At 47.3% G+C, this 60,948-nt stretch overlaps 1 protein-coding gene across 1 annotated transcript; it reads left to right on the top strand.

Moving 5' to 3' along the window:
* The first annotated feature begins 17,509 nt into the window (after positions 1-17,509).
* LOC149342657 (uncharacterized) lies at positions 17,510-59,050 on the top strand. The gene is made up of 13 exons (XM_089546829.1): positions 17,510-17,536; positions 19,036-19,102; positions 20,650-20,792; positions 22,036-22,193; positions 24,569-24,720; positions 25,407-25,445; positions 26,363-26,467; positions 32,966-33,204; positions 38,322-38,535; positions 44,114-44,355; positions 48,599-48,812; positions 57,903-58,011; positions 58,568-59,050. Exons 1-13 carry the CDS (start codon positions 17,510-17,512, stop codon positions 58,584-58,586), a joined length of 1,728 nt encoding a protein of 575 aa, XP_089402955.1. The 3' UTR covers positions 58,587-59,050.
* Positions 59,051-60,948: the final 1,898 nt, after the last annotated feature.

The following is a 60,948-nucleotide window of genomic DNA, read 5'->3' on the forward strand; positions in this document are numbered from 1 at the left end:
TTTACGAAGGTGATCAATGTGAGCATCCCATGTTAGATGCGAGGAAAAATGTACACCTAATATTTTATGGTTGTCAACGATTTCAATTTATTGGTGCTCATAGGTTATAGTGTGATTTATTTCAACTAATTTGTTTTTAGCGCGGAATATAATAGCTTTAGTTTTAGTGCAATTGATTTGAAGTCTGTTTAACTTGGACCATGTAGATAGCTTAGCTAAAAATTCATTACATTGCATGATTAAACCATCAGCATTAGGGCCAGAAATAACAATAGTACTATCATCAGCATATATCACTAGTTTTACTGTATTATCAATATTCACCAAGTCATTAACGTATGCATTGAACAACAGCGGACCTAACACACTTCCTTGGGGTACGCCACTCTTTATCGGAAAAGGGGATGAGCTGCAGTTTTTGACAAACACTCTCTGTAACTCAGGACGTTCTACGTCCGCCGTTTATGAACGTGGGTGGCGCTGATGAACACTCTCAAGGTTAGGTTACTTGTAAACATAAATACCCCCGAAAGCAAAAGAATTGACAGCCGTCGCCGTAGCGCAGAGGTAGAGCACCGGACGCGTAATTCGGAGGTCGTGGGTTCGGATCCCACCGGCGGCATGTGGTTGTTTTTTCTTCTGCTTTTCTAATCAATTATTTTTAAGCGATAACATATTCAGTAATATTCTAAACTGATCAACACCACAAAATAAATAAATAAATTTAAAAAAAATCCCCTGTGCCCCTTGGTTTCTGTGGCTGTTGGCTTCTGTCATATTTATAACGAGCCCCTCATTCCCCTTTCCTTGTTTGCTTAATTGCTTAGCGAGGGCCTCGATTCTGGCAGCCTTGACGCCATAGGAAGCATAAGAGGGTTCTCACGCAGCTTCCACCCTCTCCGTTCGATGACGTTCTACGTCACACCTGCGGTAACTCAGGACGTTCTACGTCCGTCGCTTATGAACGTGGGTGGCGCTGATGAACACTCTCAAGGTTAGGTTACTTGTAAACATAAATACCCCCCAAAGCAAAAGAATTGACAGCCGTCGCCGTAGCTCAGAGGTAGACCACCGGACGCGAAATTCGGAGGTCGTGGGTTCGGATCCCACCGGCGGCATGTGGTTGTTTTTTTGTTTTTTTTCTGCTTTTCTAATCAATTATCTTTAAGCGATAACATATTCAGTAATATTATAAACTGATCAACACCACAAAATAAATAAATAAATTTAAAAAAAATCCCCTGTGCCCCTTGGTTTCTGTGGCTGTTGGCTTCTGTCACTCTCTGAAACCTGTTGCTTAGGTAGGACTTCAGCAAAGCTAGACATGTGCCGCGGATCCCGTAAGCTTGTATTTTGGATAGAAGAATGCTATGGCCCAGGCAGTCAAAAGCCTTGCTGAAATCTATGCAAACAGCCAACGAGAACAAATTACTTTCTATGTTTCGTAAAATATTTTCTTTTAACGTTAGTAAAGCAGTTTCCGTCGATCTGTCCTTCTTAAAACCGAACTGTGCATTTGTTATTATGTTTTCTTTGTCAAAGAAGTTAGTTATACGAGCAAAAATGATTTTTTCTAGCGCCTTAGAAAATACACGGAGGACTGAAATTGGGCGATAGTTTGTTGCCAAGTTTGGGTCGCCGCCCTTGAAGATTACAGAAACCCTGGCACATTTCATTTTTTCAGGAAGGACGCCCGAATCCAGTATTAAATTAAATATGTAAGCAAGTACGGTTGTAAGTAAGGTCAATACATACTTTATCGGCATGATTTGAATGTTTTCAATATCAAGCGCCTTACTGTTTCGGAGCAACATGAAAGTGTTATAAATCTCCTGCTCATAAGTAGGCTGAAGGTATATTGTTTTCATTGTACTAGTGGAGATTCCAGTTGTATCTGGACGATAGTCACAAGGATTTGCAATACTCACAAAATGATTATTAAGGTAATCCGCAAGCGCTTTACCGCTCAATTCACCACCTTCATGTGTTAAAACATCCGGAAGGGAACTTTTACTTTTACGACCCAGTAGTAGTAGTAGAAAACTTTTATTGAGATCTTTTAAGAGATTCGCGGATTCGAAGCCTCCGTCGTCTTTCGTGGCGCCGGCGACTTGAGGCTTCTCTTCAGCAAGGTTGGGCCCCTAGTCCAGGGCTCCACTGAGTCGCGCTGCATCAGTAGCGTGCCGCACTAAGGCCCTTTGGGCCGCGAGCTCGCTGCTGGTGAGCCGGCTCTCCCATTGCTCCGCACTCGGGAATTCGTGTTGGTGGAATGCTTTATTTCGTTCGCACTCCCATGTGATGTGGTATAGTGTGGGTGTGTCGCCGCACCAGGGGCAGTTTGCTCTGTATTGTGTTGGTGACATCTTGTTATAGATGTACAAAACAGTGTTAATTGCTTTCCATGCAGCATCCGGGCGTTGTCGAGCGCAATCTGCAAATAACTACTTCCGTCTCCTCCGGAGTACCACAGGGGTCTGTGTTGGGTCCGCTTCTCTTCTTAATATTTATTAACGACCTCCCACACAACATCTCATCCACCATCCGTCTTTTCGCAGATGACTGCATCATCTACCGGCGTATAAATACTAAAGACGATCAAGCTGCCCTCCAAAATGATCTGAAGCTCATCGAAAATTGGTGCTCTTTGTGTATGATGGAACTGAATATTAGGAAGGGCAGTTTTATGCAAATTTCTCGGAAACGCTCCAATTTACCTGATCCTTACTCTTTATTTTCTGAGGACCTATTGCAAGTTGAATCTTATCGTTACCTTGGCATCACAATCAATAGCAAATTAACTTGGGTTGATCATATTACAAAAATCACGGCCGACGCTTCACGTACACTTGGTTTTATTAGAAGAGCACTTCCCTCTTCCCCCGCTAACATACGTAAACTGTCATATGAAACTTTTGTCCGCAGTAGGCTGGAGTATGCATCCGCAATCTGGAGTACTCATCAGTCCTACCTAATTAACATGCTTGAAGCCGTCAAGAACCGTGCAGCACGCTTTATATCGTCAACATACGACTTTCATTCCAGCGTAAGCTTCATTAAATCATCACTTGACCTCACTTCCTTAGCTCTCAGACGAAAAGTTGCGCGCCTTTGTTTGTTCCATAAGTTATACTTCAATTTCCCCTATCTCCGTGGTTCCCTTATATCTCCTCCCTTTCGTAGATCGCGCCGCCTTTTTAATTCAAATAGCGTCCAAGGACCTCATGGCTCCACCAATGCTTTTAACAAGTCCTTCTTTCCGACCGCAATTCAAGAATGGAACCTTCTGCCCGACTCACTAACAAATGTGCACGATGCGACAAGGTTTAAGGCGATGTTGTTAGATCACCTGGGTTGACATGTCTTTTTTTTCTTCGATTTTTTTTTTACATGAAATCCTTTGTCCTGTATTGAGTTTTGCTGCCTTAACCTTTCGCCGACGTGTGTGGTGCTTGTGGCCTAAAGGCATTTTTTACCTGCACCGTTATAACTATCGCGTTCTTTGCTTCTCTTTATGTTCCTATATTGCATTGTTATATTTTTGTGACCTTTGTTTTTCACATCTACCTTGTATACGCTCCCCCCTTATGTAATACCCCGACAGGGGCCTTTAAGGGACAATAAATGATGATAAATGATGATGTATTCTTCATATTTTTGTTGTGAAAAAAAATCTTCTTAGGCTTGGTTCCACAAAATGAATGACATGCCAGGCAACAGTCTCTAGGAACGCCGCATCCATACAAGGAGCGTATTCTAAGAGTCCTAGAGAGCACTGGCAAGGCCTGTGCAAGTTCATAAACAAAGAAAACCTGAAGCCAAATTCCCTACTGGCAGTTTAGTATGATGTAGTCGAGGGTTCGACGGCATACCGTCTCGTCAGGAATCATGGCCTGATGAGATTCACTGGTCACTGACCATGGTCGAACACAAATGACGTTTTGGGGGCGCTACGGCTCCCTTGTTCACAATGAGCCTATTCACAATGAGGCTCATTGTGAACAAAGGAGCCGTAGCGCTCCCGAAACGTCATTTGTGTTTGACCATGGTCAGTGACCAGTGAATCTCATGAATCAGTTTAGTATAAATAAGTTTTCTGCTTGCAAATTTACGTTCATATAAAGCGGGCTGTGAGTTGCAATAATCACTATAAAGTGGACAGCTGACAAATCACACGTACTATACGATCCTGGTGCGCAATTTGTTCTGCAACTGCAGTGACGCATTCATATTTGTGTATAGGTATTATTGTCTTTTCCATCTTCTTTTGCGCTGCTTACCGTCATCTTGATTATCATGCTGATGAGTGAAAGCCGATTTCAGCTCAGCGTTGTAGAACAACAAATTTATGCCGCAAACAACAGGCACCACAGGCCGTAGAATAATAAATACTTTGTAAATTAAAAAAAATAGACAGTTCGGATAGTCGGTTGGTATTCATGGTGGAGAAGTTCCAGAAAATGGAAACGAAGATGTGCCGTATGAGTGCCTCTTTTGCCACCCGCCTATCGGCTTTACTTAACCATATAAGAACATTTTAGCTATCACATTTACCAAGCAGTATACTATGGGCATACTAATTATATCCGGTGCTTTTAGCAGGAACTAGAACGTAAATGCATCACTTTTTGAGGGTCTGCTGGCACAGGCCTGGGGGCAGCTTCTTCGTGTCGGGTTCATTTTCGCGGACTTATCGCTGTGTTTCTATCTTTTTCTTTCTGTGTCAGCTTCAGTGCATTTCGCGACACCTTTCGATGAACATTGCGCACGAGAAAAAAAAGAGGAATGGATATAATTTTGACCGCTTGTCAGTTTACGCTTTGCACAACATCCAGATTATGACAGAGTTTCGCGAACGGAGGATTATAAAAAGCTCAGGGAACTGAGAAGCGGCGCTGGGCTGCTATTAACGCAGCTATTAGATAGGCGCAATTTGTTGCCGAAAGCAATAAAAGAAGATTTATGGGTCGCGCAGCCTCAAGACGCTGCACTCTTAAGAGCACTGCGCCAGAAGATCGTCTCTCGATGGTAAGAAGAAAAGTTTTCTCTAAGCTTCTTAGGGAATCGAGACTGCTCTTTGTGGATCTCTTCCTCTCTCTTGATCTCCCCCTTTTCCCCCTCTTTCTGTTTGCAGAAAATGCCTTGCTGGGCGAAAAGTACGCATTGATAAACTCTCGGTGCTTACAGCTAATCCTCCACTTTTTATCATCCGCTCTCATAGTTCGCAGCTTAGCCTGTGCACGCCCAAATTACACGGGGCCGGCTCACGATGCGGGCTTTCCTTTTCCGCCTTCCGGCTCACATATCGGCGATTTCAGTGCCAACGAGCCTCGTTTCTTGCAGCGCCGCCTAAAGCAAAGTACTTTCCAAGAAAGAGAGTGACAGTCCAGAGCGGCTGAGCATTCGTAATAGTAGAATCACTTTATTTGGGCGCTCACACACAGGCACCAAGGACGGACCTGGGCACCTCATGAAAAAAGGGTTAGGGAGGTTGTGTGAAGACGATAAATGGCTGTGGAGTATATTAGCAGGCGATGGGCCCAACTGGCATATGGTTACAGCATGCAGCGGACGTTGGGACGTTTAAGAAGAAAGACGATGCCGGTGTGAGCTGGACGTTGAGTTTAATCTTACGATGGCGTCTAATGGGTGAGGTGAACAGAGAAGACCGTGCAGTGGTAGTGGTTTGCCTGTTCTCGTGGAGGCTCTCTTAATGGAAGGAGATGACACACCTGTTTTGAATGACTTCCTTGCTAGACGGAAGGTATGGCGGGGGGCCGGCTGCAGCAACCCGGTTTAATGTATCGCGGGATAGCTGATTTGGCACCTCGCCGCCTGCAATCCTGGGCTGGTCAGCCCAGTGGGCGCAGACGGAGGTGCGGAGTAGTGAATCGAGTCCATCTACTAATTCATCTCGTTGTATGGACGAAACGTGGCCTTTCTGACTAGTTGGAATAGCTTTCAGCGTGTTCATGAAGATGTTGCGTGTAGTAGGGGTAGGTTGTATCGATTCAAGCTCCTCAATACTAAGTACTATGAGTGAAGCCTCCATGCTAGAATTTGTGGGTGGCGAAGTGGACGGTCCGAAGGGGATGGTAAGGCAGAGCGACGGAAAAAGCTGTCGGACCTTCCTCAGTGCGAGCCGCATCTGTGTGAAGGATCACGTGGTATTAGAGTTGGGCCTAGTCTCAACGCCTGCACGGACTGACTGCCAAGGGTGGGTTACTTTTTATTTATTTTTGTTGACGTACAGAACGTTCGAGTCATGTTCAAAGCTTAGTTTTTCTTTCTCTTCATTCCACAGATGTGCGGGGAAGATATGACTGAAAAGAAGATTTGGTGTGGCATGTTGGGGTGCCAACCTTGTGGCGGCGATCGATGCGACGTGAAATGTATTCTGGGGGTGATATGAAATAGTCGTGATGCGCAACGGGATGCGCAACGTGTTGCTGGGCCATGCGTCTCACTCACTCGACTGCAACGAGAGGTCTGGCGAAGGAGCGACGATGCAGCTGCCAGCGCCGACGCGCGCGCGCTCGCTCTACCACTACTGTGTGGCGTCACGGTTGCTAAGCGCAACTGCACCGCCCACCGGCGCGCCGGTCGCTAAGGAGGGGAGGAGGTTGCGCCGCTGCGCGGAGGAGAGGCCACAGTTGGCACGATTCCAGCGCACGGACGGACACCATGAGCATGAGCCATTAAAGGCTTTCGCCTTAATAACAGTATACCGCCGCGAGACATCCCTGTACACTACTCCTGGTTATACAACAAGGCTTCTTGCCATGCATCCTTCTCGGCGTCTCGGTTGGAGGAAAGATGTAAAGACAGCGCGCCTTCTACATGTCCTGAGCGGAAACCCACGCTTATCGCGCATCGATCGCCCGCACAGACTACAGGATTTCAACGACCAGGTGCTGTGTAGCCTAGACGCCACGTTATGGGAGAAACTTCAGCGACATCCGGACATGCCTTCTGTTGGTTTTTCTTCGTGTGTTCAGCCTCGCATAGCCGAGACCACGCGGACAGATGTATGAAAGTGGTTGGAATCGAAATGCGTCCCTATTTCCTCGCTTATCGGCATGGACCGGCCTTATACGCGGCGGGGGGGGGGGGGGGGGGACAAACCAGAAACACTCTGCATAATATGTTGGAGTGTATATCTGGGTCTGCAATTATTTATATTCAGCGGAGTGTCGCGTTTATGTGTCGTCACTGCTGGCAGTTATCGAACAGTGCTCACAAAAGAAGCGCTTTACGTGGTGTGGGAACACGTCTGGAGAAGCGTGTTATCTTTTTTAGAGATCTAATCTTTCACAGCCAATTTTTTAAATTTTATTACAGTTATGTGAATGGAGTGTCGACCCGGCCTTTACTGATGTTTAGTTCTTCTCGTAAAAGCTGCTTTGCCATTTATTGGTCCGTGTCGACGAAAGTGTTTAAAAAAAGGGACGTAATAACACTTAAGCTGTCTGCGCAGATTAATTAAAAGGATACTCTCCAATTTTTGAGATTCGAATCACCTTTGCCTTTTAGAGAGAAAGCACTATTTGACGTCGAAAGCTGCAACAGCCGACTCACTGCTAAGCGTTGACATCGTGAATAAAATACTAAATAAATTTTGCACTGACTGCGATTCGACCCACCGGCGGTGCGATCAGACCACCTTCACTGGCCATTGCTCTAGAGCACTTTGCTATCCCCACCTTTTCTGGCACGGTATTTATTGCAATGGTGCAATGTTGTGTATACATGAACTACGTACAAACTATGAAAAAAAATCGCAAATCAACGCAGTGCATAATACCCCACACCTGAACAAGCAAGCAAGAGAAAAGACGTAACAGAGTGCTCATTACTACTTATACATAACACGTGACACACGACACACCTAAGCAACGATTCACTTGAAAAAGGGCAATAGAGAGCACGACCCTAGGAATGGTTGCCGCTCCGGTTCATACTCAGTCTTGGCATAAAATGCCTTTAGATGAAGAGTCATTCTGCTGAAGTGGTCTTTTGCAGGAATAGTGCTCTTAAAATGTCTGTCCAACATGCCTGTTTTCCGGAGGTTGTGTAGTCCAATCAAAAAGAACGTACCCAACAACGGTTCATCAACAAATGGCAGTTCAGTGAGATAAAGAGCAGAATGTGGTGTCAAATTAAGGATTGTTTTTTTTAAATGCCCGTTACGAGATATAAGAAAAGGGTATTGCATATTTGCAATTGATGAAACAATGCTTAATCATTTCTGGAACATCACACAGACTGCAATCTACAACAGTAAAAAATGCCCTTTTTTTAACCATGCTTTAGCAGGCAATGTCTCGCAATGTAGCTTATAGAAAAATGCCTCGGTACACGGCGAGAGGGGTATTTTACGCACTCTTCAGTGCGTCATACCCCGGTAAACTAAGATACACGCAGTGGTACATGGCCAGAGGGAAGAACATAGTGTTAAGATCGACGAACACGGGCCTGGGAAGAATTAGTACCAGACGTGACTCATCGCGAAGCAAAAGATGCGGGGAGGGCTTGCGACAGCAGCAGCAACGGCAGAAGCACAGATGCACAGGAAGCACGGCGGAAGCAGCAGTAGGTTGGCCGAGTCGGTCTTCGGGTCACCGGACGGGGTGATGCTAGGCAAGGCAAGCTGAGGCTGCTAATTGAAAGACGCTGTGTCCTCGACAGAGGTCTCGTGCTTCGGCCATCCGGCGGGGGAGTTCGAGGAAGTTCATTCACCTGTGGGGAGACTGCTGCAGCCACTGCTATTGCCAGGTGCGGGTTAAGCTGGATGCGGGGGGCAAGGAGCGACAGAAAGAGGCGCCATGCCTTTGCCGAACTGCGGATGGCCAACACGGATGCGCCCTTCTTATATAGGCTTGGTTCGCGTCTGTTTGTTCACCGCACCCAAATAGGCGCGCACATACACTCCTTGCCGGCCGTGCAGACTTCTTTCTTTTTCTCGGCCGGCCGCGCATCCTCATTGGTCAAAACGCTGTGACGGGTTCCAGTAGTATCGAGACCTTTCCGGAGCAGCGCCGCCGCCGACACGCGTGTGAAGAGGGGGACGGCATGTTTTAGCGCACGCAAGGCTATGCTCTCTCTGTCAACATCGCGCAGAAGCGACTCGGGCATTCTAGAGAAATCTTCGACATGGATGACTCATTCCCTCCCTGCAAGCCGTTCGGTGAGCGGTGGTGGAGGGGGCAGCAACGCACAGCAGGCTAGTCGCTAAGCGGGGGTTCCCTTCTCCCCCGTTTTACGACCGCGCCGGCAAGACGTGTCCGTGCGGCGCTGATTTTAATTGTTTGTTTCAAAAATGCTCCGAATTTTGGGGCAAACACAGTGCACGCAACATGTAGATTAGTCTTTATTGACCATTCTGTATTTACAAGAGGTTCCGCACTAACCCACGTGACAAGTTAAACTCTGCATGAGCACAGACCGAGTTAATTGCTTCTTGTGCATAATTGGCATAATAGTGCACTCATTGGCTCTCCAGTGTCCCGGTGAAATTAGGGATCCTTTTAAAACACACGGAGCACAGATATTTTTCGCTGGTATGGGCAATCAGTAGAAACGAGACACCAAAATACTGCAACGGATAGTCTCCGTGAAGACGACGTAGAGGAAGTGCCCGGTGTGTGCGTGCTTGCCGCTCGGGGCTAGCTGTGATCTGTACCCTGTGCTCCGGTCGTCCTTGTGCCGACATAGACTTCGGGCCACGTAACATCTTTGGTGGACGTGCCGGGTAAACGATCTCCACGCCACGCAGCTCCGAAGCGGTCGTCAGGCCGGGGCTACTACCATCATGGCTCCACCCGGCGAGTCACGAACCACTCCCTCTGCTCCCTCTGCTCCCTTCGTGGTCATGGCTCCTCCCCGTGACCCTGGTACCTTTTCTGGGAACGACGGTACCGATGTCGACGACTGGCTCAGCCTATATGAACGAGTGAGCACCTATAACCGGTTGGATCCCACCGTGATGCTAGCGAATGCGATCTTCTATCTTAGTGGCACGGCCCGGGTCTGGTACGAAACCCATGAAGAAGAACTGACGAGCTGGGACACTTTTAAAGAAAAGCTCCGTACTTTGTTTGACAGACCCGATGACCGGAAGCTCTCCGCGAAGAAGCAGCTCGCGTCGCGCGCCCAGTCGTCAACCGAAAGCTATGTGGCATATATCCAAGATGTCTTGGCGCTTTGCCACAAGGTCGGCGCCGCCATGACCGAGTCCGACAAAGTGAGCCATATTGTGAAAGGGATTGCGGATGATGCTTTTAACTTACTGGTTTGCAAAGACTGCACCACCGTGGACGCAATCATAAAATAATGCCGTCATTTCGAACAGGTTAAAAGCCGCCGAATTCCACAGCAGTTCTCTCGGCTCCCTAATACTGCCGCTACTTCTTCCTGTGAGGAACAACGATTACCGTCCCGCGCCTCTTCCGATGATGACCCCGTTGCCGGCACTGTGACCCGCATCGTTCGCCGCGAACTGGAAGCCCTTGCGCCTGTTCTGCCCCGCCCGACCGCACCTGATAACCCACCGTGTCGCTGATTCAGGCCGTCGTGCGTCAGGAACTCGCTAACCTGAACCTTCCTCCGGCTGTGTGCACCATCAGAAGCCCGGACACCCCCCAGCCACCTCTCTCTGTTTATCGGCGCACCTATTATTCTCCGCAGCGTTATCGCAATCCCAATGAGTGGCGTACGCCAGACGACCGCCCCATCTGCTTCCGGTGTTCTCGCATAGGCCACATCGCCCGACACTGCCGCAGTCCATGGTCTTCACCAGCCCGCAACGTCTGCCCTTCCTTCTACAGTTCTACCTCGACCCGCACTTTCTCGCCCCGAGCCTCGTCCGAAGCATCTGAAGCAGCCATTCCCCCTCCACGCCGATTCTCCCGCTCTCCGTCGCCGCAGGGCCGCCGCTCTCGCTCCCCACAGTCGCCTTCAACCAGCCGCTCCCATTTGGAAAACTAAATGATGCAGCTCCCGGAGGTGACGCTGCATCAACGACCCGGACCACAAATCCTCTCTCGACCTCTCGACCAAATCTCCTGGACGTGTTTATCGACCGTGTTCCTGTGCGCGCCTTGATTGACACCGGTGCTCAAATATCAGTGATGAGTGCTGCCCTCCGCCGTCGCCTCCGCAAAGTCCTCACGCCTGCAATGTCCCGTGTGCGTGTCGCGGATGGTGGCACGCCTGCTGTCGACGGTACGTGTACCGCGCGCGTTACTATTGCCGGCCACAGTATACCGGTTCAATTCACCGTGCTGACCACCTGTGCCCATGACCTCATTCTTGGCTTGGATTTTCTGACTGACCATTCCGCCCTCATTGACTGCTCGGATGGCGTCCTACACCTCGAACTTCCACTGCTCGATTCAGAACCCGTCGATATATCCCTGCGACTGTACAGTACCGATTATGCTCGCCTGTCATCCCGAACCGCCTCTTTCGTTCCACTGACCCCATCTCGCCCAGTTCCTGATGGCGACTATCTCGTTACGCCCAACCTTGACCTCCTGCTGACCCGTAACGTTGCCCTACCTCATACCATCGCCACCATCCAAGCTAACGCCCTCTCTCTGCCTTTCCTCAACTTCGGCGTCTCTTGTCAAGTGCTCCCGTCCGGCATCTGCGTGGCTACACTATCTCCTCTCGCTCCTTGCCACGTCGCCCAGTTGGCCAACACCCCTATTCAAGACACTGCCACTCCGCGCCGGCAGTCTCCACAGTCGCCCGACGCCTTCACGACCATGATGGCCACCGACCTCAGTCCCGACCAAACTGCCCAGCTTCGTGCCCTTCTCGAATCTTTTTCGGATATTTTTGATGTCAACAACACGACGCTGGGCCAAACTCTCGCCGTCAGGCACCGCATTGAAACTGGCGATGCCCCTCCCATCCGCCGCCGCCCCTATCGAGTCTCTCACGCCGAGCGTCAAGTTATCAATGCGGAAGTTACTAAAATGCTCGCGAAAAACATTATCGAACCCTCGCACAGTCCCTGGGCCTCACCCGTCGTACTTGTGAAGAAAAAGGATGGCTCCTGGCGTTTTTGCATTGATTATCGGCACTTGAATAAGATCACTAAAAAGGACGTGTACCCCTTGCCGCGTATCGATGACGCCCTTGACTGCCTTCATGGTGCCAAATTTTTCTCATCCACAGATCTTCGCTCCGGCTACTGGCAAATTGCTGTAGACGACCAGGACCGTGAAAAGACCGCCTTTGTGACACCTGATGGGCTTTACCAATTCAAAGTTATGCCTTTCGGATTGTGCAACGCGCCAGCCACATTCGAGCGCATGATGGATGCCCTTTTGCACGGCTTTAAGTGGTCCACCTCGATGACGTCATTGTCTTTTCGCCCACGTTTTCCACTCATATCACTGACCTTTCCCAGATCCTTTCCCTCTTTCGTCATGCCGGCCTGCAGCTCAACTCGTCTAAGTGCCGTTTCGCGCGCCGCCAGCTCACCATCTTGGGTCATGTCGTCGACAATACGGGGGTCCACCCTGACCCTGAGAAGATCCGCGCCGTCAAAGACTTTCCCCAGCCACGTTCTTCTAACGACGTCCGAAGCTTCTTGGGGCTCTGCTCCTACTTTCGTCGATTCGTTCAAAGCTTCGCCGACATCGCCCGCCCCCTAACCAACCTTCTGAAGAAAGACACCACCTTCATCTGGGGACCCGACCAGGCACAAGCGTTTTCCAACTTGATATCGAAGCTTACTACCGCGCCAGTTCTCGCCCACTTCGATGTGACCGCTCCCACTGAAGTTCGCACTGACGCCAGTGGCTACGGCATCGGGGCTATCCTCTCACAGAGACAATCCGGAGAGCACCGTGTGATCGCGTACGCCAGCCGTCTCCGCTCTGCCCCGGAGCGGAATTACTCAATTACCGAACGCGAGTGCTTAGCTCTTGTCTGGGCTGTTGAAAAATTCCGCCCATATTTATACGGCCGCCCCTTTACAGTTGTCACTGACCACCATGCGTTGTGCTGGCTCTCTTCCTTGAAAGACCCTACAGGACGGCTTGGTCGTTGGGCACTCAGCCTGCAGCAGTACCATTACTCTGTACTCTACAAGTCTGGCGCTTGCACGCCGATGCCGACTGCCTTTCCCGTTACCACGTTGGCCCGTGTGACAATCTTGGCACTGACAGCGAGGATGCTCTGTGCTCCCTCTCTGTCCTCGCTAACATGGCCGAAGAACAGCACCGCGATGCCGAGCTGCGCTCCATTATCGACCGCCTAAACACCGCCCCATTCGACCCTCCGATGCGCCGCTTTGTGCTCCGTGATGGAGTTTTATACCGCAGGAGCCTTAGCCAAGTTGGCCCAGACGTCCTTCTCGTTGTCCCCGAGCACCTTCGCACTGCTGTCCTCCAAGAGCTGCATGATCTTCCCACTGCTGGTCACTTGGGTGTCTCCCGTACTTACGACCGCGTGCGTCGTCGATTCTTTTGGCCGCGCGTCTACCGCTGTATACGCCGCTATGTTGCTGCCTGCGATGAGTGCCAGCGCCGGAAACGCCCCACCACTTTGTCAGCCGGTCTGCTTCAGCCCATTGACGTCCCACCCGAACCTTTCCATCGCGTCGGCTTAGACCTTTTGGGACCATTTCCGGAATCCGCCTCGGGCAACAAATGGATAGCTGTTGCCACAGACTACGCTACCCGTTACGCGATCACACGGGCACTGCCCACCAGTACGGCTACTGATGTTGCCGACTTTCTTTTGACCGACCTTATCCTACATCATGGAGCTCCCCGTCAACTTCTGACCGACCGAGGCCGATGCTTTCTGTCCAGAGTTGGCGCTGACATTCTTCGGTCGTGCTCTACGAAACATAAGCTCACCACCGCCTACCGCCCGCAGACGAACGGCCTCACAGAACGCTTCAACCGCACTCTCTACGATATGCTGGCTATGTACGTTTCTCCGGACCATCGCGACTGGGATACCGCTCTCCCCTATGTGACCTTCGCCTACAACTCCTCCCGCCATGACACTGCCGGTTACTCCCTTTTTTATCTTTTGTACGGCCGCGAGCCCCTTCTGCCTCTGGACACGCTGCTTCCCACTTCTACTGCCCCGCAGTCTGCATACGCCCACGACGCCATTACTCGCGCTGACCACGCTCGCCAACTCGCACGCTTCCGGCTCCTCGCTTCCCAGACCTCTCAGCAGAAATTCTACAACCGCCGTCACCGTATGGTCTCCTTCACCCCTGGCTCCCTCGTCTTACTTTGGTCGCCATCTCGCCGCGTGGGGCTCTCTGAAAAACTTCTGTCCCGCTACATCGGTCCGTACCGTGTCCTGCGCCAAGTCACCGCAGTCACCTACGAGATCGCTCCGGCCTTCCCCGGTGCCACGTCCTCTCAGCATCAGACCGATGTTGTGCACGTCTCTCGCCTCAAGCCCTACGTCTTGCAGTCCCCCTCAGTACCCTGATGAACACCGAGAGGGTGCCTTTCCGACCGGGGGGGCCATGCAACGGATAATCTCCGTGAAGACGACGTAGAGGAAGTGCCCGGTGTGTGCGTGCTTGCCGCTCGGGGCTAGCTGTGATCTGTACCCTGTGCTCCGGTCGTGCTTGTGCCGACATAGACTTCGGGCCACGTAACAATACCATATCAGCTGTAAACCCTAACATTCTAATGTGATGCCAGCAGCGCAGTACTCACTTTTACACTTTTCTACGTAGCACCAGTTCTTCGCATGCTGTGCGCTCAAGGTCTTTAACGACATAGTCTTTCCGAAGGCAGCTGTGTCAAAACCGTGAAGCTAGAAATGTGGCTGCTATGGCAAAAGAAAAAAAATTGGCAGTGGCTTAGCTCTGGTTAAGCTTGGATATGCAAGCGAAAAGCTGCAGTTATGCTTTATTTGATGTCATGGCTGTCGCAGTTCGCGCAAAATGTACTGGGAGCACCACGATAACAGTGTAGGCAAGCGCGTTATGTAGCCCTCCTTGCGCATGCGTAGTAACTGTGGTAAACACGCGGCTGCACTTGAAATCAACGCTGATAAAAGGAGAGCCACACGCAACGAAGTCACGAGATGACGAGATACACCGGCCAAGGCCGGCAGCAGCCGGAAGCTGGCGACAAGCAAAGCCGCAGAATAGTCAAGGTGGATGGCATAGCCCGGGCAACACAACCGGTGGTCCTTAATTCAGGGTAACGAAACGGATTCCAAGAGTACGCAAGCGCAGCAGGGGTGACAGAAAGTTAGGTGGACGGATGGGATTAAGAAGTTTGCGGCGATATGGTGGCCGCAGATGGCAAACGACAGGGTTAATTGAGTAGACATGGGAGAGGCCTTTACCCTGCAGTGGGCATATTCAGGCTGATGATGAAGATGATGATGGATGGGATAAGAGCCGCTGGCCACGACTGTGAGCGAGCGCGATTATTTTATGAAAAAGAGTTGAACTTACCAACCAAATCTACACTATTAAAATATTTTTGAGAAGTAAATAAAATTGTATATAAATCGTTATAAATTAGAAATACGAAACTAATTATTTTTCTCTTATTTGTGTTTTTTCGCAAAAGTCACTTTCGGCGCTTCTGTTGCGCAGCATTTCGACGTCGCCGGCGCTTGGTTCTAGACCGCATTCGACATCGCCTTCGTGACCTGTGTAAATTAATCTTGCAAACACTATGGAATTTTTCTAGGTGGATGGAAAGCAATGGCTCTACCCTTCGTGTCGGGCGGCAGCTTGCGCCACCCAGTTTATGATTTCCACCTTGTTAGTTTTTTTCTCCTATTTCGTTTTTAAAAATCTCTAATTTGGCTATCTTTTTCTCTCTAAATTCAGCCGTCCTTTGAGGTCCTTCACAAATATTCCAACCTACACTTTGTCGATGCCTTGCTTTTCTCATCCACTCATTCGTCCTTCCTAGCAAACAGCAGCGCCCTCTCTATACACGATTTTATTTTCGATAAATGGGAACTCATATGGGTGGATGGATAAAGCTGAACCCTTTAAATCGGGCAGTGCCTCACGTACGCCACCTAGCCGTGACTTGTGAAGTTTTACTCCTGTCTTAATTTTAGCTGCCAATCAAATAATCTTTGCTTACTTATTTTACCCGCTCAAAATTTATTTTTCCTTCACTGTCCTTAAACGATAATGCTTTCAATTAATCAGGCCCACTGCTTTCAACTGTAGGGTGAAGCTCTTCACAGAAAAGTATTAAGTGTTCAGCCGTTTTCTCCTCCTCTCCACACGCACCGCATAACGTGTCTGTCTCGTTGTACCTGACTAGATATGTCTTAGTCCGCAATACTAAGCCTCGAATAACAAAGAGCTTTTACTAAAATTATCGTAGGTATTTTCTTTGGCAATTTCCTGCTTAAGCATTCTCTGTTGCAGATTTCGTCATGGTTTATGGTTTATGGGGTTTAACGTCCCAAAGCGACTCAGGCTATGAGAGACGCCGTAGTGGAGGGCTCCGGAAATTTCGACCACCTGGGGTTCTTTAACGTGCACTGAGGTCGCACAGTACACGGGGATCTAGAATTTCTCCTCCAAAGAAATTCCAGCCGCCGCAGCCGGGATCGAACCCGCGTCTTTCGGGTCAGCAGCCGAGCACCATAACCGCTGAGCCACCGCGGCGGCCGCAGATTTCGTCAGTATCCTTTTTTTCCTCAGAGCCATCTCTGTTTCTTTAAGCTTTTTTTAACCGATAACTCCTGATTTTCCCACCGGCCGTTGTCCAGATATTTTCTTGTCAGTTTTCTTGTTAGTTTTCTGCATTTTGTGTCCATATTGCTCACGTACAAATAACTGAAACTTTCCTAGCTAACTGCTTATCTACCATTTCTCTAAAACGACCATCCCATATCACCTAGTACCTCAAGATTTGGTGTATTGCCATGTGCTCTCAACGCAAGCCTCCCAACGTCGCGTTGTTTGGTTTCTGATCTTCCTCGAACCTCTGGTTTCATGCACAGGACCACATTGCCGAAAGTTAGACCAGAAACCATCACCCCTTTCAAGATCACTCTTACCACTTCGTACCTATTGTAATTCCACAATTCCCTACTTTTCCCGAGAGCTGCGGTCGTGCTACCTTTAGTCAATACATATTTTTTTTGCTCCGTCTGATACTGAGCGCCTTTAATTATCCGCACCCCAGGATAGTTGTACTTATCCACTACCTCTAGAGAGGCGGAACTCCAGCGCCGCTGGCGGCTACGATCTCCAAAAGTGACGCCCATCTTGGAAAAGAATATTCGAACGACCGTTTGTGGGTAGCATTTTTCATCTCCATTCCCGAATAGAAATATTACAGCATAGAAAAAAAAATTATCGACCACGCCCCTTATCGACTACAGCTAACACAGAAGACAAAGACACGCTAGCACTGTTTTCGTCTTTTTCGTGTTGCATCCACGAGGGTGCGTGGCTGATGTCGCGCGGTGGGCGTGCACGGTTAGCGTGCTCATTTCTTTTCTGCGATTGATCAGTGAAGCAGCAGCCAAGATGTCGTCAGCCGGAGCTTCCCGTCTGGTAAGTTGAGCGTAGTTTCCCGATCTGATGTCAGGTTCTGCTTGCGGTACTTCCTTGTACTACGCCGGTAGTGAGAAAGTGACGTTCCAAGCTGTGCAGCTAGGACCTTGGTCTTTACCACTTGCATCAGTGCAGATTTCCGCGAAGCCATGCACTCAATCATTCCTCCCGCACCGATTGCGCTATCGACTCGCCGCGCTTTGGCACCGGTCGACATGCTTGCAGTTGCTCGTAGTTATCTCTAGTGCCTTTCGCTGCTGGTGTCGCGCAGTTACGCAGCGTTCTTCCAATTTCTAAGCTGCAAGAGGAAAAGAACGTTTCAGTGCGGCAATGTTGGCGGCTGTGTTTACCCTACGCATGTAGTGCAGTGAGCATCACATTAAGTAAGTGTATATGTGGCTGTTTCCAGTTCTCGGGACCAGCCAGAAATAAGACGATCTGGGGAAACGTTTAGCATTCTTTGTCATCGATTGAGCACTCCTTGCACGAACATACTCGATTACATTCAAATTGGGACGTATTTTCAAACACTATCCTGACGAGGAACGGTGCGTTTAATATCACAATAACGTGCACTCCTTAACCGCTGTTGGCGACGAAAGCATTATTGGGCAAGTTGTCAGTGTCGTTGGTTTTAAAATATATATATACTGTTCACTACGCTTAACTCAACGCTGCGTATCCTAAGAAAAGTGGCCTTGTTTTGAGGCATGATAATGTCCCACTCGGCAGACGACTGACAGACCGCATCTGGATAAGAGCTCAGGAAAATGGAAGTAGAGAATTGATTGAATGAGCTTGATATATATGAGAGAACTCCACAGGTGAAAAGCTGTCACCGTTGTTTCTGCATCGGTGAACCTATCATTTTCAGCTTTTTCTTCGCAGGCCAAAAAACAATTTCTTGGTATTCTTGATGAAAATATGTAAAATGCTTACCTGCGATGATATTTCTACTGTAGGCAATGGTTATTGATTGGCGTGCGATATGGAACACCGTCAATTTGGATTTGTTTACAAAGGTTATAGGACTAATTTGGACGGTGTGTTGCAACGGCAAGGTTATCAGGTCGGGAAACGATTGCCTAAGAATTTAATTTTATTGATACGGTTTTTTAAAACAAATTTGGCCTACTCTTGCATTGCCCCATCAAAGTGCTCTATTTGGGCAGCCGCATATCTCCCATTGGATAGGAGTTGACAAAATAGAGGAATTTGTCTATTTGTAAACATAAGAAGTTGCGGAAAGTCCCCACCTTCACAGGCGAATATTTTCACAAAGCATCCGGCGGCTTTCTTTTCTGTCACAACACAATTTAGGCTCACACATTCGCGTCGTACTCCTAACAATACTGTGATTTTTCTACAAAATTCTGCTGCATAGGATGGAAATTGATAGGTATAGACGAGCCGTAAAGATCCTCCAGCTTACTCATCTCACTTCCGAGCCAGGTGTCACGCTTTAACAAAACTCTGCATGATTTCAATGTACTTCGCAGGTGAAGTACAACGTTCGCTGGGGCAACAAAAGCAACCAGAGTTCCATCAATGCATCGGATTTAATGGGTGAGTGCTACCTCGCCCAGTGATTGGTTTGGCAGGGTTTAGCGTATTCTAGTAGAACGTCATTGCAGGCTACTTGGTTCATTTCATTAAAAGATAAGACTGCGCGAATAAGACAAGGACAGGAGACACAGGAACGAAAACGACGCCACGAGTCCAGACTTCAAACTGTTTATTGATTAAACCAAGCACATCTTATATATGCGCAGAACCTCTTTCTTGTCTGAAGAGAGAAGGGTGCAGGCTCCCTGCAAAAATGCCTTGTCATATTGTGGCTAATTGGTGGCCTAGCGGTTTCAGCATTAGCCTGGCATGCGGGAGGGGCGGGGTTTGATTCCCAGTGCCACCAGGTGCCCACCGATAACACAAAGCTGCAAGCTTTTCCGTGCCTTGGTGCTGTGCTTATATCAGGTGAAATGCGTTTAGGAAATGGGTTGTCGACCCGAACTTGTATAAAAAGGGCTACAGTGGGCTTCACTGCGTAAGGCTGATTTTTGTCCCTCGCGGTGAGATTTTCTATCAAGTGAGGGGAAAGATCAATGCCCCTACCAATAGGCAAGTTTTACAGAACGAGCTGGGTCATCTCCGAGAAACGCAGCAATGGCTTTGTGCTAGAGTATTCGCCTCGCATTCGTCAGATGTTGAGTTTGATCCCCAGTATCGCTGAATCGTTTTTCTAATTGGTGCAGAATTTACCCTGGCCTTGTGATCGGCTCTTTTGAGGTGAAATCTTGGAAAAGGGCCTTTGGTCACCTGATTCTTCCTAGATATAAAATCTATCTCAACTGCACTGAAAACCACTTTGTGCGTTTAATCCCAATGTGGTCCTTTTTAGTGTACTCAGCTTGGGACAAAGACCCATTTTTAAGTATTTCACCATAAAGAAGCCCAGGAACAGTCCAGGGGTTAGCTTTTACGGATTGTATCACCGGTGGCCCCCGGTGGCACTGGGGATCGAAACCCGCACTTCCCGCATGCGAGGCGAGTGCATAATGCCTTTTCTCGGATAGACTGTTACAGCGTCAACTTCCTCAGCTCTGCATAAAGTTTCCAGGAAACAAAAACCAAAATGAGCGTCCTTCAAGAAAAGGCATCAACTAACCTTTGCTACTTTGGCAGAAGCTTCACCCTTCCGTGAAGTTCTCCCCATCTAGAGGGAAACGCACCGAAAACTTCGTAGAGCACTTCGAAAGTTCAGTGTAGTTCGAACACAGCTTGCTGGACTTGGCGTGGAATCCGGTTGTATTAAAAAAAAAATGGTAGGGCTTTAACGTAGTTAACGTGAGTAGGACGTGCGAAAGCACGTAAGACAACACCGCCTCTAAGAAAACCGCATACAAGGTCTTATCATCAGCCGCTATCGGCAGCCGCGCGCGGGGAGGGGATGTCGGTTTCGGGCGCTGACTGGCCAGCTGCACAATGCCTCCGCCGCTTCTTCAAACCATGTAAGGTTGTGGCTTCACACATACCCCGGGTATTTCAGCTTTGCTAGAGAAGCAGTGCTTTCGTCCTAGGTTTGCAGTGTTGTTGTTTCGCCTTTCCGTAAACAGCCACTTACAAGAAGAAAGTGCGAGCTGTTCTTGGGAAGAACAAGTACCTGGCACGAACTCTGGAGGCGACCAAGCAGAAGGTCAACAAGTTAGAGAAAGCCAACAGTCGTCAGCAGAAGGTTTACAGCCTGGCCTTGCCGCAGGTAAGAATGAAAGTTGCAAGGGTTTCAATGTAGTGCGTGGAAGAGGCGTCTTTCCTCTCCACATAATAGTGCGTCTGTCCTAAGCCTTGAAATATACAACGCGGCTTAAACTAGATTTTGCCAACCTGTAAAAAAGTTTGAGGCCCCTGTACTGTATATTTAGAGGCACCTGTATACTGTGCGGTGTCAGTGCACGGTGTCAGAACCCCAAGTGGACGAAATTTCCGGAGCCCTTCATTACGGCGTCCCCCATAGCCTGAGTCAGTTTGGGACGTTAAACCGACATAAAATAATAAACCAATCACCTATTTGCTAATTGAAAAATTTAAATTGGCCGTCTTTTTATCTTCGCGGTGGTTAGCGGTGGTTCTATGATGAGAGCGGAGGGTCCATATTGAGATATAATATAATCAGGATCGTGATTACACAGTTACAATTTTAAGGGGCAGGGCAGATAATTTCTTGCAGTCCAACGTGCTCACGTCTATGTGCCAACATCGCGATGATCTTAGGAAAACGAAACTCCGCGATCATCACAAAACCAACGCTGTGACCGCCTGACTGTTAATCCACTGCGGCTTTGTAAGATTGATATCCTTCAATCAGTGTACATGTGAAGGTGTTTATTGTCGCGATGCAAGGAGGTATAGGGACGTGATATTTCAATCTTGGGTGCTGTATTTGAAGCGAAGAAAAAACTCTGACCCAAGGGTATTACGCATTACGCCGCGAAATTTGACTTGAGCAAGCGGCCGCAGTAACCCGCCGCGGCTTGCGCAATATAGTAGTGAAAGGTGTGTTGCACCGGGCAACGTTGCCTGCCTTGTGGCACCGCCATTCCGCAAGGCTGAGTTGAAGTGTAAATAGAGGGCAATGTAAGTGGCGCTTTAAGAAAAACGTTTTTTTTTTTCAAAAACCTTTTGTTTATCAAGAAGAGTTCGGTTCAGGACCCTTTTTAAGAACGTTCTTAGTGGCAGAGATTTCTCCATTATGGCATTTAGCAACGTACACCTATTGTCAGTGATAAAGCGCGTTTTTCTTTAACTATTCCTGGATAAAGACGTGCCTGGCAGCGTTGCAAGACGCTGTCGCGTTCCATTCTTAGAGGCGTGCTTAACATCTTAACCACACATCAGTGACAAGCATCAGGCTTTCGCCTCCCCACACTTTAGGTGAACGAAGTGCCCCCCTCAATTTTTCTAAGTGATAAAGCGTGTTTTTTCTTTACTAACTCTTCCTTCAGATAAAGACGTGGCTGGAGATGGGAATACAGCACGCACGTACTATGTACCAGTACCAATCACGAGCCGTCACCCTGCTGGAAGAGATAATGAGTCCCGGTGTCGAATTTACTCTGGCCCGAGCCTTCGACGCCGACGGCGATGAAAACATTCAAGACCGGTGCGTATTTATTTACCTCTTGGCTTATTGACTCTCTCACATGCACGATCGAGACAAACAGGTTTCTGGAAGAATAATTAAGGGAACACTTCAGCTTCGCCTTCAAGGCACGACACGACAGCGTGAATTGTTTTCGCTACTTTCTTAATTCATACCTCAGTCGAAATGCGCACATTTTTTAGCATACATCCGTAGGCATACTAGACCACGTATTAAACCACAAGACCCGTGGGCCCCTCCTTTAATCAAGTCGAACGAACGTGCTTAAGTCGCTGACTTGACGTGCTTACGTCGCACCTTACCAGACCAATCTCGAAATAAAGTACGAAGGCAGCCGGCTTTTCCTTAGGACATCAGATCTACCCTTGGCCCGTTAAAATGGCTAGCTTTCGCCTCCAGAATTGGGCGCCTTCCCTGGAAGGTTTAATATAGGGAGGGGATATTTCCTTAGGTTCAATCTTAGGATATCTAGCCGTGCACCTTTGTTCGTTGGTACAGGGGGAGGTATTAGGATCCGCTGGTTTTGAGGATCCTGCCACAGTGGAAGCTACCGGCATCACCCTCACCATGCGGCATAGTAATCTGGGTGATAAATCAGCTCATGTAATAACATATTAAAAGCGAGCCTGTCAATACGCGCATTATACTACAGAACCAGTTCAAGAAAAAGAAATGGCTTCCGGTTTAGCATATCAAAGCACGAATTATTGCGAGAAAGCACGGTTTTTCGCAGGTGAACACCATCACCATGGACCTGAGAGCGCGATTGAGAGTCCACTGACCCAGGGAGTCAGTTATGCACCTCTCTTTTTATAATAAACGGGATGAACAAATTTAGAACGCGAATAAACCCAATTAACACTGCGGCCTATTGCTCCTGTGCCGCGTTTATACCACAACGTTGTCAACGCGAACGCATACAGCGCACATCTGTCACTACCGTCACAATGCTCAAAGCGTGATTGAGGTGTCCACTAACCCATGGAGCCAGTTATGTGCGTTCATTTCGTGACTATTAGAGGCTTCACGTCCACCCGTGGATTTTTTGAGGTAGAAGGCTAATAGTGCTTTTTGTGCACGGATTGAAGTTGATGAAGACGACGACGTGCAATGCACAGCGCGAGATTGCGGCAGCTAAACACGAGGCGTGATCGGTTTCGGGGACAGCATGGTGCTCTCGGCCAGAGGCCAGCGACTCTGATGTGTTAGCGCCACCGTGAGTTGGAAACCCATTCGCGGCAATATGTATTTTTTTCTGCAAGTATGCTAGAGCCTTCACGTCCGCCTTTTGGATTTTTAAGGCGAAAGCCTTTTATAGCAAATACTCGCGGTGTATGTCCATGCGCTGGCATCGTGCCAACTATGTCCTCTCCTCCTCGCAGCGGCGCAACCTCCTCTCCTCCTTAGCAACCGGCGCGCCGGGGGGGGGGGGGGGCGCAGCTGTGCTTAGCAACCATGACGTCGCACAGTCGCTGTAGAACGAGCGCGCGCGCGTCGGCGGTGGCAGCTGCACTGCCGCTCCTTCGTCAGACGTCTCCTTGCAGTCGAGTGAGTGAGACGCACGGCTCCGCAGCGGCCCAGTGATTCCGTAACTTGCTCAAATTGCGGCTTAATTCTCGGATAGTATTTGTCAATTAGGGGATAGTCGAAACTCCTTTCCGTAATCCATGCATGAATGAAGGCAAGACCGTTTTCTCCAGGAATGCGACTATGAAGTTAGATAATTCATGTTCTTTTAATTACGCATTGCAGAGAATAATGCGAGTGGGTGATAGTTACTAACATTTAAACGGGCTCCTTTTTTTGGATATCGGTAGCACCCGGCCTGGGCTCCAATCATCAGGAAGAACACAGTGCCTTAATGATAACTGGAGCTGCCAAGTTAGAATATTGGCCAAGGGTTCCGCGTAGCGATGTAGCAATACATTTCATACACTACCAGGTTTAACACAAGCGTTCATCTTAAGACTAAGTAGCCGGTTGAAAAGGATTTCGTACCTAATGACACCGCATGTCTCATAAAGGAACGAATGCTCAAATTGGACGTCTGTTTTCCGAAGTGAGCGTAAGGCTGGGTATCCGCGCCCACAGGAGAATGCGCAGATCACTTGGTCTGTGGGCCCAAATAAGGTCTCTTTTCCGCCTTACGAGCCTCACACACGCTCATACCCGCTTCCATCCCACCGGCATAGATTCAGCGTTTCTCAGGTGACGATGCTCACACCGAACGCCTGCACGTCGTTGAATGCGAAATTCGCACTCGCTCTTATTGCTCAAACAGCCGGGCACAAGACAGCAGAGAGGGCTGTCACGACACTGCTTAGTTGGATCTTAAAAGCGAAAAATACACTGCTTCATATCTGTCTCCCACACAGGCGGCAGTCCTTGCATCCTCCGGGGAAGCAGTGGGAGGACCAGTGCGGAGACTTCTCCGTGATCCCAGAGGAAGATGAGGACGGCAACCCATCGAGACGAATTGTCCTCGACATGCATACGCTGGACTCGGAGACTATTCTCTGGGCCGCAGGTTGTACCCCCACGGGCACTCTTCTTTCTTGTAGATGGAATTTCCCACTTTGCTCTAAATCAAGAAAACGAAGCGGAAAGCACTGGGACAAAACGGGAATCAACCTCTGAGTGGAAAAGAGCTTAATGTTGCAACCTGGCTAGCAGTGATGGCAGAGGAGATCTTAATTGAGTAACAAAGCCATGTTAAGATGTCAGATTCGCTGGTATTGCGATGTGTTTTTCCTGCTGAAACTTTGCGCCAATTGACGAGGGAGGTGCGAGAGGTGCATATATCAGCGTTGGTGGCAAATCAGTGTTACCTAATCTGCGATTCTGCCCAGCAGAATCTTTATATATATATATATATATATATATATATATATATATATATATATATATATATATATATATATATATATATATATATATATATATATATATATATATATATATATATATATATATATATATAGTGTGGGAATAAAGTGGCTCGTTGTGACATACATAAAGGGAACAATCAGCAACCAAAGAGCATAGATGTTTTTTTTTAATTTGTGCTGTTGATGAATGGGAGATTAAGAGTAATTATTTTATCGTTTAAAAATAAGTGCTTAGAGAGCAGAAGACAAAAATGATGGCCGATTTCTGCAGTTACACCAGATGCGAATTTGGCGCGTTATAAATTCGATTTTCATTTCGTTTCAGATTCAGTGTTCCCGGATGGCAGTGTTTCGGATAGCGATAGTGAGTTACAGTCCAGATTGGTCATTCTCTCCTTCACATACATTCATAGATATCGGCTGCTGACCCAAAAGGCGCGGGTTTGATCCCAGCTGCGGCGGGGGTATTTCGATGGAGGTAAAATGCTGGAGGCGCGTGTACTGTGCGTTGTCAATGCACATTAAAGAACCCAGGTGGTCGAGATTACCGCAGCTCTCCACTGCGCCGTCCTTCATAGGCCGAGTCGCTTAAGTCGTGATTCCCAATAAGAACAAACTACTGTAATGCTTTCAGACCAAGAATAAAAATCAACCAGTGGGGCGATTTCTTATACCTAGCGATTTTTCTATTGGCCCATGTAGGCATTCCGGCAGATTAATGAATCATTTTTTTTGCATTTTGAACCTCTCACTGCTTAGCAAAATCCGTACAGATAAAGCACAAGTAGACAACCAATCTTAGGCCTCCTCGCTTTGGTTTCAACAATAACCTGTTTTAGTGTTTAGGTGCTAGGAAAGGCCAGAAGCAAACGGTAATTAATTTAGAGTGCTTCAGGCCTTCTCAACCAACTGAACAATAACACTTCTGTGACGATTCCTTCTTTTGGGTATTTCTAGGCTTTGTTTTCCTATTTATACAGGTTCCTGTCTCGAATAAAGTTCCAGTTGGCATGTCCACGTGTTCGTCCTTTGTCCGTTTGTCTTTTTATGCCGATTGTCATGTATATATGTACATAACCAACTTGCCCTACGTAATGCCCCTATGAACGACAATGTTCGAGTAAATCAAAATTTTTGCACTATCCGCCCTAAACTGCCATATTCTTATTGCCCAAGATTTCTAATTATTAGCAAATGACGTTTTCACTTAGCAATATGCTACCTGAACCTACCAAATATCCTGAAAAAATTCAATAAAAATGACCCTTCGCCTTTTAATAGGGGTCACGCCTAGGAAAAGTCGCGGTGCCAGGTCTAGCGGACTCATCCGCATGCTGAATGGGACTCCTCGCTCTTCTTCAAAGCCGCCGGCACCAGTGCTTGACGGTGTGTTGGACTTTTGTTGCATCCTTCGCCTTGCTTGTAACAGCCAGATTTGCATCTTTTAAACTAGCGTCTATACCTTGGTCTTAAATGTTGTCTTTTGTTCAAGATTTTTTATTCTTTCTTCCGCAGTGGTCAATACAATCAGCAGCCCCGACTCCAAGATGTACAGGAGATCATCTCTGCCGCTAGCCGATCTTTTTTGTGATAACATCTCCACACAAGGTAGTTTGCCAAAAGTACAATTTGCTCCAAGAAATGCCCTATTAGCTCCGACGTCCATTCTGCTGGCTCAAGGACTACGTGGTACCGTAGGGCCCTCATTTTGATGCCCATAAATAATAAGCTGAAGGAGCCAGGAGTTAGAAGGATGCTGCTATTCCTTTGCCAGCACTTGCATCGTGGAAGATAAATGCGTCATTGTTGTTTGTCTTTGGAAAAGCTATGAGAAATAGCGGCAGTTTGTCAGGGTGGCGAAATTTCATCATCTTCTGTTTTCCTGTCCATCTCCATTCATTGCCGGACGTACTCCGAAATTCAGGCTCTCTGAATATTAGCTGAATCAATTTAATACCTTGCAAAGCCACTCTTGTCATGTCGTTTTAACTTGTTAAAGAGCCTAATGGGATTAACAAGTGCCGTTCTGCACTTTTTATAGGAACTATAGCGAGGAAAAGCCATGGCTCAAAGTCCAGTAGCAAACGTTCCTCTAGTCCCTCTGGGAAGCCTAAGGCACCAAAGCCAAAAGGTGCGGTCTTCTTCACTTTGCTTCTCTTTCTGAAATGGTTAATTGCTAATTTTTCAAGCCTAATTGTCCCAGCGACTCACTCGGATGTGTTACCTTCTGACTAGGAAGTTTTCCATTCTCACATAGCGGTCCCCGAAATGGCATCCGCGGCTCCAGTCTGAGCAAGAGGTCATCGTAGTCGGGAGCCGGTCACGACCGATTCGGCCTGTCCGCCGATGGTAACAAAACATCAATACAACTAGAAATGCAGCCTCATAGCTGAAGCCGAGTGCTTTTGCTTGTGCGTCGTCCCCGAAGAGAAGCGTTGTCTTTACTGTCGCTACCACTGATTTCCGTTATCTGGAATGTGATAGCAAACGAGGATTATCCTCTCAGAGCTGTTAGCATAAATTAAGACCATTACATGCGCAGCATCGAACAGTTGCCCCCAGTTTTCTAGTAGTAGTTGACTGCTTCCGGGAATGGCTGTTAGCAGCGAACTTGGGCGTTTGCCTGCTGTCTCATGGGAACGAAGGCGGTAAAGTGTGAGTAGTAACAACCAAATTGGAGTTGCTTGACACGGCCACTACAGCCAGAGTGGCTGGGTCAGTAGGTCACTGGGAGTGGACTTAACGCTTGCGATCATGGTGAGAGCGGATGGTTTAGTCTTGTTAGTCCAAATTGTGCGTCACGTATGCCAAAATCTGAAACAAACTTATTTTTTTGACATGGTGGAAATCACGGTGTCGTAACGGAAAGTTGGTGGCAATGAACGCAACCGATCAGAGCTCTGTATCCATTTTGCCAGTGCTACTTATTTCAAAATTTTCCTCAGAACAAGACACGGCAGCAAGATTCTCTCGAACCTACCACTTAATTTTCTCTCGCGTTTCCATCAGATTCCCTGCAATCGACTAGGTGCAAGGTCAGCGGCCCTAGGCGGACAGATATATGGACGGAATCCTTGGACTACGCCTTTCTCGAGTCGCCTAACCCTAAGGCTCTACTACGCCAGAGTAGCGCATCTGGCAAAACGTTTGAGACCGTTGGGGCTCAGAGCGGCATTGTAGAGGAGGTCGATCCACAACACCAGGAAACCTCCTCTGGAAAGCCTCCTACTACGACCAGCACAACTGTGAGTAATTGAGTATGCATTTCTGAAGCGTCACGAGGGAGTTTCAGTCAATTCAAGTTACTTCTTCCAGACGTATATACAATTCTGGAAAGGTTACGTTGGAGAAAGCCTGCTTGATTACAGCTTCTCTAGGCCCAGATATTCAATTTGCAACGGTATTTGACATCCAATTTCTGAAGGTAGAAAATAAAAGAATTTCATGTATATATATACTGCCTCTAAGAAATATCAAGCAATGCATGTAGTTCGCAATGGAAAGAAGCAGAAGTATCACTTGGAATACAGGACTTATGAGAACATGACTTTGTTATTTGAAATGGACTAATTTCAGAAAAAAAACTAAGTCAAATTTTATTGTGATCAACAGCTCATTTATAGATTCTACTAGTGCAGTAAGTGCGAGGTACAAAGGTGGCCAGTAACGCTTAGAAAACCTGCACGCAGATCTTATGACAAATAAAATGAGCCAGATCCTGCTGATTTGCCGGTGGAAATGATTCAAATCCGCTCGTAAGACATTTCTGACAGCTAGATCTTCTTAATTCGGTCTGTTCTGAGCATGGTTTGATACTTCCACCACGCTACCTTCCCGTCGACTGCGTAGGATCTGAGGAGATCGGAAGGAAGTCTGTATCCAGATGACGTTGATAACGATGGGATCATCAGCCCCGTTTCCCATCAAGCAAGTATGCGCCTCTGCTAAAGTGAGCGCGGAAGCCTTTAGTAGTGCTTGTTGTCAGTGGATTTCTCAATTCATGATTACGAGCGACATGGCGAAGGCCGACGGGAAACAAAAGCTGCTTGCGTAGATCCTGACTTCATTCTTACTTGATTAACTGCACTTTACAGCATGGTGCTGGCCAAGCCATTCTGGTCTATTTCGAGTTCACTGAGGTACCGCCCCCTCGCTAAGCACCCTGGAACCTATCGACAGCAGTGTTATACATGTGTAGCTCTTTTCGCTGGCGCCATGCCTGCGCGTCGGTGGACCTGAGCATATTTCACCGCCTATATCTCTTTACGGAGCAAAGTCGCTCAGCATCTCAGCGTCAAGTTCCCACGCCTCCTGCTTCAACTTGAGTGCTTTCTTTTTTCGTGTCCTTGCATGAAGGATCTCGAGAAGGCGCTCCGCGGAAGCTTTGCTCCAAAAAAAGGAAAGGAGGTGCCACATGGACCAGGATTGGACAGTTTGGGGCCCGCAGACCCTCCGGTTGCCAAAGGTGCCGAGGGATCGTGCGGCGTGGATCAGAGCATCCCGCTGCCAATTAGCCAACATGCTCCCAGGTCAAGTACAGAGCATGCGGAAAACACTACGGGCGATTGTGAGTAATGGCAGTTCTTCTAGCTCGTAGGTATTATCTCTCGGGTAAGACTGTGCGCTACTGGTGGCAGGATGAAATTCAGATGCTGTGGGTTGCACAACTCTGCACGACGGACAGCACTGCCCATTAGAAATGCAGACGGTGATCCATTCCTGTCGTGTAGTTCGGCGACTTCACAGAAACGATGGTACTTTTTTTTTCTTGGGCGCTAAGCGCGCACAAGCCTGCCTTCGCCAGTTCACTCTTGATATGTGTCTTGCGTTAATTGGAGCATAGGTAGTACAAGCTGCACATACTTTGCAAGGCCGTTCACAGGTGTTCACCAGCAACACGGAGACGAGGTTTTGCCTCGATCCGTCAAAGACTGTGCTGGCTGGTTATGATTTTGCTGGCGCTTAGTCGAGCATTGATAATGTTGGCTCTCCAAAAATGTTCAAAACAAGAGGGGTACCTTTAGGGTAGAGAATTCGTGCCATTTGTTCCTGTCGGTATCTACCAGACACTCGTTCAGGGAGATGAGCCGTAACGTCTCTTGCGTCGGTGTCATAGCTACTCGATGACACAGCGTACGTGCGAAGTAGTAGCAGCGTAAAACCTTTTACGCAGAACGTGGTGCCAGAGGCGCTCCTGGCTGTTGGCTACTCATTGTATCTTTAGACTAATTTCCGGAAGCCGAATGCACGAAACCTAAATTTCCAGATCAAAAGTACAACCTGTGCTTCATTACGGCGTACTAAAGTATTGATTTTTCATGAACGCTTGCGTGCTCACGAGCAATTTAATTAGACTCCGTGTACGCTGATAATGTCAGCATTTAATTGTCTCTAGAGATGAATCTAAACCTGAAGATAAATTTTTGCTTATCACAATGCTTGAATTGCTTTCTAAAGCGGGCAACGCAGATGGCCTCAAAAGGTGTAGCTCCGGCTCGTCACTTTGGGCAAATGGTCATGGCCAAGGCGTCTCTTCCACTGGTAAATATTCCGCAGCAAATCGCATGTTTCAAGGAACTCGGTCTCGGCTTTCATTGGGTATAACGCTTTCAGCCGTCGGAATCGAGCTTTGAAATCACAAATGGTATTTTCTATCGACAAGTAACATTTCATTATTAAATATGAAGTTGGGAAGTGATTTAAAATACGTATTTAAAAAAAAACTGCCTGAAAATCTCGCGACGGCGGGTAGTGAGGAAAAGGCCTGCTTTGGTCTGTCGTATTAAATTTTAAACATGGGGCATATTGCCGTCGGAAATGATGTCGTTTTTAAAATGTCAGATTTTACCTTTAATTCTTTCTCCTGTGTTCCATTAGCTTACCTTGTAACTGTAAGCCTTGCATACGAAGGAAGTCAAGGACTCGCAAAATTGCAGGCCAATCAGCTTACTGTCCGTTGCTTAAAATATATTTACTTAGGTAGCCGCCAATAGCGTGAAGACAACTTGAGACTTCAAGCAACCTAATGATCAACCAGGCTTCCGTAAAGGATACTTGACAGCAGACCATAATCGGGGTGTTCGTCTTAAGTGAAAATACTGGAAGATATCTATAACGACTGCACAGCTACCATAGTCTTCCATAAAATCTGCTATAAAACTCCAATAAGGACGGGATGTGGGTATTTCGTCTGTGGTAGTCGCCGCCCGCAGAAGGTATTTCGAGGCCTGGATTAAGAACTGCTGAGGCTAATAATCAATGGAGTATTCCGTAGCAATCTGCGATTCGCTGATTACAATGCCGTGCAAAGTCACTCATGGCATGACCTGCAAAACCTGATCAGTGCGTTACAGGAAGCGTTGAGCGATGTGTCTAAAAATTATTGTGCAGAAAACAAAAGTAATGTCGAACATTCACGGAAGTTAGGAGTTTTCAGATGGTAGTGACGTGCTGGAAATGGTAAGGGAATACGCCTCCTTATGGCAGGTAGTGACCGCAGATCCGGATCAAGAGTGAGAAGTAACTAAGTATAAGAATTGTGTGGAGCGCATTTTACAAGTTCTCTCAGATCATGAATAAGAGTTTAGCATTACCCCTCAAGAGAAAAATATACAATAGCTATTTCTTACCGGTACCCACCGATGGGGCACAAATGTGAAAGCTAACGAATACGGACAGCTTAAATTAAAGACAGTGCAGCGGGCTATGGAAAAAAATGATAGGTGCAACATGAAGAGACGGTAAGCGGGCACAGTGGATGTGGGAACAAACGCTTGTTAAGGGCATCCTGGTCGAAGTCAAGAGGAAGAAATGGTCTTGGGCAGGGCATGTAATGTGAAGACAATGAACCTACAGTCCTGAAGTATAATGAAGTGGGCACTAATGGAAGGCAAATAGCGTACCAGGCGGCAGCAGAGAGCAAGGTAGGCGGATGAGATCAAGAAGTTTGCAGAGATACGGTGGTCGCAGCTGGCACAGGATGGAGTTATTTGGAAAAGTATGGGAGACTCCTTTGTCATGCAGTGGGTGTAATCAGGCTGATGATGATGATGTAAGCCTCGTATTCATTTGTGCTTCGAGGACACTTTTTTTATCTACATGTGTGCGCTAAGCTCAGAGCATTAATCACGTAATACTCTAGCAACGAAAACACCAGAAAAGGTTACGGACTAGCAGTGTTTCGTCACTAGGGCTCCATGCAATGAAGAAATCTAAAAAAAAAAACTTCCAGAATAAGAACATTGTAAAGTAGCGTTATTAAAACGTGGAAATGGTATTCTTTGGGTGTCTCAGAACGATAACACCAATCACAAATAATCAAGCATGTAAAATCAATTTGTGGCAAATATTAAAACTTTTCCGTCTTTTCACAATGCAGCGGCACTACTGCAGAAATTTCGGCTATTTAGCTGTTAGGGTTGGGTTTTGAACTAAGAACTATTCCAGCAGGTATCCTGCACCTCTGAGGGATAGCGCTCTGACCTTACACCTGAGAAATAGGTAAAAATATTTGTGTCTGCAATAATGTGAGAAACTGATACACGTGCTCGGGCAACAATGGATCTTATTCATGTTTTCAGCTTTCTTCGTACCTGATACATCGGATATCGCAAGTTTAACTGCGTAAGCTTCTTTGTCGCAGTTTAAAACATTGAGGAAAGCTCAGCGTTTATCATCGCTTGAAGGCTTTTCATTTGTCGTTTGGCAAGACTGCAGTGATGAACAAAACAAAGTGCTCGGTATTCATGGTGCTTGTGGCACTTACTTAGTCTTTTGCGTGTACAATAGAATCGATGCAATGTTGTCACCACCAGAAAAGGTAGTAACATGTTATGACTCTGTTTGTCCCCCCCTCTCCCTTCCCACCTTTTTCATTTACATCAGCTTTCGTGAGAGCGTTTCGGAGGAACGTCAGACGCGGAAGGACGGCCGGAATCACTCCACGTGACTTTGACTTATCCCCTTTGGAATCACCTACCCAAAAAGCGGCTGTTCCTGAGATCCCCGAAGTGGCTTCTGCTTTAAAGGGGACCAGAGCGAGCGCTCAAAACATCAGCTCACAAGAGGCCAGAACGTCGAGCCCGAAATTCCCGGAAATTCTTCCTACGTTGAGGAGCAGCGCTGTGAGTAGCTGCGTTTCTTTTCTCGTGAAGCACTGCAGGATTTCAGTGGCTTCGTTCCGGTGCAAAACTTGAGCTCTAAGATGTGTTTTGAATCAATGGCCGTGTCTGATGGCGTCCTACATTCACTGTGGAGAACGTCCGATTAGCTACGAGAACTCTGCTCATGGCTGAATTTCGGGTTTTCCGGCCAAGCAGCACAGCTGTTATGACTCCATTCATGATATAAAGGGCAAGCGCTGGCACTTGGTACAGAGAATTGAAGGCGCTTGTCGGGAGGTAGTATTTTCAGCATTCTGTCAGCTTTTTTTTTTAGGTTCTCCAGTTGTGTAAATATTTCGGAAGACTATACTGCCTTATAGTTGATAAACCGAGAAGTTGCATGTGTGTTCAGTTCCTGTGCGTTAAAATGCAGGCGTAGAAACGCACCTTTATTGCAGAATGTATAGATCTTAAAACTTCGAAAGAAACTCAATTCAATTCAAGTTTATTTGCATCTATACATGTACAGATGACGGGAGTGCAGACAAAAAGCCAAATGGATTTGGCTTGACGGGGTCTGTACCCCCTACAGAAATGGCACTATGCACAATAAAGAGAACGCAAAGATACAATAATGGATAAACGAAAAAAAAGATTAGTGAACATTCTATAACATTATGCTATAACAGAAATACATACGGCCAAAAAAAATCAATGATAGAATGCTGAAAGGATTTAAATAGCAGAAAGCATAAAACATAAAATTATACAAATAAAATAGCTTTGAAATTCACAAACATAAATAATAATTTACTAACAAGCAAAGAAAATTGGTTAGACATTCATGGCGTCCGTGTATACTACAGCAAAGCAAACAAAACAAAAAAACGAATCCACAATGAGCCCATAAAAGGAGAGATACGTTGTTATTAAGTTTCTAATGAGTTTAACAAAGATGGCAGTGTGTGGCGTAACATTTGTTGACCGTAGTTAGTGCGCGTTTTAGGAACGTACCATGTTTCTCTGTGACGTGTGTTGTAAATCTTAGAACTCATTGTCAATAGAGATAAATGCTCGAAGAATTTGGTGTTCTGTTTTTTCGCAGTAGTGAAACGCTTGAGTAAAATACTACGATATACGGAGGTGGCCGGCTGTAAGTTAAGGGTACTGAAAAGAGGCTGCGTATGAGCGTCATATGGGGAATTAGCGATAGTTCTCACTGCTTTCTTCTGCAAACGATAAAGCTTTGTGATGTTAGACACCGTGGTGTTTCCCCACACTAAATGGCAGTAATTCAGATGGGACAGGAAGAGACAGTTGTAAAGCAGCTTTTTCACGCTCAAGGGAAGAAAAAATCGAAGTTTCGTTAGTATTCCTACAACACGAGCGATTTTGTTAGCAACTGAGTCTGTACAAAGATTCCAAAGTAAGTTCTCTTGAAATACGACCCCGAGGCACTTAATGGATGGCACAATGTTGATAACCGAGGAACCCATTTGCAAATCGCCGTCAATGTGGACTTTTTTGTTTTTAGGTTGAAAAAGTACAGCCTTTGTCTTGCTTTTATTTATAGACAGTGAATTCAATGAACTCCATCGATTGAGTTGGCTCTTGCGAACGCTGCTTTAAGCGAACAGGTCCCTTGCACAACCAGATGTAAAAAACAGACTAGTGTCGTCAGCGTATATGATGAATTGGGCAGTGGTGTCAATATTTATTATGTCGTTAATGTAAATATTAAATAACAAAGGTCCAAGAATGCTTCCTTGAGGTACACCAGAATGAATGGGTAAGTTATCTGAAAGAGAATTATTTATTGAAACCCTCTGACACCTGAACTGCAGATAGCTTTTGATTAAGCTAAGGAATGGGCCCCTGAAACCATAAATTTCAAGTTTTGTTAGCAGTGTGTTGTGATTAATTGTGTCAAAGGCCTTTGAAAAATCGATGAAAATGTCTAGTGTCACAAAATTCTGCTCAAAGGCTTGTAATATTAGTTCCTTTTGTGTTAGTAGAGCTAACTCTGTCGAACGACCCTTTCGGAAACCGAACTGACAGTCAGTAAGGATATTGTTTTTCGCAGAAAGCGGTCATTCTGAGTGTTAATTTTTCTAGGCATTTTGAAAACACAGGTAAAATGGATATTGGTCTGTAGTTAGACATGTTGTTTCTATCACCGGCTTTGAAGAACACTGTAACCCTTGCGAGTTGCATGCGCTTAGGAAATATACTGTTTACAAAGCACAAATTATACACATGCTCAAGAACTGGACATATCAGATCTAAAACGTGTTTTACGGGGCGTATTTGCAGGTCATCAATATCGCAGCTTTTACTGTTTCGCAGAGCGGAGAACGTGAGACAAATTTCTTCGGCGCTAGTTTGATGCAGAAAAGCACTATCGCAAGTTTTGGAATTGACGTACTCTGCGGAGCGAGGATCGTGCAAACTATTCACTAGGGACACAAAATAATTATTAAAAGCGTTTGCTAAATGCGCGCCTGATGAAAGTTCCCCATTAATGATCAATTCTCGTACGCCCTCTGGATGCTGACGTCCAATGTTAAGCACTGCGCTAAGGTTTCTCCACGTGATGTCCGTCTGCTTTATAGCTTCAGGATCAAACAACCTATGAAGGTAATCTTTCTTAGCTTGTCTGAGGGTTGCAGTTAACTTATTCCGAAATTTCTTAAATTGGGATAGATGGCACCTGTCTCTTGTGTCCAAAAAACGTTTGAATAGAGCATCTTTTTGCTTGATTAGTTTCAGAAGTGCACTGGTTATCCAAGGTTTTCTAGCTTTTCTTGGCTTCAGTGTTTTAGGGTGAAAAGATTCCGAGTAAGCCTTTTTGAAAAGACACAGAAATGACTCGTACGCGGCGTCTACGTCAGACTGATTGTACACGTCGAGCGAATTTATTTTTTATATTCTTGTATGGAAATCCTCGAGTGTAGCAGGATTAATATATTGGATAGTGATCGGGGGACACTGCTTTGGCTCTTTACTCGAGACACACGATTCCAAGAGAATAAATACTGGCAAATGATCGCTAATATGAGCCCTGATTACTCCGGAGTTAATAGTTCGAGATTCAATTTTTATAATGAAAACATCAAGCAAACTTTCACAGTCCTTGCTAATGCGAGTTGGAGCAGTAATTGTGTTGAAACATGCATTAGCTTCTAAAAGTCGAGTGAAATCAGTACTCAGCTGCGTTTCGTTCAACATGTTAATATTTATATCGCCGCCCAAGACGAGTTCATACCTGTTTTCATTTATCCAGGATAAGAAGTTTTCCATAAATGTGAAAAAGTTTGCAACGTTCCCGCCTGGAGGGCGATATAAAACAGAAAATATGATTTTGTTGCGAACGACAGTCAAGATTTCAAAGTCCGCTGTAACCGCCGTAAACTCTTCGATTTTTCCACACTGAAAATTCTCCCTGGCCATGAAAAGTACGCCTCCACCATTCCTGACTGAGCGATTTAAGTAGTGTCTTGTGTAACCTGGGATCTGTAACTTCGTGGTCGTGTCGGTACCATGTTTCACAAAGCATAATTACATCAAATGAGAAGTCAAAACATGAAAACAAGGCTCACAGCTCATCACTTATTGCGCGCTGATTGAGTGTTCAACAGGAAGAAAGATGTGCATGGCTTTTCATGATAAATTTTAGTCACATCCGCAGGGTTCACCGATTTGCCAGCCATTGACGGGAATGGCTGTTGGCAAATTGCTCGGAATCCTAGTTCCTCACTTCATCTTATCGATGTCCGCAACGCAAGATATGCGCAGCACATTCGACATGTCTGTCTTGCGCGCGAAAATTTTGCCGCCCTTTGTCCACGCGTACTTCCATTCTTTTGATTTCTTTCGCTCCACAACTTGTCCAAGAAGTTTCTTCAAGGTGGGGCAAAGGTGCTCATTAATAAATACCGGGGGAGAACTGGAACCATCAGCACTCTGGTAACCAAAATTAGAGGTATAAATTCGATTTTTCCTGGCCTTTTCAATCACCGCTTCCCGTTTCGCACGAGAGCGGAACTGCACGACAATGTTAGGGCATCCTTTGTCTTTCCTTGGCACACGATGGCACATTTCTACATCGGAATCAGAAATGGGTTCGCTTCTGACGTCTCCTAGTTTGCTCAAGATTGAAGGTACGTTCTCGTCGTCGCTGACCGGAACGCCTTTAATCTCAATGTTCTGGTTCCTCGAGTACTGTTCTTGGTTTGTCACCCGGTCTTCAAGATCAGATAGTTGTTGTTTCAGTCCTGTGCATTCCTGTGATAGTTCGGCATTTTCTTTCTTTAGCGCTGAGTTTTGCTTTTCTAGTTTTGCTCAGCGCTCAGCCATAGCATCAAACTGTTCACTAAAGAAATCAACGGATTTTTTCAGTTCTTTGTATTCCTTTCGAAGCTCTTTATCTAGTGCACTGCGCATATCTCGCATTTCCTGTTTAAAATCTTTCAACAGCTTTGTCACTTCAGTAGGCATTTCAAATTAGCAGTTCAGCAAACACGTACAAGAGCTTGGCAGCAGCGGCAGGAAGAAAAAAAAATAAAAATTGGTTACAAATGATTGCACAAACCTGTAAGATGCGCAGATTTAGTGAACCGGTCGGTACAGCCGCTGCTGCCAAATGACGATCAGCTGCGAGGTGCAGTCCTTTTGTAGTCGGTGCCTCTTTACGGCAGCCAATCCTGGTCCACGGCTCGCTGACGTCACACTGGAGGCCACGACAGTTTGTAGATGAGCGGCGATACGTGCGATAGTCGGAGATGCGGCACGTGCAACGGTGATCCGCCGAAGATGCAGACCAAAGCCACCGGGAAAGCGGGTGGTGTCCTGTGTGTAAGATGCGCAGATTTAGTGAACCGGTCGGTACAGCCGCTGCTGCCAACTCCTTTCGAGTTGGCTCGTACCACCACCTCGATAAGCGCTGGAGCCTGTAGATTCCCGTGTTATACCTGCGTGGCCATCTCTATTCACTCGCGCCTTGTTTGCGGTTGGTTGACCGACGCATATTTCTCCGTTTGTATCTCTGTAAAGAACAAAGCTTCTCCTACCGAAGTGTCATGTTTCCTCACACCCAGCTGCAACTTGAGGGCTTGCTTTTCTCGTGCGTTTGCGTGCAGTATCTCGAGAAGGCGCCGTACGCAAGCTTTGCCCTCCAAAAAGCAAAGGAGTCTACGGACGGATTGGAACTTGGTGGTTTGGTGCCTGCACACCCTCCGGTCGCCAAAGGTGCCGAGGAATTTCGCGGCGTCGACCAGAGAAGCCGCCCGCAAAATATCAGCAGTCATGCTTCGAGGCCAAGTCCACAACACCCGAAAGGCAGTACGGGCTTCTGTGAGTAATGCCTCTTCTTCTTGCTCGTAGATGTTATCTCTTTTGGGATAACTGTGCTCGATTTGCTCCAGGATGAAATCCAGAAGCTGTTGGCTTCAGGAATCTCTCAACATCGGACTGCAGTGGCGTCTAGAAATGCAGATGGTTAGCCACGTCTGACGACTTTGCGGGAATGACGTTTCCATTTTTTTTTCTTGGGCGCTAAGCGCGCACAAGACCGCCTTCGTCAGGCCGCTCTTAATATATTTGACGCTATTTGGTGCAGAGGTGGTACAAGTGGCTGTTACTGGTAAACAACAGTTAACAGCCTTTGACAGAAGAGCACTTGCTTTGAGCTCTAAATGATTTTTACAGCTGGTTATGCTTTTGCAGGTGCTTGGTCTAGCATTGATAAAGTTGGCTCTGCAAAATTATTCAAGGTAGCCGGACACCTTTATTTTTGAGAATTCGTGCTATTTCTTTACTTTCACAAAAACCTGAAATATTCTCAGTGAAAAGGGCCGTAGGGGTGAATCTTGAGCTGGTGCGACAGCTAGCACATGACACAGCATGCATGCAAAGTGAAAAATGCGCCACGACCCTTTAAGCAAAACATCGTACCAGAGGCGTTGATGCCAGTTCCCTATTCACCGTAACTCCAGACTCACTTTTGGAGCCCGGATGCACGAAGGCTGAAGTTTCAGAACATCAGCAAGAAGAATCTGGTTACGTCTGTAATGCGTACTTAAGTAATGATTTATCATGCACGCTAGCGTGCTCACGGGTGATTTAATTACTCTGAGTACGCGGATAAGGTGGTCGAAATTTCCGGAGCCCTCCACTACGGCGTCTCTCATAGCCTTAGTCGCTTTGGGACGTTAAACCCCATTAACCTAACCTAACCTAATACTTTCTGTGACCACTTACTTGTCTCAAAAGGGGAATCTAAGCCTGATCATATTTTTTACTTATGATACTACTACACTTTTTTCTATAGTGGACACGGCAGATGACTTCGAAAAGTGTAGCTGCGGATCGACGTTATCGCTGTGGGCAACTGGTCAAGGCCAGGACCTGCCTTCCACTGGTAAATATGCCATAGCAAACTGTATCTGTTTCAAGGAACTTTCTCTCGGCTTTTTTTAAGTATAAAAATTTCAGCGAACGGAGTTGAGCGTTGAAATGACAAATGCCATTTACTATTGAGAAACAACGTCTCAATATTAGATGCGATGAGGTTAAGAGCAGATTTAGAAGCAGCTTATCAGGAAACTTCCTTCAGATCTTGCAGATGCGAAGGGCACGAGTGATAATTGGTCGTGAATGAATAAAAGACGGGTAGTGATGAAATGATCAACTTTGCTTTGTCGTAAAAAAATTTAGCATGCCACATTTTTTTTCGTCACAAATTATGCACTTTTTAATTATTGAAAATATTACCTTCATTTCATTCTCCTGGATATTGGCTACATTTTCTTTGCTTATAACTGTAAGCAAAGAGAGGCGGCAGGCTTCAAAAATTAAAGGTCGATCTGCTCACTGTCCGTTACCTACAAGGCTTTCACTAAGGTGATCACTCACAACCAGGACAACCTTACAGTTCCATCAACCGAATGATCTGGCAGGCTTTTGTAAAAGGTACTGGAACATGAATATATATACTCACACCGCCAGTCAGGTGATAAAGAAATATGCAAAATATAACCAATTCGTATAGCCTTCATAGATTATGTGAAGGCTACCTCAGTAATGCGTCCTTGAGTAGTGATTTCTCATGCACGCTAGCATGCTCACGGGCGATTTAATTACACTCTGAGTACGCGCGTAATACTTTCTGTGACCATTTACTTGTCTCAAAAGGGGGAATCTAAGCCTGAACATAATTCTTTGCTTATCATACTACTTCACATTTTTTTTAAAGTGGACAACGCAGATTACCCCAAAAAGTGTAGCTCCGGATCGACGTTATCGCTGTGGGCAACTGGTCAAGGACAGGACCTGCCTTCCACTGGTAAATATGCCATAGCAAATGGTATGTTTCAAGGAACTCTCTCTCAGCTTTTGTTAGGTATAACAATTTCAGCGGACAGATTTGAGCGTTGAGATGACAAAGCCATTTACTATCGACAAACGACGTCTCTTGCAAATCTTGCAGATGCCAAGGGCACGAGTGATAATTAGTCGTGAATAAATAAAAACAAGACGAGTAGGGATGAGAAGATAGTTTGCTTTGTTGTAAAAAGTTTTGCCATCCGCAATTTTTTTTCGTCACAAATGACACTTTTTAAATGTTGAAATTTTTACCTAGAATTCTTTCTCCTGGATATCGGCTACATTTCATTTGCTTATAACTGTAAGCCTCAGCACTCTTGCAGGCATCGCGGAATCATGGTGCAGAAAACACTAATGTAAAAATGCTGGAAGATATATCTCACGACTGCAGAGCTCTGAACAGTCCTAAATTGGTTTTTGAGGAAAAGATATGGCGCAGTATCTGTCGCATATCTCGGTGGACACCTGAACCGCGCGGTAAGGGAAGGGAGTCCTCCATATATATAGAATAAAATTCTATTAAGGAAGGGCGTCAGGAAGGAAGACACGATATCACCTGTGCTATTCACCGCCTGTTTACAGGAGGTGTTCTCCGGCCTTTATTGGAAACAGTTGGAGATAAGAGCTAATCGGCCTTTTTCATTTTCCTGTGCTGCCACCTGGCGTACAACGCTGGAAGCTCATTGGAAGGGTACTGCGCGCCGAACCCGGCCGGACTTAGTGCCGCTGCGGAGCACGTTTTGTTAGAATCTGTTGAAGATGGTGGCGTGTTCTGGGCAGCACCTTGTATCTGGAAGATTTCTAGGTCTGACTGATGGCTGGGTGCGAAGTCCGAGGCAGGCCGCTGTGCCCACTGAAGAGTAAATTCTTCAGTATTTCGGATCATCCGGCATGCGATGCGATCGCCAGCTTAGCAAGGGCCGCCGCTTCAAAGATGAAGGCTAAATTCGGAACCTAATGTTCAATGAAATATGCCCGATCAGTTAGGTTGTCGTTTTCCGCTGTATATGCCTGCCATCAATAAAAGTTGGATACTACATCGTGCATGCCGTAGCACAGAAAGTGACTGGGGACGTCACCGAGGCTCACTGCCATTGCTCGGCCGGATAAGTGATTTTTCTTGGTATTGCGTAGTCACTGACGACTAGCAATTTGCTTCGGCTTAACGCATTCTACATTATTAGAATCATTTCGCATTTATTGGCGGTAGTGCTGTTTATCTTTATCAAATCGTGCTGCAGCCTAGTTGCATGGAGGCCGATCTGCATAATGCCGCGATATTAAATGTGCAGCCTCATATGTGTTTGCAGTGTTTTAATGTAGGAGCAGATGAAATGGCTACATTTTTGCCTCGGGTGTCCGCTATTTTTTCTTCCGTTCAACCGTCCGCCCATCCGTAGGAATCCGTTCGGATGTGCGCGCTGCACAACTTTTGGAGATAACTTAAATATGCCCGATCCAGTTATTGTCCTACCCCGGTAGTAACCTAAACCCATTTTTGGTGACGAACCGGAAGCGTGTGAGGCTACCGCCGCCGTGCACCTTTGCTCGTTTCTTGAGAAACAGTTGCCTGCGATGAGCGCACGCCATACATGGACTTTAACGTCTGACACATGGGCTGTGTGGAACGCTTCAGTGGACGGCTCCGTATTAATATTTGCGACCTGGACTTATTTCACGTTCATTGACATAGACAGCACACTAGTGCTTTTGTATTTCGCCTCCACTGAAATGTGGCTGTCGTGGTCTGCATCGAAACCGCGATCTTGAGATCAGCGACCTGAAGTCTGCGTGCCGCGGTGCCATCCGAGGCCTTCTTGCCCATGAACAAAAGATTTCGTCACGCATTTAATGACAGTACCTCGTCCATACCTGTCATAGTGATTCCCGCGCAGTCTTGACGTGCTTGACGGTGCCCAAGGGTGGCCACGATCGTCGAGCCGGCGAACTACTTTTGTGCACGCTTCGCGTCGAAGGCGGTCCCGGGAAGCATTCAGAAAACGAAAAAATGCGAATTTTCTTCTCTTCTATTTATTGGGCATTACAGCAGTATGCAGCACAAGTCGTATGCATCGCCAAATGCGCCGCGCTGAACGCCCGACGGCTGCAGCAACGCACCCATCGTAGGAAGCCGGTTTCTTTACACTTCCAGTATGCTTCGCGACACCGCCGCCAGGGGATGGGCGCATGCGCAGTCGCGTCGTGAAAAAGGCGGATTGAGAGTACTTAAGTAACGTGCAAATCGCTTGTTACGTTGCCTTGCTAAGTCGCTCAGGAAATGAAATGCGAAGCCTGATCAGTGAGCTGCAGAGCAGAATGGTGGGTCTAAAAAATTGGCTGTGGTGTACCTCTGGTTAAACCTGGAGTAACGCCATAGCGAAAGCTGGCCGAGTGGAACTCACTGAATCAAATCGCTAAGTCAGTCTTTCGCCACTCCGTTTCGCTGGCAGTTCCTTCATCTTCGTCCCTGGACATGGATTTACTCTCTCCCCCTCTCCACTCCTGCCCCACTCGGTTTCGCCGGCGCAGCTGCTCCATATGTATCAGCAGCGCGAACACAAAACAGGAAGGAGGAGAAGATAGTACAAAGCGCTGAACTACCAACTTTTATTTAAACAAAAACTGAACCCCCACTTATGTACACACACCGGGTAAAAGCCCGCCAGGGGGAGTAATCAAGGCGCGCGATCGAACTGGAACGCACACGATGTCCAGGGCATCAAAACGATAACTAGACTCACACTGTGTGTGCGCAGAATCTCGAAGTTTTAACTGCGTACTAACCAAGCAACGAAAACGTCGGATAAGGTTACGGACTAGCAGTGTTTAGTCATTAATGCTGCCTACAATTAAGAAAAATGAAAAACGGGAGAATAATAAAATGGGGAATTCGCATTGTAAAAACGTGCAAGTGATATTTTTTTTTCTGAGAATGATAAAACCGAGCAACAATAATCAAGCATATAAAATAAGTAAGTTGCACATATAAGCTTTCGATAATGTAACAATGCAGCAGCCTAATCGCGGAAATTTTTAGGCAGTTTTTTCGTTAGTGTTACGTTTTGCCATAAGGGATTTTATTGAAAATGCATCCTCAACCTCTGAGAGCCGGCGCTTTGAACTTTCCCTTAAGAAATGCGAGTATTTTAAAAATGTCTGTCTGCAATAATGTGATAAATTGATATACTTGTGCGCGCATAAATTAAAATTATCCGCTTTTTCAGCATTTACCGTGCGTGATACACCAGACATAAGGCTAACTGCCTAAGCCACTTTTTCTCAATTTGAGAATATTGAGGAAAGCTCAGCGTTGATCGCTGCTTTATATTAAAGCTTTTTGGTTGGCATTTGACAAGAATGCAGCGATGAACGAAAGAACAAAGCGCTCAGTAGTGATGGTAATTTTGTCAATGTTTGCAGCCTTCTGCTAGTAAAATACAAACTCGGCAAAGTTGCCACCACCACAAAACGTAGTCGAATACGTAACTCTTTGCCCCGCCCTCCCCCTCCCCCCCCCCCCCTCCCCCACATTTCTAATTTATATCAGGTTTCGTGAGAGCGGTTGGGAGGAACATCAGACGCGGAAGGAGGACCGGCGCCACCCCACGTGACTTTGGCTTCTCCTTTTTGGAATCACGAAGTCCTGAAGCCGCTGCTGTTGCTGACATACCTGATCTGGCCTCTACTAAAAAGGTGACCAGCGCGAGCACTCAACGCGAGAGCTCACAAGAGGTCAGGACAGCGAGCCAGAAGTCGCCTGAAGAGCCTCCTTCGTTGGCGAGCACCACTGTGAGTAGCTTTGTTTCTTTACTGGTGACGCACTTCAGGATTTCAATGGCTTCGTTCCAGCCCAAACTAAACCTTTCCGATGGTTTTCAGTCAATGGCCGTGTGTGATGGCATTCTGCTTTTCATTGTGGATGTAGTTTTCGTTGACTCCTTAGAACTGTGTTCATGGTTGAATTTCGAGTTTTGCGGACAACCTGAGAAGCGCTTGTAGTAACTCCATTCATGAGATACTACGAAAACGCTGGAAATTATGGCAGAGAATTGGGAGGGATCGTCGTGACGATTGCACTTTAATCATTCTGTCAGCTTTGTGTTAGAGGCATAGTGTTGTGTAAATATCTCTGAAGACTGTAGTGAATTCCTCCGAGGAGTGGCGCTTCGGTTCGGTTCATCTGCGCTTAATAGCAGGTACTGAAACGAATCATAAATGGAAATTTTAGATGTCAAGTATTTAACTTTTCAGCCCGCTTGGCTATGCGTCCTCCATCAGCATAAAACGAGCATCAAAAGACTTATCTGTTTACCGCACAGAAATTTATAGGCCTCTAAACCTCTGGTGCTTACCCTGCATGATTACGTTTCTTGTATTGCTTTGCATTATTCATATGTTCTATTTTAATGTGACTTTGCGGTTTGAACAGAAAACAAAATTTTACTGCGGTGAAGTAGTTTTTTTTTCTGCTTTCCCGCTCTATATTCGCAGGGCCCCTAGTATCTTTCTTTTACCTCTGATTGGTACACGAGTCCATTCTTGACATTTCATTTTACACTTGCCTCGATCGAATTGTCGTTTTCCGACTGTACTTTGCGCTTACATTGCTTTCGATAATGCCTTCGTTTTCGTTGGAATTTTCAAGATGACATGTTTCTAAGCAAGCCTTGATTTTTTTTTTCGAACATTCTCTGCTTTGTCCCGAGTACATTATAGGAGAGCAGAGAATTTAGATAGTGTGACCACTGCTGGCCTGTAGGTCTTTGTTAATACTGATACCTAACACTTTGAGGTCGTAACGCTAATGCAGGAAAAATTAGTGAAATAAAAATTGCACAGGAACATCGCCATAACGAGCGCAAACTCAATAGCCATTTTGTTTAACATACCAAAGCGAAACAGCGCACCGGCACACTGTATCGGCTGTTCTTCAATGTCATAGTTCTTGTGTGCTGTTTCGGCTTGATAGATCACCCAAAGTGCATTGCGAATGACAGCGGCAGCTGTGCCTTGACCTAAGAATCATGGAGATGAACGTTAAAGATGCACTTTTATGTGATGGTTTGCAATGCAAGATTTGAAAAGCGATACTGAGCGTGACTGTGGGAAGGTGTGAAAAAGGAAATACTCTATCGAGAAATTCTTGACGAATGCGCTATTCTGGGATTACGAAGGCGGCCTTGTGATCCGTGCAATATGCGGAAGGTCGAGGTCGCGACGGGAATTCCATTCTCTTGACGCGTATTTTTCTGGGACCTCGGAGTCATAAGGCGTTTTAAGCATTTGATGCTTTTTCCCCCGTTGTCGGCACTCCGTGTGTGACCTTGGCGCCAAGATGGAGAACGCGGAGGCTAACCAAACCGAACCCGGGCCAAACTTTCACTCTACCTGGTTTTACGTGCTGCACTACCTTAGCCACGCATGCGTCAACAACAGCGTCTTCGTGGTGCCGTAGTGGGCGAAGCTATCCCAAGGCACGAAGGAGCCCAAATTTTTCCATCCAACTCGAGAGGCGCAAGAGCAGTCTTGGTGGCATTTGATTAGCTATTTTAGTGCCGCGTGAGTTTCCGCCACTGCGTAATGTACGCGAATCCATGAAGAGATCCCGCAGCACCATCTATCACCTCGACTACTAACCAGCTCTAAAAATTGCGAGGACACTTTGGCAACTAATGTTCAGAGGCGAAAGCCGTAGACACTATGCCGTGACGACTTCCGTTGCAAAAATTTTAACGAGCGCACGAGAATGAAACAAGGACTGAAAGAAGACACACACCACAAAGCGCCGTCCTTGCTTTGCACGAGGCCACCGCCACGAAGGAGACAAGACGACACGTATCGTACAGAGAGAAAGAGCCCGAAGAACTGGTAATGAAATTGCTCAGGACGGACTGGCGGGCTAGTTGGTTACACATCTCAAACATTCTTCGGGCTCTTTCCCTCTGAACGATACGTGTCGTCTTGTCTCCTTCGTGGCGGTGGCCTCGTGCAAAGCAAGGTACGGCGCTTTGTGGTGTGTGTCTTCTTTCAGTCCTTGTTTCATTCTCGTGCGCTCGTTAAAATTTTTGAGATGTGTAACCAACTAGCCCGCCAGTTCGTCCTGAGCGACTTCCGTTGGTTTTGACGTCACACATTCCGGTAACTATATCGACATGCAAATTATACATATTTCGGAGATCTTAAGTGTTGATTACGCTTAATTACACATTTTTCCATCTCATTTGACACAAATCCGGCATTTTCCGGACCATTCTATGTCAATTTTTACTATGCCGTGACGACTTCCGGTGGATGTGCCGTCCACCTTTTCCCTGGCTATATCGACGTCCACGCTATTTCGACGCAATTTCGATATTTTTGTCTATAATTGATTAATTAATCTACAGTCATCAAACTTTGCTTCTAGGTTCATTTTTTCCCCTCTATCAGAAGCAACCATTGGGGTTCTGTCTTTTTTAGTTACCGAGTTAAACGCGTTTGACACGCTTTGCTAGCAGACGAGAGTATGAGCCATTAAAGGCTTTCACCTTAGTACGAAATTTTTCGACGTGGTGGTCACGCGAGGCGCTGACGGCGGCGTGCAGCCGCGGCGAATTCCCCAGCGTTCTTTGTAGCGCGCGGTGATAAAAAGCGGCAAAGAAGGCCGGGCACGCTGTCGTTCCTGAAGAAAAGCTAAGGAAAGAAAATTGGCTAATGAGGAACGCTCTCCAAGGCTCATGTGTGGCTGTCAGTATAGATTAGCCGTGATAGTTAACGGTGCGCCTTTTCTGCAGAGCGTGCTTACATCTACTCTCCACGACAAGATAGTCTGGGAATTTTTTCACATAAGCGCTGCTTCTGCTACATGAGTCGGGGTGGTGCTCAACTTATTTGCCAAATTCTGCATATTATAAAAGAGGCTATTGCAGCGTGCCCATGGTGTAAGGATATCACCCCGCATAGAAAGTTCTCATGCCACAGGATCATACTCTTCTGAGAATCTTGAGAGTTTAATAGGCGTCTTAGCCGCCACGATATACCACTCAAAAGCGGACTACGTTGACAAGGAATTTCTGACGCACCCTGCACAATCTTTCTCGCTCGGCCTGCCGCGTGACTCAATGGCTTCTGTCGATTATCCCAAATTCTCTGGCACCCTTGCTCCTTCCCGCGGCGTCAGCATTTCTATGGAGGCGAAATACAAAAATCGCCAGTGTGCAGCTCGATGTCAACCCCACGTGGCCTAAAAAAATCCGGGGCCCTCTACAACAGTGCTCCTCATAGCCTATGTGTCGCTTCAGGACATTTACTGTTCACTTGTTCCCGTTACAGAAGGACCTGTAATCAGTGGATGGAATCAACTGAGCGCCTTGTACGCAGTTCACTGTAACGGTGACATAGATAGGGAATAAAAATTTGCCTAGAACGTTTTTTTTTCAGTACAGGGGTGAAGACTTGTTCAGGACGTCTAGCTCCATTGATATCGACGTGCCGTATTCCATAGCCAAGCTAGATATTATTCAAGTAGCTCTTCTCCACAGACGAAATAGTTCTGTAAGTTTAAAAGATTAATGACTGGCGAGATGGAGTGCTTTCTAAAAGCCTATTTCTGGTGAGAAATAACTGATGACGCATAAATGCTTCTATTCTGGCCTTTCATGGTCGTAACGGCTGTCTTGGTGAAGGACACCTTAGTAAGGCGTGTAGTAAAATCACAAAATCACATTTTGGCGAATTCAGATGTATGATTTCTTCGATGCGCTTACTAAGTATCTGTAAAAATGAGACTAAGCGACAGCTAGTTGACCCAGTCTTTCCCCCATGTTTCCTATAAACAACGGTACATTTGACAGTAGCATTATTTGTGGACATATGCTGATAATGTTAACATTTTTTTAGCAATACACTGCGCTAGCGCGTTCGAATTTATCGTGCGCGGGAGCTGGCGAGCAACCCTTATCCGTGGGCCTTGACTATTACAGTTGCGAAGTTTAAACTAAAACGCCTTCAAATACCTCCGTTTTATACCCCTTCCCTCTTTGTGTTTTTGCAGGACGCTCAAAAGGCACGGCGCGCAAGCTTTGCGTGGTGCAAAGGAAATCAGCTGGCGGTCGCGACTGCACTCGGCTGCTCGGGTACTTCGCCTGATCCAGCTGCCACCACCGAACCACTGACCAGTGTAGACCGAGGCAGGTCGCGGCCAGCTAAACGCCAGGGGGTCAAGACATCTAGCCGCCGCAGAGCTAGTCGAGAGACTTCAGAGGATGGTACTAGATCTTGTGTGTTCACCCCATTCGTGCTCGGTAGCAGATTTATCCCCAATCTGATCATTTTCCTTTATATTTAGTGTAGTAGAGCTTAGTAGCAAGGAGGTGCACGCCTTTCCTGTACACAGCGGAGAACATCATACCCTTAGAAGCGTAATAGCTCAATCACGCCTTTAATGCGCATGCACTTATAATGGCCATTTCCCGCATTTTCTTGATGCGTGTTTGTCTCAAGCCGGTTTTGTGGCAGGCTGCGCACATACGCTGTTGTGTGTGTGTATATATACTATCAATCTGCCCACCGTGTGAGGCGGCAGCTCAATTATTCGTGGGTGGCTGTTCGGGAAGAGCAACCTGGGTCGCAACCCGACCTAAGTAACCCAAGTCCCACCGACGGCGGCACCTGCTACAGGAGGGCAGAGGCGCATCGCTTGACCGCTACACCACTGCGCCAGGAGTGCTAGGAAGACTCCCAGGGATCTGTGAATAGAATGATCGATTCTGCATATATAGACAGTAATCGATTATCGCTATCCGAACAACTGCCATCCGTGAGTACTAGATCTGAACACCGGAAGGCAAAACCCAACTGCCGGAGCACGTAATTCGCATTTGGCCTAACTACGTACATCGATCGACTATCATTTTTTTTTTCACTGCCTGCCAGCTCTATTGTAAGCGCGACTGTTTCTGCTTGGTAGGAGTGCGTTTTTTTTTTTGTGGCAATGAAATCTTCCTCAGGGTGTTTGTAATCTCAGATGTACATGCTGTGTTGCCTAGCACCTGATTTTACGAAAAGAGTGCCACATCAATGAATAGATTAGGAAAGGTGCTCATAAAATCGGACAAAGCACGGGAGCTTTCCCTGTGTTGTCAGCCTACTCTTCTGCTTTTTTGACCAGTGTGCCTGTTTACCATGCCGGTGCATAAGTTGGCGAAGCAATATGACTTAGAAGGACAAAACGTTGCTGTGCACATGGTCATAGCGCGGAGCTAAATTTATTCTATGACGAAACACGTTTACTCACTGGATCTGTTCGAATTAGCGAAGGAAACTAATACAGTCGAACCCATTCATAATGGGCGTAGTTATAACTACCACTTACTACGAGCTGGGCTGATGTTGCCTTCAAATATGAATTATGGCTATGGCGTTGCGTCTGAAAACAAACGAGCAACAGTGAGCGCCCCATTCGGTTATAACTAACGAGGAGACTCTGTAAACTCGCCCCGAGTCGAAAACTCTCTCCCTTACTGCCAGCGCGCGGTCCGAAGAGCCTCTGCTAGCGCCTGTGATCTCTGCCAAAGACATTGTCGTCGTCCACAAACAGTATAGAAAAGGCGGAATTGAAATTTCAGTTGACCGGCGGCCAAGCGCGTCCATACATGCTAAAGATAATCGATTCGTGCGCATGCGCCAGCTGGGCGAAGCGTTCAAGTGGAAGCAGAAGTGTGTTAATAGCGTGAAAGGGGCAGCGTTGAAAGCGAAACTTCTGCACGTGGTCGATGATCCACCAGTGGTAGTAGTACGAGAGATCGGAATACCTCTCACGAGGTATGTCTGCTGGCTCATCCGGTCACGTGGTGCTCGTCGCCTACTCAATCGGATCTTCGCCGTCTGGGCTGATGCCGCGCGCAGGCAGCGAGCAGACAGCATCCTGTCTGTGTCACCCTTGCGTGGACTGATCGATCAGTGGCCATCAGTCATTAAAAACGTTGAAAACTAGTCTAAAGCGCTACTTCACACCAGGCTGATAGATCTATGCGCAAAGGTTTCTTCAAGAACGTAGTAACTGCAGCGAGGTGCCGCTTTCTTTGGCGACCTGTGAGCTGCTGGAGTGCTTTACACAGGGGTGGGACATACTGTGTAAGTGAAACGCTGCGCTGCACTGCGTACATGCGATGTGGTCGCTTTGTCGCTGCGTCCTTACAACTTTGTAGAGGATCGGAGACAGCGTTGCCGACCAATCACTATAGTCGTTGTGAACGTCTGAATCGCTGCTTGTATTGTGTGCCTCAAGTGACTCGTCCGCTGCAAAGGTCTGGGCCAGGACCACCTTCCCACTCTGGGGAAGCTTATCAAGCGGTTTGATATTGCCCGCTTTGAAGGAACAGACGTACCCAATAGAGTTTTTAAAAATTAAACGCCACCCTTGTCTGACGGTGTATGTTTCGCCTGCAGCAGCAGAATTCCACCTACTGCGCACTTCGGATATAACGAACGCAATATCTGTGACTGTCAGGTTCGCTCTAAGTGGGCGCGACTGCATTTCCTTTCACTTCAATTATGCTCGGCTGTTTTAAGTATCAATTTTCTCATCCAAACTGCACGTTTTCATCAAATGAAATGGCGGCATGGGCCAGAGATGAACCTTCAAAAAGCGACTGTTGTGCTGCTTATGAGCGAGACAAAACCATGTAAGGTTTTGAGCGAAACAGCAAGCTTAGGCCCGGATGAGCTCGTGAAGTGTGGTGGTGGCGTAGTTTCGGAAACTTCCCCGGCAACTACTGCGTAGTCTCCTTTCACACAAGAAAGTTTCAAAGTATTTTAATTAATCCGCTCTGGATGGGCACCAGGATTACGCCGACAGGGAAGGAAAGAATGGAAAGCAAGGAGATGAAAAGGTTAATCTTTATAGCAGTACACATAAAACATGACTCTGCAATTCCGAAATGCGCCTTCAGTATTACGCTGACCAGAGATGAATTGTGAAATTTCTCTAACTGCACTGCTGTATTAAATACTAAGTTTTTGATTCCTACATGAGAAGCTAGCCAAACATGGGTAGCGGGCATATCGGGTGTAATGTAAGCCTTAATTTCCCATAATTCGCACTTGTAAATAAGTCTAACCGTCGGTCCTGCGTGGTGGCAACAAGTCTAGGGGTGCGCAGATTACCTCGTTTTGTGGGCGGTGTTCATATGTCAACATCGAGCTGCAGCAATGATTTCGGCTGTTGTGTAAATGTAGTTCACTGTGGGAGGAGCCACAGGTGCCATATATATATATATATATATATATATATATATATATGTATGTATGTATGTATGTATGTATGTACGTATATATATATATATATATATATATATGTATGTATGTATGTGTATATATATATATATATATATATATATATATTGTAAAGAGGAAGACGCTTAGCAGACGGAGCAACAGAACCGATGCGCGGCCCGAGGCGAGAAGACGACGATCGGCAGCTGAAGCAGCAGAACCGACGCGCGGCAAAAGCATCAACTGTTCCGGGACCGGACCTGCCCTTGCCCGCTCTAACCGGCCTTAACACCAGTCATCTCTTGCCAATAAAGGCCGCTACATCTTGGTGGAGGCTGCGGGATTCCGTCCTGGAGCTACGTAACCGTACCATCACTACCCCCATGCCTGCCAACACCAACCAGCCAGCCAGCTCCTCGCCGGCACCCGTTGCTTGCCATGGTGCGCTCCGCCAGCGCGACCCTGCCGTCTTCAGCGGCACGGACGATCACGACGTGGAGGATTGGTTGTCCTCTTACGACAGGGTGAGCGCTCATAACCGTTGGGACGACACTATGAAACTCACCAACGTCATCTTCTACCTAACCGGCGTCGCCCACCTTTGGTTCCAAAACCACGAATCGGACTTCACCACCTGGACCGAATTTAAAACCAGCTTCACCGACATCTTCGGCCGTCCGGCAGTACGCAAACTTCGCGCCGAGCAGCGTCTTCGCGTTCGCGCACAGCAGAGTGGTGAATCATACACCAGCTACATAGAAGATGTCGTCAATCTCTGCAAGCGCGTCAATGCGTCCATGGCGGAGGCCGAAAAAGTTAAACACGTCCTGAAAGGAATCGAAGACGACGCTTTCAATATGCTTGTGGGCAAAAACGTCACATCTGTCACCGATATATTCGACCACTGCCAAAGCTACGACGAGCTCCGCCGACAGCGCGTTTTCACTCGGCAGCCCTCTGCACAGACAGACACAGTAACTAGCCTGAGCATGACGACAGAGGACAGCTCGCTACTGCTCCAGATCAAGCAGTTTGTCCGTGAGGAGGTTGCGCGGCAGCTTTCGCTTCTTCCTACCGTTCCGAGTCCATCTAACCTAACTCCGACACTCCAGCACGTGATCCGGGAGCAAGTGTCCGAGGCCCTACCGCCGGTTTCCTCCCAGTCTCCCGTCGCTGCGCCACTAACCTACGCCGAAGCAGTCAGGCGTCCCCGCCCAGACACATTCGTGTCGTACCAACATCCACCGCAGTCGACCCCATTTCGTCCTGCCCGGCCACCACCGCAACGTTTCCGTCCATGGCGCACACCAGACAACCTACCCATTTGTTATGCCTGCGGCATTCCTGGCCACGTGATCCGTCACTGCCGCCGCCAAGTTTCGTCCCCTGCTGCGGATACCGACCCTCGAGGTTACGCCTACGCCCCTCCCCAGCCTTTTCACCGCACTTCGCCTTCTGAGCCCACTGGTTCCTCCGATTACAGCCCCTCTATTCGCCGCCGTTCTCCATCTCCGCGTCGCCGCTCGGTTTCCCCGATGCGTCGTCGTCCCTCTTCCCCTTCGGAAAACTAGTGCCCGCAGTTCCGGAGGCAAGAACTGCGTGCTCGTCGCCAAGCTCAAGACCTCGACTTTCTCCGGCCATTCTGATCACCGTTTCTGTGGAGGGCACCGATGCTTTCGCGCTTGTTGACACCGGTGCTGCTGTATCTGTACTCAGTGCAAAATTGTGCCGCCAGTTACGAAAAGTTATGACTCCGCTATCTGGTTTTACGCTTCGCGCCGCTAATTCGCAAATTATCGCGCCTTTGGGGGCCTGTACAGCTCGAGTTACTATTCAGGACGTTCTGTACGTTGTTGAATTCATCGTCTTCGCATCGCCGTCTCACGACGTCATCTTAGGCTGGGACTTTCTCTCGCGACATGAAGCTGTCATCGACTGCACTCGTTCCGAAGTCACCCTTCTTCCATTCGGCGACGCATCGGTGAGCGCTTCCACTAACCCGTGCTCCAAGTTGACTGTGGCTGATGACGTCGTGATCCCGCCGTGCTCTGCTGTGCTAGTCTCTGTTCATTGCGACTCTGCATCCAACGGCCCTGTCATCTTCATCCCGTCCGACTCCTTCGCTTCTCGTCACTGTCTACCCCTGCCATTCGCCGTCCTTACCGTCTCAGCCGGCTGCAGCGCCTTGCCCCTGTCAAATCCATTCCTGTGCCCCTCTAATCTTCTTCGCGGTGAATGCCTGGGACGTGTCCAGCCTTTCGCCTCCATCGTCGCCTGGGACCCTTATGAGGATGACCCCTGCCGCATGCAAGTGTCTTCACTTACTTCCTCCCCATCGTCTCCTGATGCCGCTCCCGAAGCCGTCTTTGAGCGCCCAATCGACGCGAATCTTTCGCCACCGCAGAAGACCCAGCTTGAGACCCTGCTAAATAAGTTTCGGTCATCGTTTGACTTCTCCAACCACCGTCTGGGTCGCACCTCAGCTGTTACCCATAGGATCGACACTGGCGCCCATAAGCCGTTGCGCCAACGCCCATATCGCGTCTCTGCCACCGAACGCCAAGTTATCGACGCCCAGGTAAATGACATGCTACAGAGGGGCGTCATACAACCATCGCACAGTCATTGGGCTTCCCCCGTCGTCCTTGTCACCAAAAAAGATGGCTCTATCCGCTTTTGCGTCGACTACCGGCGCCTGAACAAAATTACCCGCAAAGACGTCTACCCGCTGCCCCGCATTGATGACGCACTTGACTACTTGCAGGGGGCCGAATTCTTTTCTTCTTTAGATCTACGTTCGGGTTATTGGCAAGTCCCGATGGCCGACGCTGACCGCTCCAAGACAGCCTTTGTGACGCCTGACGGGCTCTATGAATTCAACGTCATGCCCTTCGGACTATGCAATGCCCCTGCCACTTTTGAGCGGATGATGGACACGATACTGCGCGGCCTGAAATGGAAAACATGCTTATGTTACTTGGACGATATCGTTGTTTTCTCCCCAGATTTCCAGACGCACCTCGTTCGCCTGGAGCAAGTTTTGGGATGCCTCGCGGCAGCCGGGCTTCAACTCAATTTAAAGAAATGTCGCTTCGCTGCTCGTCAGTTGATGATTTTGGGCCACGTCGTGTCGAGACAGGGTGTCCTTCCTGACCCAGCAAAACTTCGTGCTGTCTCTGAGTTTCCGAAGCCCTCTACGATGAAGGAACTTCGCAGTTTCATCGGCTTATGTTCTTACTTCCGGCGCTTTATCCGAAATTTCGCTTGTATCATCGCACCTCTGACTGCACTTCTTCGTGGCAGTAGCGACCTATCAAGCTCGAGTCCTGCCTGTGACGACGCGTTCATCACGTTGCGCCGTCTACTTACCTCTCCGCCCATACTGCGCCACTTTGACCCTGCTTCTCCAACTGAAATCCACACCGATGCCAGTGGCGTTGGTATCGGTGCTGTTCTTGCTCAACGCAAACCGGGGTATGCGGAGTATGTTGTTGCATACGCGAGCCGCACCCTGACGAAGCCAGAGCAAAACTACTCAGTAACTGAAAAAGAGTGCTTGGCGATCGTTTGGGCGATCGGGAAATTTCGGCCTTACGTGTACGGCCGGCCTTTCGCGGTCGTCACGGACCACCATTCCCTATGTTGGCTGTCCTCCCTAAAAGACCCAAATGGCCGCCTCGCCCGATGGGCCTTACGCCTTCAAGAGTACGATATTCGTGTGATCTATCGCTCTGGCAGGAAGCATAACGACGCCGACGCTCTGTCTCGTTCACCTCTAGCCAATGAACGTGCCTCTCCTCCCGCCATCGACTGCGCCTCCTTGTCATTGGACGATATGCCCAGCGAGCAGTCCAAGGACCCTTGGATCACTTCTCTTGTACGTTATCTTTCAGACCGTTCTGTCGTGCCGGTACCGCGCGCAATCCGCCGTCAGGCTGCCCACTTCACTGTTTATGATGGGATTTTGTACCGCCGAAATTACCTCTCTGATGGGCGCAAATGGCTCCTAGTGATCCCTGGACATTTACGCTCAGAAATATGCGCAGCCTTTCATAGCGACCCGCAAGCTGGTCACGGCGGTGCTTTTAAGACCTACAACCGGCTTCGCCTCCGCTATTACTGGCGCGGCATGTATAACTACGTACGAAAATTCGTCCGTTCCTGCCCCGATTGCCAGCGCCGCAAGCTCGCTCATCACCATTCGACCGGCCCTATGCAGCCTTTGTCTTGCCCATCCAGGCCATTTGACCGAGTTGGCATTGACCTGTATGGACCACTTCCCTACACTGCTGCAGGAAACCGCTGGGTCATCGTCGCTGTAGACCACCTGACACGGTACGCCGAAACAGCCGCCCTCCCAGCTACTACGGCGCGGGATGTTGCAGCCTTCCTCTTGCACCATTTCATACTTCGGCACGGAGCCCCGCGTCAACTGTTGAGCGACCGTGGGCGGGTGTTTCTGTCAGACGTAGTTTCATCTCTTCTGCAGCAATGCAACATTACTCGCCGCACCACTACTGCCTATCATCCCCAGACGAACGGCTTGACAGAACGTTTCAATCGAACATTAGGTGACATGTTGTCAATGTACGTCGCGGCAGACCATTCTAACTGGGACGTCGTCCTCCCCTTCGTCACATATGCCTACAACACCGCTACGCAGAGCACTACTGGTTTCTCACCATTCTTCCTTCTATACGGCCGTGAACCATCCTCGCCGCTCGACACTATTCTTCCGTACCATCCTGATTCGTCGGAATCCACAACCGTATCTGAAGCATCCAGACACGCTGAAGAGTGCCGCCAGCTCGCCCGGTCATTCACGTCTGACGACCAAGGGCGCCAGAAATACCGTTTTGACCTCTCCCATGGCACAGACACTTTTCAGCCCCAATCCCTTGTTTGGCTCCGTGTGCCTTCTGCTGCCCCAGGTCTCTCTACCAAGTTGCTGCCAAAATACCACGGACCCTACCGTGTGCTTGAGCGCACTTCTCCCGTCACTTACATCGTTGAGCCCGTGACGCCATCACCCGATCTCCGACGACGTGGGCGCGAGACCGTTCACGTTTCGCGTTTGAAGCCGTATTACGACCCCTGCGTCCTGTTGACTCCCTAAATCGCCAGGATGGCTCTTTTTCCCCCGGGGGCCAATGTAAAGAGGAAGACGCTTAGCAGACGGAGCAACAGAACCGATGCGCGGCGCGAGGCGAGAAGAAGACGATCGGCAGCTGAAGCAGCAGAACCGACGCGCGGCAAAAGCATCAACTGTTCCGGGACCGGACCTGCCCTTGCCCGCTCTAACCGGCCTTAACACCAGTCATCTCTTGCCAATAAAGGCCGCTACAATATATATATATATATATATATGTATATATATATATATGTATGTATGTATGTATGTATGTATGTATGTATGTATGTATGTATGTATGTATGTATGTATGTATGTATGTATGTATGTATGTATGTATATATATATGTGAGAGAAGCCAACAGTCACAGAAACCAAGGAACAAAGGGATTTCTTTTAATGTTTATTTCTGTTGTGGTGTTCATCAATTAAGAATATTTGTGAATACGTTATCGCTTAAAGATAATTGGTTAGAAAAGCAGAAGAAAAAACAACCGCATGCCGCCGGTGCGAACCGAACCCACGACCTCCGAATTACGCGTCCGGTGGGTTCGGTTCCCACCGGCGGCATGTGGTTGTTTTTTTTTCTGTTTTTCTAATCAATTACCTTTAAACAATAACGTATTCAGTAATACTCCATTGACCAAAACCACAAAAAAATAAATAGTAAAAAAAAATCCCTGTGTTCCTCGGTTTCTGCGGCTGTTGGCTTCTCTCATATGTATAACGAGCCTGTCATTCCCCTTCCCTTGTCTGCTTATATATAAAAAGAGAAAAAAAACTGCAGTGCTTCTGAGGTTGCCTTTCATGTATGCATAATGAGTAGTACTTAACCATTATCTAAAATTGAGATTATGGTCCAGAAAAGCTGTTTCAAATTATGAAGCAGGCTACTTTACTTTCTACCTCACTCAGAAAATACAGCTGTGTGTATGTGCGTTCAATTTCGCAGCTGTGTCCTCTTCAGCGATGGATGGAGAGAGGGTCACGCGGTCTACGAGCGGGCGGCCCATACGCAGCGCTGCTATTGGCAAGAACTACAAGGAGCCAGACATTGGAAAGTGAGCGACTACGCTTGCTGCTTGGAAGCTAGGGTATAATGAAAACGTGACCGATGACTGCATTCTTAAACTATTCAAAACGGGTTCGACTCTTTTTGCTGTAAGACTAAAATTTTACATCATTGAGTTTAAAATAAGAAAAAGCAACGCCATCGCATAGTGCCTGCACTGTGGTAACTGCCGATCATTCGATTTTTTTCTTTCAAGTGAAGTGCTGTAGGAAGAGACGCCATTTTTGTAGTTTAGGCCCGTCCATACGGTTGCTTGAGTAGGCATGCTGGAGCCTTAAACCTCACTGTGGAGCACTTACAGAGCCAGTGGTTTGCTCGCGAGCGTATAGAACCAGCTTACTCGTTAAGCATTTGCCATACGTTCGTAACCTCGACTTCATCATAGGTTTAGAATATGAAAACGAATGACGCTCGAAAAAATTCGTAGTCAACCCATTTGCTACGTGTGCGACAGTGGAAGTTTTGCCGCGTTTCACTTAATTAGCTTTTCACTCCCATCGTTAATGTAGTGTACTGTATGTTCTTTTTTTTTTCGTTTTCTGCAGGAAACTTCGGCGCCCGTAACCTCTGCAAGGATCATTGGACAACTCAACACTCGCTCTTTAGATTGTACTCATAGAGCACCTTGCATTATTTGAGAACAGGACCCAAAGCTTTCACGGTAGCGAATGAAGCCCTCTTCATTTCTTACATTATTTTAGTTAGTCACAATGAGAGCACACTGAATTTGAGTTGAATTGCGTAAGTTTTCATTATTTCGCGTTTCGTATTTACTGTTTTACCAACTTTTATGCTCTCTATCATTGCGTTCTTTCCATTAGTGAGATGCATTTTGGCGTGCCAATCCTGCTTCAGCTTCTGTTCATTCTTTTAATGGTCTTAGTTTTTAAAATATTTTATTATCTTTTAATTTCCTTAGTTATTACATTTTACTTTCTTTTAATGTGTAAGTACCGTCGAGAGACAGCCCTCATGCACCCATGATTGTGCTGCCTGGAATCGTTCAATAAAGTGTCTGAAAAACTGGACGCTTCATGCCTGCCTTCCAAAGGTGTTCTTAATCCCGGGCACCTCTAGGGCCTGCGTAAAATGCAGCTGCAGGTCAAACTGCCTAAAAGAGGCGACAGCCGATGCCAAGGAAGCATTTTATTGCTTTTGCTTTTGCTACTGCTATTGCTTTTGTGCGGAGAACGCGCCACAGGCGTACGCCTGAGCACACAAATATATTGTCGTTTTCCTGCAACATCAGGCGAACGCGACAGGCCACCTCCGCATAACCTACACCGCGGAACGGCTCGCGGTGCTGGTACAGCTGTGCACCTGAACGTGTTTTCGTTAGCTTGTACTTCAGCAGCTAAATAGTTAAGGAGCTAGTACAGTCGAACCTGTATATATATATTTATGCCCTTCGAGTTCAATATATACGGGTATATACATATGGTATATATCCCGTATTTATCGAACCAGAAGGGGATCGTGGAATAGTTCGATATATTAAGGCGGAAGCCTTTAATGCCTCATTGTTGTAAGCAGGAGCTGTCGACAAGAAATGTCACGCTTTTCAGTTGGTCGAAACGGTCGTAACGTCACAGTGCGCGAATTTCAAACGGGGCCAATTGTACTTTGGCTACTAACCATGCAACCAATTAAAGGGATCGTATAGTGATGCTCCAAGTAAGTTTGAGTTTAGTTAATTGCTTACTTAACCAATTAGTCCAATTAACCTTTCTAGTCAGGCCAGATAAATAAAACAGAGTAAGAAATTAGCCGAGCTTGGGAATCGAACCCCGGTCTCCGGAGTGCGAGTCGAGCACACTACCACTCGGCTATGCCAGCTCGATGGTTTGGAAAGAACAAAGGTGCGTCTAGTGAATACGGTGTCTTCGTTCACTCCCATCTTCCTCCCTTCCCGTTACGGCGAGGTTCAGGTGTGCACCGAGATATGCGAGACAGATACATTTCCTTTCCTCAAAAAACAATTTACTGACGAGCAAGGCGTATTTGTCCGCGTTTCAGATTGGTCCAAATTGTCGTGATGTCACCACGCGCGAATTTTGACGGGTGTCCACCGAAATATGTGAGACAGTTACTGCGCAACTTTCTTTCGTCAAATACAATTTTCGACTAGTGCTACTGATATATGCGAGACAGTTAATGTGTAATTTCCTTTCCTCAAATACAATTTTCATTTTCTTCATTACGGCCCCTCTTTCTTCTTTCACTCCACTTCCTCCCTTCCTGTACAGTGCGGCTCAGGTGTCCACCGAGACCACAGAGAATTACTGCGCCATTTACTTTCCTTAAAAAGCGTTGCGTTCAAAGGGCAAGGCATCGCGCCGAACGGGTGGTGGCGTTCAATGGACTCCGTGGCAGCGCTACAACACGCTGTCGCGTTCCACTCCTAAAGGCGAAGCTTAAGCGTCATTAATTGGCAGTTAATTAATGCACCAACAAAATGTGAAGTGAACAATCGTGTAGCAGAATGCAGCACTCAGGCTTTCGCCTTTCAGCACTTTAGCCGCTAAAGTTCCTCGTAATTTTTAACTCAATATATAAAAAGTGGCAACCGATAGGCTAATCAGCAACCTAGAAGAGAATACATTGCACCCAAGATTGTGACGTTCTCTTATGACGACACTCCGCCTAGGCAGAGCAATGCTCATTAAGCGACGGTAGATCTCGCTTTCTTCGCACCGAAGCCGCTGCGAACGGTGCCTTGGAACTAACCATTGGTTATCGTCTGGTGTGGAAAATGAGTACGAGACCGAACACCGCCCTAAATCACACAAGAGTCGTGAGCATGGCGCACTTATTCTCGAAACCCATTCACAACTTTTGGAAAAGCACCTGCACGAATTGTCCCATATTGCATCCGTCGACTGCTCCTGGCTAAAACTGTGAGCGAGTGCTTGCGAGCTCTCTTTAG

The sequence above is a fragment of the Amblyomma mixtum genome, chromosome 5 (genome assembly GCF_055824585.1).
Source record: "Amblyomma mixtum isolate Tamu chromosome 5, ASM5582458v1, whole genome shotgun sequence".
Taxonomy (NCBI): domain Eukaryota; kingdom Metazoa; phylum Arthropoda; class Arachnida; order Ixodida; family Ixodidae; genus Amblyomma; species Amblyomma mixtum.

Coding starts and splice junctions, on each gene's coding strand:
- LOC149342657 (XM_089546829.1), top strand. CDS start 17,510: ATGTCGTCAGCCGGAGCTTCCCGTCTG. Junction 26,468..32,965: donor GCCGGCACCAGTGCTTGACG/GTGTGTTGGACT, acceptor CATTTACATCAG/CTTTCGTGAGAGCGTTTCGG. Junction 33,205..38,321: donor CTACGTTGAGGAGCAGCGCT/GTGAGTAGCTGC, acceptor GTTTGCGTGCAG/TATCTCGAGAAGGCGCCGTA.